Source organism: Spea bombifrons, chromosome 1 (genome assembly GCF_027358695.1).
Source record: "Spea bombifrons isolate aSpeBom1 chromosome 1, aSpeBom1.2.pri, whole genome shotgun sequence".
In the NCBI taxonomy this organism is placed as follows: domain Eukaryota; kingdom Metazoa; phylum Chordata; class Amphibia; order Anura; family Pelobatidae; genus Spea; species Spea bombifrons.
Genome location: NC_071087.1, coordinates 1,869,813 through 1,930,760, shown reverse-complemented (window position 1 = coordinate 1,930,760; position 60,948 = coordinate 1,869,813). Strand labels below are relative to the sequence as shown.

The 60,948-nt window shown below is 42.1% G+C and overlaps 2 protein-coding genes across 2 annotated transcripts; one reads left to right on the top strand and one right to left on the bottom strand.

Moving 5' to 3' along the window:
- Positions 1–15,034: 15,034 nt before the first annotated feature.
- On the bottom strand, positions 15,035–25,381 carry LOC128467707 (vomeronasal type-2 receptor 26-like). The gene is made up of 6 exons (XM_053449393.1): positions 25,362–25,381; positions 22,699–22,990; positions 22,283–22,557; positions 18,254–18,347; positions 17,020–17,143; positions 15,035–15,951 (listed from the first exon to the last, which is right to left on the bottom strand). The coding sequence occupies exons 1-6, from the start codon at positions 25,379–25,381 to the stop codon at positions 15,035–15,037; spliced, it is 1,722 nt and encodes a 573-aa protein (XP_053305368.1).
- A 27,966-nt stretch (positions 25,382–53,347) lies between these two features.
- Positions 53,348–57,519, top strand: LOC128467697 (vomeronasal type-2 receptor 26-like). The gene is made up of 3 exons (XM_053449382.1): positions 53,348–53,578; positions 55,350–55,473; positions 56,615–57,519. Exons 1-3 carry the CDS (start codon positions 53,348–53,350, stop codon positions 57,517–57,519), a joined length of 1,260 nt encoding a protein of 419 aa, XP_053305357.1.
- Positions 57,520–60,948: the final 3,429 nt, after the last annotated feature.

Below are 60,948 nucleotides of genomic sequence, written 5' to 3'. Positions count from 1 at the left end.
TGTATTTCTAGGACAAAAGTTGAGTTCACAAATAATGACGGAATATGTCGCTTTGGCTAGAAAATGTTTTTTCTAACCATAGCGACATGTTCATTTGTGTCTTGCGCACTCCAGGTTTGTACACATGCAGCCCCTCATTTGATGCGCCGAGGGGTGTAGTTTTTGAAAATATGTACTTTTTGTGCCATAATTTAACATAATTTTACGTGAGCAGTAATGCCACGTCAAGGCTACAACCCTAATTACTGACCATTCACACGCTTTTCGTATCTCCATTCACTCGCAGAAGCACACACCATACTTTCCATACATTCACTCGCAGAAGCACACACCATACTTTCCATACATTCACTCACAGAAGCACACACACCATTCTTTCCCCTTACAATCCCAAAGAAATGATCGTAAAGGGAGTAAAAAAATCACTTTTACAGCAAAAATAAGTTTTGCAGTAAAAATGCAAGGGGCTCCAGGGATGAGATGGTTACTCACGTACCGCACAGGCTAAATGGCTGATTTTAATAATATTTGCAGTTCATCAGGATTTCAATAATTGCCTTTCTCTACCATTGGCTAAATTTAACCTCATGATCAAAGGGATCACGGGGTTAAAATTTAGTATCGGCCATTTTTAAAAAGGGAATGTGACTTTTCATAGCTATATGATCGCTGTGGTAACATTGGCTACCACAGTGATCATTTAGCTAGAATACTTAAACTTTTTTTTTTTTTAAAGTTAAACCAGTTTATGTTTAGATAATTTAATTTGATTTAATTTAATCTAGGCAATTTTGATCTTTATTTATCTGCCTTTAGAGACCCCCAAATCATTTTTTTAACTTTTTTGTACATTTTTATTTTTTTTACTTAATATTTTTTATTCTTTTTTTACAAGCATTATACCGTTGGAAAGGTGAGGCGATTACCTTTCCAACGGTATATGTTGGGGGTCTGTAGCTGCTTAGCATCTAAGCAGCATGCCCCCATACCGCTTTAACTGACAATTGTCAGTTTTCAATAAAGTTGCGCGGTGACGTCATCGCGTCATTACGCGCGACGTCACCGGCCGGATCGGGTGGTCCCAGTGATGCCCTTCAATATGAGGGGCAGATCGCCGGGGTAGGTGGTGATGGGGGTCCACAGACCTCCATCAAGGTAGGGTAGTGCTAGTGACAGCATGGTGCCGTCGTTAGCACCTGACTGGGACTGCTAGTGATGGCACCATGCCGTCGTTAGCAGTCAAGGGGTTAAAAGTAACACACCACAATTGGATAAAAAAATCAACAATATGACTTGGCATGATAGGAGTGTGATTGCTAACACAAGTTTATATCCTTGGTGGGGATCATTCCACCTACGCCAGAAGGTGTGAGCAATCCATTTATTGCTCACCATATTGTGAGTATAAAGTGAACTGTTTTTATTTGTTTTATTCATTTTATATATACAGAAAGCACTATGCCTATTTCTATTTAACTTTTTATGTGCACCTTATCCTGAGAACCAAAAAAAAGAACTACACAGGACTGCTGCTAAAGATATCCCCAGGCGAGGATTGTATCGCCCATGCAAGTTTTGTGGGACTAATTGCTTAAGTCCCCAAAAAATGTGAGTACCCATTCCTTAACTCTTTACCACACGGTGCCAGCCACATATTATATTACTGTGACTTTCTTCTTCAGTATGCGCAACCACTATCTCCTGTGACCTCGAAGTTATAATTAGTTAGTATGCTAAGTTAAATGTCCGTACCAGCGACTTTGTTGGTTGTTTTTTTTTTTCTCTCCTGCATAGCAACTAGTGGTAAGGGGCCGTGCGAGTGATTTCTGCTCCCGTTATCCAACGCAGCATCGCAGAGGTTAACGGGAGTGGAAATCCGGAGTTAAAAAGGCCGTGCGAGTGAGCCTATTGGTTACCTGCAGGGTCTTCCTCTGGCATCGACCAATTGTACGCTAAATGGGGAAGGGACCGGGGAGATTAGTAGACGAAGACGATCACGAAGATTCTTCGTGTGTGTGTCTTCGCCTACGTTTTTTCGGAATGAACAAAAAGATGGACTCTTCGTGTTCATTTTCATGTTCGCCCGAAGACGAATGCATAAGTCTAGTACCTACTCAGGAGAGCAATCTCCTATTTTGCTCACTTGCACCAAAACAGTAAAAATCACTCTATTTGCATTTAAGACAAATCACATTCATCAAGACTATCCAGACTAGCAATGCATAGCAAACATCCTCTGTACAAACAATACAACAACCACAGATATCTATTTTAGTTTTTTGTTGGTCTTGCTAGTACAGTGTGGCTAACATCCCTCTCTGTTCCGTGAGCCAGGGACCCATATCTGGACATATCCTTAATAACTTAAGGTGACAAACACAACATGAGAGCTTTATCTCAGATCATGACCAGACAGCATTGAAATAACCTACCATGTAAGAAGGTTCCTACCCATGAGAAACATGACCATTTTTTATTTACTTGCAGCATTACACAGAACACTTCTCCATTAGCAAATCAGACCAGTTCAGCTCAGATCGCCGTTCTTTGCTCATTTGCACCATTACAGAGATGATGCTCCCATTAGCACATCAGACTGGACTATGCCATCAGGTCCCCTATGGACGTACCGGGAAGTCTAAAAAAACGCCTATTAAGGAACCCCTATGGACGTACCGGTACGTCCAGCCCTTCGTGCAGCATCAGGGACACATCCCTGCCGCTGCACGGGAGATCAGGCTGTCGTTTGACAGCCTGGACTCCCCACTGACAGGAGAAGTGGGCATCGCTGGCTTCTGCTGTCCGATCTCCTGTAACAGCTCCTGGCATGAAAGCCGGAAAGCTGTTACATTTCAAACTGCCTGATCGCGCGATCGTGCATTCCCTTCTGGGTTGCGTCACTGCTGACGTAACCCGGAAGTTCATCGGAGGACAGGATATCCCCTGCAGGAGAAATCCTGTCCTCTGATGAGGCACAGACGCTGCGATCTCTATGCACGTCTGTGAGGACCTGTATAGAGATCACAGTGTGATCAGTGCAGGGGGGTCGCAGGGAGGGGAGTGAGAAACCATGTCTCTCACCCCCCCTCCCGTCCTGAAACAGAGAAGGAGGAAAAAAAAAAGTTAATTCATTTAAAATATAATAATACAAAAATCATTAAAATAATAATATAAATAATAATAAAAAAAATAATAATGTGAGCTGTGATGTCATTGTGACATCACTGGCATGTTCAGGAGATCCCTAAGAGGACCTCTAACCATTTTTGTGTAAAAAAAAATTATATAAAAAATACAAAACAAAAAGAAAAAATCTATATAAATTGGAGATTAATCTAGCCTTGGTGCAGAATTAATCTGAATTTTATTAAAGACAGGAGGCTTCGTATTTTGCATTACTTCCTTTACTGAATAACCTCCAGCAGCAAAACAGTTAATGATAAAAGAACAAATAACCAATAAGAACAGAGCCCAAAGACCCTATAAATGATACAAAGTCCAGTCACTCCTCCTCTTTCTTTGCCAGGATAAGCCGAACAGGAAAAACCAGGAACAAACAGCCATATCCCAGCGGAAAAACCCAGCAGAAAACTGAACGAACAGGATCCACGAACACTCTAGACAGCGGAGGAGCGGGCTGAAAAGGAGAACAAATACGTGAGAGTACCAGGCAATTATAACAAGGAAAAAACCTGGTAATAAAGACACAAGAAACTGGTTATAATACCGAAAACACCATGAAATAAATACTGACAGTAAACACAATAAACAATCCCTGAAAAAAGGCAAACGCAACGAAAAAACCCAGGGAGGGAAAATCTAGAAGGGAGGAAAATACTCGCCTCCTGTCTTTAATAAAATTCAGATTAATTCTGCACCAAGGCTAGATTAATCTCCAATTTTACAGCAAGACAGGAGGCTTCGTATTTTGCAATTTTAACGCCCAGCCATAAAGCTAACAGAAGCATGAGACAGAGGGCGAAAGTAAAAAGTCCGGAACGTGGACTCCCGCGACCAGTCCGCCGCCGACATGATGTCGGCCATAGAACTGCCCGCAGCGAAAGCCGCCGAGGCAGCCGCACCCCTAACCGAGTGAGCCCCGAAAGAGTCCGGAACATCAGCCAACCAAGGGACCAAGGGAACCCACCTGGCTAAGGTGGGACTCGAAACCGGGCGGAAAGGTCGAACATAAGAGATGAACAGAGGACCCGAATCAGAGGAACGAAAAGGACTAGTCACGTGAATGTAAGCTAAAACACAACGCGCCACACACAACCGAGGTCTGTCCGGGAAATAAGGATAAGAAACCGAGGACGACAGACATTTAGTCCGGCGTGAAATGCGAACGGAAACCCCCGCAGGGGAAAAAGAAAAAGAAGAAACATCAAAGGCCAGAACATCGGAAACGCGACGGAAGGACACCAGACAAAGAAGCAAGGCAAGTTTGGCAGACAATTGACGCAGGGACAACCGGTCGTTGTCTGGCCAACTCTCCAGGAACTCAAGGACCTCGGAAACGTCCCAAAAAGAAGCATAGCGAGGCAAAGGGGGTCTGGAAGACCGAATGCCGCGCAGGAGCCGACAGACCGCGGGGTCTTTACCGACCCCAAGGCCCGCCACGGGAACGTGCGCAGCAGAAATGGCCGACCGAAACAGGTTGATGGTCCTGTACGATTTCTCCTGGGAAAAAAGATGAGCTAAAAAGTTGATGACAAACATTACAGGGGTCGTAAGGGGATCACAACGCTGTTCCAGACACCAGCGACTCCAGACCCTCCAAGCCTGGAGATAGGATTTCCTGGTGCCAGGAGCCCAGGATCCCCAGAGTAGATCTCGAGCCGTCGCCGATAAACCTGACATGTCGCTGGCGTCCCTCCAATGGCGCGAGAACCAGTCCGCCACCAAATTGTCTGACCCGGGTAGATACTCCGCCCGAATTGACAGATGATTGTCTAGACAATATTGATAGAGATCCTTGGTCAGTTCGGTCAGAAGCCGCGAGCGAGAGCCCCCCAGACGATTGATGTACCTCACCGCGGACACGTTGTCCATGCGCAGAACCAGGGAGCAGTGCGTAAGGTCCGTGGTGAAACTGCGAACCGCGAAGGAGCCGGCTATCAGCTCGAGACAATTTATGTGAAGGCCGCGCTCCTCGGCGGTCCACGGACCTCCCGTGGCCACCGGGCCACAGGCCGCTCCCCAGCCCAACAGACTGGCGTCGGAGTCCAGAACGAAGTCCGGAACCGAGCCGAAAATGGCACGACCGTTCCAAGCTTCCATGTGCCCCAGCCACCAGCGGAGTTCCAGACGAGCCTCGTCGGAAAGAGTGATAAGGTGATCGTAAGAACCCGACGCGCGAAGATGGAAAGTTTTTAAGCGCTGAAGAGCACGATAGTGGAGAAGGCCCGGGAAGATAGCCTGGATAGACGAGGACAGAAGACCAATAACCCTCGCGAGGTTCCGAAGGGAAACGCAGCGACGACTGAGTAGGCGACGAATCTCCTTTTTTATAGATTGGACCTTTGCGGGCGGTAACCTGAGTACCGCTACCACAGAATCCACTGTGAACCCCAGAAATTGGACAGTCTGAGTGGGGAAGAGAGATGACTTCTCCACATTGATAACGAACCCTAGATCCTGCAGGAGACGGACCGTGGTCGTGGTGTCGCGAAGGAGGGTCTGCACGTCGCCCGCCATAAGGAGGATGTCGTCCAGATAAATAATGGCGCGGATGCCCCTCGTACGAAGAAACTCCATAACTCGCTTTAGTAGCTTCGTGAAGCACCAGGGAGCCGAGCTGAGGCCGAATGGGAGAAAAGTGAACTGCCAAAGGCGGTTTCGCCAATGGAACTGCAGAAAACCCCTGTCGTCCGGGTGCATGGGAACGGTAAGGTAGGCGTCCTTTAAGTCGAGTCTCGTAAACCAGTCGTTGGTACGTAAGAGGTCGCGGAGGAGATGTATGCCCTCCATCTTGAAGTGACGGTAGACTATGAATGCATTGAGGGCCCGCAGATTTATGACGGGGCGAAAGTCTCCCGACTTCTTGCGCACTAGGAAGATGTTGCTTAAGAAACGAGGGGAACCTGACGCCCGTTCTATAGCCCCTTTGTCCCGAAGCGAGCAGAGTTCTGAATGGACGAGAGCGACTGCCGCGCGCGCAAATCGAGGTGGGCAAGGAGGAAACGCTTGGACCGGGGGCGAAAGGAACTCCAGACGAAACCCTAGGACCGTCTGAAGAACCCAGGGGTCCGAGGAAAGGGCCGACCACGCATGGAAAAAATGGGCGAGTCTGCCCGCAATAGGTAGAGAGGGAAAAACAGGAGAGATTTTTACCTGACGCAGTCTTCCCCCTGAAGGACGAAGATCCTCTACCGCGGTAGGCTCCACGCTGGAATGGTGTGCGGAAGCGGGACCGGAAGGTGTTGGACGACTCCTGATATCGGGGTCTTGAGCCGAAGGTGGCTGATCTGCTGGCGGCACGACCCCTCTGCCTGCCAGCCCTGGCGGAAAAACGGTCCCCGGATCTGAACACCTTCTTCAAAGATGTCTGCGCCTTCTCCAAGGAGGTGAAGACGGTAACGTGACGCGTAAGATCCTTGAGGAACTTCTCTCCAAAAAGCAGCCCGTTCGCTTCAGGACCAAGCTCCTTGGGAGCCAACTCCACCAATTTGGCATCGAGCTTGAAGAGAGCCGCTTTACGGCGCTCAGCTGACAGGGCACAATTAGCATTTCCCAGAAGGCATAGGGCTCTCTGGGTCCACTCGCGAACCAAATGCGGATCCAACGGAGATCCATCGAGAAGGGCCTCGTCCGCCATCTGAAAAATGTGAGTAAAAGGACCCGTGACATCCAAGAGCTTGTCTTGAGTGGAACGCAGACCAAGCTCGATCCCCTTCCTGGGATCCTTGCCATTCCGTGTGAGGAACGTAACGAATGATTGGTCAAACTCAGGTGTATTGGTGACCTTGGCGGGAACGGTTGGCCGGGGGCATTCTGACCGGAGCCGCTGGCGAACCTCTTTATCCAGTGGTCTGCGGACCCAAAACTTGATAAACTCCGCAATGTGATCCGATGGGGTCCATTCGGTGGAGCGTGGATGACGTATTGCCCTGGGGTCGAAAAGTGGGATGCCCATCTGATCGGTGACCTCAAAAGGTTGATCCTGCTTGGAACAGGAGAGTTTGGGGTCGTCGGGTGGCAAAACGGGAGCCAAAACAGAAGGAGAGCCGTGACCAGAGGAGCCCGCCTGATACTCATCTAAGGTTTCATATTCTGCCTCTAGGTCGGCTAATGGTGACTCGGGATCTGTAACAGGCCTGGACCGCTTCAGAGGACCCTTGCCCTTGTCCGAGAGGGATGGGGCAGCCGCCCAACCACGTTTGCGGGAGGCATCCCGGTCGGTGGGGGAGATGGAAACCCCATTGTCAGATTCCCCGGCCTCAGCCGGAATGATTGCGGGCAGAGAGGCCGCTAATGCAGTACGAAGCCATGCCTGAAAAGCTGCGGGGATAGGTGTGTCCGAATCATCCGCCATAATGCCCAATGTGTTATCTGAAACACATAAAAGGGAAATAGTAAGAGAGAGGCAAGGGCAAAACCGCTTGTATAATGAGGTAGCAGCTCCTAATAACAATACTGTAATATAGCGGTAGCAGAGAGGCGGGAAAAAGGGGGGGTCACCCCCACCAGACAGCAGAGGGGTTCACCCTCGCAAATAAAAGGGTACGTGACCCTGTAGTAAATGGTGGGTCCAAGACCCAAATAACCTGAGAGCCAGAGGCAGCAAATAGCCAAGGGGTTCACCCTCGTCAGCGTACAAGGAGGGGGTTCACCCCAACAGGCAGGTAACAAAACAAATGTGAGATGCAGGCAGGCTAAAAGTAAATATAACTTTTTTTATTTTTTATATATTATTATTTAGTTATTTTAATTCAGTTATTGGCAATAAAAATGAAAAAGAGTGGCCGGGAATCGAACCTAGGACCCTAGAACTAAAAGACCTGCACAGTACCACTGTGCTAAAGAAAAACAAAATGGCCACGCCACGTGGTCAGACTAAAGAAGCTGAGCCACGCGCGGGAAAAAATATATAAATAACGGCCGAATTGTGAACTAGTAGTTCACAATCCGAGCCGGCATAAACCAGGAAGGCTGGACGAACCCGCCGCGCGGTCTCAGATACAGGAGACCACGCGGTAGGGAAGAAAACCAGCCGGGGAGAGGAAACCCAGTACCGCGGCCGGATTGCAGACAGACAGTCTACAATCCGAGACCGCGGCGAAGGACGGGTTGAGTGATCCCGTCGCGCGGTCCCAACCAGGGACCACGTGGCCGGAAAGCTCAAACCCAAAAGAAAAAACCGTCGCGGGACGACACAGCCGCGCGGATAGAAACCCGCGAAGTTGCGTCACGCGGCAGAGATGCCGCGGCGCGACCGCGAGGCGCAGGCCCACGTGACCGACGTGCAGATAACGACGTAGACACGCGGGAGGTAAGTTAATAAAACGAAAAAAGGGAAAAACCAATGGAGGCCAAACAATAAAATAACGATAATAATAAAATAATACAGGAAGAATACAACAGAGAGACCAAAATAATAATAATAAAATAATGAAGGTAGGACAAAAAATGCAGTAGCTACCACAGAATGAAAAACCCAATAGCTAAATAACTATACCAGATAAGGAAATAAGTAAATAAGTAATAGGCCTAAATAACAATCTACCAGATAAAAAGATAAGTAATAGGCCTAATAATTAAGGCGAATAAAATGGAAGGTTCTCACCTGGAGGCTAAGCAGCAAAGAAAGAGGAGGAGTGACTGGACTTTGTATCATTTATAGGGTCTTTGGGCTCTGTTGTTATTGGTTATTTGTTCTTTTATCATTAACTGTTTTGCTGCTGGAGGTTATTCAGTAAAGGAAGTAATGCAAAATACGAAGCCTCCTGTCTTGCTGTAAAATTAGGTATTTCTGAAATCAGGACACCTGAATTGATAAATTTGGAGGGGATTTTCCATCACTTTACCTAATTTTGTGAGGATTCAGAGGGAAAATTTTTAAAAAAATTGTTTTTTTTTCTAATTTTCTCTAGTTTTTACTAAATTTCTCATTCACAATTTTCCGCTAATCATCCAACTATGGTATCAAAAGAAAGCTCTATCTCTCCTTGAAAAAAACAATATATAGTTAACATGATTACACTATTAACAGGAAAACAGAATAATCGCTGAGCCGACATAGCACAAAATTGGCAAAATTGCTCCGGGATTTGAGGTACCAAAAACCCCTGGGACTGAAGGGGTTAAGCATCATCTGCCCAAGTAATACAACAAGCACATACAAACAATAAAATTTCTCATATACATCCTCTGTATAAAAAGAGTTAGAATCCCTCTAGGTACAGTAAGCCAGGGACATATCTTTGGGCATACCCTTATAAGTTAAGGTGAGCAAAAACTGTTAGACAAAAGGATCATGGGAATATATTTTATTTGAATAAATGCAAATCAGCACACTGCCACATATGGCTAATATATGTTCGGACAGAATGCTGCCCTCGATTGGTTATACATTGAGTAGCATTGTTCCATATGCTTGAAATCCAAAGTTATTGTGCTACTTAATGTATCTAACCAACAGAGGGCAGCATTCTGTCCGAACATATATTGGGCATGTATGCTAGTGTGCTCGTTTTATTCAAATAAAATATATTCCTATGATCCTTTTGTCTAACATCCCTGATACCCCTCTCTGTTCAGTGAGCCAGGGACCCATATCTGGACATATCCTTAATAACTTAAGGCGACAAAAACAACAGAGCTTTATCTCAGATCATGACCAGACAGCATTGAAATAGCCTACCTTGTAAAAAGGTTCCTACCCATGAGAAACATGACCATTTTTGTTTACTTGCAGCATTACAGAGAACACTTCTTCATTAACAAATCAGACCAGCTCAGCTCTAAAATGCATAGCAAGCCTCTATTAGAGAAATAATGCAACAAACATAGACAGTCACTGGAGACTCTCTTAAACATCATCAATGAGTTAAAGGGGCTGTGAGCCTGGGACCTACATCTGCACATACCCTGAATAACCTACTGCGAGAAAAACTAAAGATGAGCCTCACTTCAGACTGAGGTATCTACTCAGGAGAGGCATGACAAGTTTTTGGCTCACAAGCACAAATACAGAGGAGACCTATCATTAGCATATCAGACTAGTGCCACCCATCAGGGCAGTCCACACGCTCAGAAATACAGTTAAAACAGTGTATGATTACAATTCCAGATATGACACATATGATTTAGCACAGTAGTGGAAACAACCTGGGGATATGGGGTAGTGCAGTGGCTGGCGTGGATGAGGGACGCTAGACCTCAGTCTGTCCATATGTGAGGAGTCGCTCAGTCGGCTGTGGATAAGCCTGTGCCAGTCTCGGACTGTGGCTTGTTCCTTCCTCAACACAAGGCGGTTCCTGGCAAAAAATGTGACACTAAGCATGTGTTTCTGCAAAAAAGTCTGTGAACTAGAAAGTAGTAGGACAGGTACTTTCTGTCAAAAGAGTCCCTGAGTTCCAAATCCAGGGTTCTGAACAAAGTTTGTGCAAACTGGTACTACCAGAACAAGCGAATGGTAGTTTTTGCCTCCATTTTGCACTGTGGGCAGTGTCTATATCTGCACAGCCCCTGGCATGCATAAATGCCCCATTGACAATATTCTCCTTTATAAGCTTTATTTGTTATTTGTTTATTTAGACATTTATTTATCTTTCATGCGAATATTAAACATGCCCTCAAAAATGTATCAGCTATTCAGTAAACTTCATTAATGTGTCCCCCTGAGCACCTTTACTCAGCAGCAGGTGAAGACAGCGTGATTGTTAGGTAATTACTGTATGGTTTCTTTTAACCTGTTTTTATTTTCTATAGCCAGGTAAAAAGAATTGTTGGAATGGGACATACGGTCAGGGGTGGGATATTATTCATTTTTTATACCATGATTCCTATGTTCTAGATCTGAGAACTCATAGAAATAGAAGTAACAGAGTTCTGAAAGAAATACAGAGTGAGCTTGGACTTTGACTTTTGGTTTTTCAAGTCTTTTCGACCACTCACTCAGATCCTCCACAATCTGTGCAAATAGGAGCTGTCCAAAAAGACAGTCCTGCAAAGGATGAGCGACTAGTAACTCTATTGTCGTACTTGTGTCGTCCTTAACGTTCCAGGTCCATCTCATTTAGTTATCGAGGAATCTGAGCTAAAGGCTATAGGCGACTGGCTGGACAATAACCTGCCTAAAATAAAATATGTATCAGTCCGTTCACTTGCAAGAGCTGGAATGTTCTTTGTACGGGCCTGCAGCTGCCTGTGACTTGCATATCCTCACCTGAAACTCACAAAATGCTCAACCCCCATCACCTGCAGCCATTACATGTAAAATGGGAAACCTACTATCCAGGGGGGTCACATCTCTTACCCCCACTCTGCATGCAGTGCTACAGGGGATAATTATATAAGCATGAAAGGTATAGTGCCTAATTATACCTACTCAACCTCATCTTGACTTTTGGGAGAATTCGTTTAACCCCGCCCCCTGGAAGATGATGGTTTAAAAACTCCTAAAAACCCTATGGAGGAGCATGAACCCATATCATGCCTCCCGCTCTCTCTCCTTGTCTGCCCTGTGGAACAGAGGGGCTAAAAAAGCAAAACAATTACAAAAAATTAAGGAAGGGAGCAGGCTTACGTCCATTCAAAATCACTGTTAACCCTCTTCAACCCGTGGCAAAGAAGAGTCATCACTAACTTTTCAGGGCCAATCCTGTAATGATTTGCAAGGCCATCGATCCTCATTTTTAGCCCAAGGAAAGATTCTGCACAGAAATTAAAACAAACGGGACAGAAAGAAATCCAGGATTTTGACAGTAGCCAAACAGAACATTTTTTAATAACTAGTTCAGGATAATTAAGAAATTATAACAATGAAAACATTTGCGTTGTATCAATATCCCCGAGAAGCTCTGTGTTCTCAATAACTGAAGTTGATGTGGGGTAAATAACCTAAAGTGTATGTGCTTTAGATTACACTGATCTTATCACTTATGTTAAGGATTAAAAAGCATTAACTTCTGTCACTTTTTTCTACCTCAGTTTTGCCAGTTTTTGTGAGATCTGAAAATATATTTTTGCCGACACTCCCATTAAATATAACTCAGCCATACTGCATGCTTCCTGTAGATGTGTATCTTTTGTTATTCCTTCCAGTCAGGTCTATTTTTTCCCTCTTTGCCACTTTACGCATATAGCCCCTCAAGGGATTTCAGTGATGGCTGCTGTGTCACAGACTCACCTACAGTTCTTATGGAGTGACCAGCAGATGCAAAGCACATGGATGAGGTGAAAAAGGGGCCATTGGAGTTTGGGGAGAGGGGTTCAGAGTTGGATGCCAGAGGTGAAGGACTTTTGCTAAGAGAGAAGGAGAGTGAGAGAGGCCTAGGAACAGAGGCCTGCTTGAAATCCACGGTCAGAGGAGAGCTGCAGCATCCTGGCAGAATCTTCCAGCAGACAGAGATACAGAGATACAGCAGAGTTGGCAGTGAAGAGGTTAAAAGCTGAACTGTCCTGATAGCAGACTGTGGGTGGTAAGCCTAAAACCTCTCCCCCTGTCCCCACAACAGGGCACTCTGAACTTAGTCACACAAATAAAAGATATACTGACATACTGAAAGTGTTCCATATAATCCAGCCCATACCGTGGAGTCAGATACTTATGGGCCCCAACCGTGTTATGTGCACCAAGTAAAGGTACCCAGTGGCCGCTAGGGCGAAGATTAGGGTGGGCCGCAGTGATTGTTGTGGGTGGGTGAACCTCATATTGCATATTATGTATATTTCATTCTATTATATTTCATGTGTTCTGTTATATTAATGCAGAGTCTTTTGCTGTGCAATACAAAGTTAAGTTAGCCTGTGTCAGTTTTATTAATCACTCGGCTGTTCCCATTGGGACCCCCATCCATACCCTGGATGCTCCGTTGGGTGGAGGCACTGCCACAGTTATGTACCCCAACTCCCAGGTAGCGGAGCCTCAGAATTGGCCTGCAGAGCGCAAAGAGGTAACTGGGGTAAAAACCTGTTACACGCACATAAAAGATCCAGTATATAATTATATATGGCTACTCGGGAGATGCCAACAAACATAAAATAATAACTTATTACGTCTATATCTTTTTGAAAACAGCTGTAAGAAATAATTTTTATACTTTTATTCTGTCACACACTTTAGGCTTGAATGCAACTTGAGTACTATGAACATATGCTTTTAAACACGTGATATAGCTGTAAGAGGGTTCTTCTGTGTAATGCAAGCGTATCCTATGACTGCTCCAATAAGATTTCTTAAATTCGTATATCGCCTAAATATAGTAAAGACTTTGTGCTCTAATTGTATGAAAAGGGTATAGGGCAAGCTCTAAGGGCAAGGTCTCTTTCTCTTTCACCTTCATCTCACCAAGAATACTGAAGAGAGTGAAACTACTAATGCCATGTCAAGCGAAGATCAATCGATCTATGTTAGTCCGTCAATTCCAGTCTTGTCATACCTCTTAAATTTATATATTGTATGAAGCGCTGCGCTAAATTGTTGGAGTTATTAAAATAAAAGATAATAATACTACTGCTTCTCCTCTTTGACCTTCCTTAACCCTCAGTCGTTTTTATTTCTATAGTGAAATTAGTGTCTAGAAGGTGCCAGGGACCCGCCAAATGTCATTTTGAGTTAAAAGAAAGACCTACACATTTTGTCCAAAACGAACAGCTGTCAGGTACAGTGAGGTACCAGTAGTGTGTAAGGAGGAGCCCAATACGCAGGGGTGACTAGAAAATCCGTGACGAATGGAAAGTCAGAGAGGCAAAGTCAGGTTACAGGCAGCAGTCCAAAAGCTAAGGTCAATAGTCAATCTGACGTCAGTTGGCAGTCCTGGCCGTCCCACAAGTTTTCAGGTATGGAAATTAGACACAGTGAGAAATAGTAGCCGAAGGCTGACCAATTCTCACACAGAAGAATCTCATTTCTCAGTTTTCTCTCTGTAAATGCTCCGACGCAGCTCAGCAGTGTCACATAAAGCAGTCACATTCGTGTGTTTTGACATCCAAAGCCAAAGAATGTAATTTGTTTATGATTCTCTTCTAGGGAACCCGATCCGAGAGGGTAATAGATAAATGCAATAACCTCCCATCAGTAATGGTAGGGGCTAATACAGTTAGCAAAGTTAAGCATCCATGCAAGAGGCATTGAGCTGTTCGGAATCTAAGACAAGGTCAAGGACTGATCAAGACCAAAGTCTTACATCAGGAAAAACAGGCCAAATAAATGAGCCAAATAATTCTTCTCTGCTGTGAAATTCCATGTTTCTATGAACAGAGTCAAGAGTGACAGAGTTAAGTCGTATAGTAAGTAATTGAGCCTATCCTAGTGCTTTATCAGTGAAGTTATCATATGAATCTGTTGGCTGACTCAGCAGTTAATGTTAATGGAGTTCAAGGTCATAAATGTGAGTAGGCAGCCAGGCCATCCCTAGTTAGATTGAGCTCTGGTTATACTGGCAAATAAGTTCACATTAGTAAAGATGAGTTTTACTTCCCAAATGAACACAAATAGTATAAACATGATCTGGAATATATTTTATTTTATTAGATATGAGTGTCCTTTAAAAGATTTTCAACTATCAGTATGCAAATGATCAAGTGCAGAAGGAAATACAAAATAATTTGTGTGCTGCTGAGTTAATCTGTTTTGCAAACACGTGGATTCCTCACCTTTGCTGTAACTAATAAAAGATAGAAGGGTTAACATAGTTGCTTTTTATAAGTAGGATCAGACTTAAAGATATGCTTCTTAAAAGTCCAGGACATTGGGGTATTGTGTGCAAAATGTCTTTTGATGTCTAGAAAAAAAAAATCAGATTTCTGAAATTGACCATTGACAGTTATAAGGTAATACAACTTACAATGCAGAATATGTTTCTTATAACTATTTGGTTAAACCTTTAATTCTATTTCCAAGTAAATATGTTTTTGTATTCAATTCCTGTCTAAAAAGAATTACGTAGCATTTTGGAATAAATATACATCCTACAAGTCCTGCACTTGAAGCCACTATGGCAAAAATCTCTACGGCCACCATGTTCTTCCCTTTGGTGCTCAGATAGGCCGGGATCATCGCAATCCAAACGTTGCAGAACACCAGCATGCTGAAGGTGATGTACTTGGCCTCATTAAAACTGTCCGGTAATGTCCTGGCTAAAAAAGCTATAATAAAACTAACAGCTGCCAGAAGCCCCATATAACCCAGGACACAGTAGAAGGCGATAACCGAACCCTCATTACACTGAACGATGATCTTTCCCTGATAAGAGTGCATGTCCAGCTCCTGGAATGGGGGGGAAATGGCCAACCAGGAAATATTAATGATAACTTGAATGGATGAGCAGAGCAGTACTATAGAATTGGAGACTTTCACACTGACCCAGTTTGCCCAGGAGCTGCCGGGTTTTGCGGCTCTGAAAACAATATAGATCATGATTGTTTTGCTTAAAATACAAGACACGGCTAATGAGAAGAGGACACCAAAAGCTGTTTGGCGCAGCATGCAGGTTACATCCTCAGGACGACCGAGGAACAGAAACACACAGAGAAAGCTCAGCATGATGGAGACCAAGAGGAGGAAGCTGAGGTTCTTGTTATTGGCTTTCACAATTGGGGTATCTCTGAAGACAATGAAGATCAGTAAAATTACAACAGTTACAAGACAAAACAGAATTGATACAAAGGATAAAACTGCAGCAACTGCATCCAAATATGATAGAAACTCCACCGATTTTGGAATACACCGATCCCTTTTCTCATTAGACCATTTATCACTTGGGCAAACAATGCAGTTCTCACTGTCTGAAAAATAACGCAAAGTAACATTATGTCTCAATATGTAAATTAAAAATAAAATATAATATAGTATATAGTTCCCTCCCACTAAGTGTATCCATATTAACTAATGTTAAATTACTTCTTTTTGTTTACATTTCTTAGATTTGAACTGAAAATAACAAAGAAAAATAGCCCCAAATCTAATCGCCCCAATTTTCCTTCGCCTTGTTTTAGTTTCAGGAATCATATGCCTATCCCATGCGTGTTTCAAGTCACTTGCTGCACTAACCTCTACCACTTTTGCCAAGAATCTGGTCCACTCATCTCACATGGAAGTAAATATAACGGAGGAGCTCAAAGACCAAACAAGGAACAAAAACAAAACCTCACTATAAGTAGATTTCTTGAGTAAATGTACAGTTCCTAAACCCATTGAAAACAATGCATTTTGAGCCCGTACATGTACGGGCTTTGTCATTAAGGGGTTAAACCTTTACTACTTTTTATGTTTTTAATGGGGGTTATTTAGTGCACTGAGGCGCATTTGTGAAAGTGAACCAGCTGTGTGCTGAAGCATGGAGGTTGGAGCTTGTGTAAAAAGGTCTTTCACATAATATCTTTAAGGTGCTTGGTATCACAGCTGGTTGTCGGCTGCCAGGTAGTTTTTCGGCTCCCCCCGGGTGGGGGAGGTTATGCCCAGCTCTAGTCAACCCATGCCTGTCTTGTTTGTCTATTATTGTGATCGCTTATAGCTACACCTGCCCCTCCGTGTGGCTCTCAATACCCCCCAACTCCACCCATGGGCTTAGGAACCCCCAGTAACTCATGCAGGGGGGGACCGATAATGAAGAAATCCCCCCCAGGGGGGTAGTTAGTGTGAGAGGGCTTAGATAGTGTGAGAAGGGGGAGATGGGGTAGATAGTGTGAGAGATGGGGAGAAAGTGGGGATCTGATGGGGGAAAATGCTGTCCCCCCAGATTTTAGGGGCTCCTACGCCCATGACTCCACCCTCTACCTTACCAGGAGCAGGCTTTCATTCCTACACACTATTATGAGTAAATTATGTGTATGATTCTATATAATCTATTATACCAGATCTGTTGGATATCTCTCCCTCTGAGCACCGGACACAGTCGTAGCAGCAGATTTGTGTTCCAGGTCTCAGGACTTTTCGATATCCAGGCAAACAGTTCTCTGAACACTGAGACCTTGGAATCTACAAACAGAAAGAAAATAGTTCCTGTTTGAGCCACTCTTATAAATTAGTAAAGAATAAAGAAGCACAATCACAGAATAATAGATATATCTGCAACAATATTCTAAATAAAGATGTAATTCCTTTGTTTTGAAAAATACATTAGGAGTAGAACATGATTGGATGATTCTATAATTAGAAAATCATTCAACAAGATCAAAATAATTCATTGCCTTAGAATCTAGAAAAAGTAATATCCTAAAAGCGCCTAGTATTCCCTATTCTAATACATTTATGCAATAACCGTGCAAACAGCAGCATATGAAAGTGTTCTCCACGGAGAGTATAATAAGTGCACATGCAGTGGACATTGTCCATGTGGTGGCTCCACATAAAGTGCAATCATAAACCTGAAGGTGCCGCGAAGATGTGGACGAAGAAGAAAATGCATGAGTGTGAGAGTGAGTGAATGTTGTCCCAGAAATGTTGCATTTTGCATTGTTTTGGGGGAGGGTCTGGCCTCATTTTCTCATTAAAGCCTCATTAAAGCTCGCTGCTGTGTTTTCTTTAGGACTTAGGACTGTATATACTGACAGCTTGGATCCATGCAGGCTTTTCCAAGAGACTAGAGCTTTGCAGGATCCAGTCTATGATTCCTATGTGGTCTGCATCAGGCATAGGTGCTGGGCATTAAAACCTGGAGCCTGGCGATCAGAGACTGTTGTGGAAAGAAGAATTTCCTCTATGTTCCCAGGGCAAGCAGATCCCCTAAAAAAGACCTGAGGTATCCCTGAGGTAAGGGAGGAAATACTTGCCTGGACATTTGTGTGTTGTCTGGGGGAGGTTTTCCAGAGCCTGGCTGGGAGGTCTGGCTGGGAGGTCTGGTTAGTGGGTGTTTAGGATGCTCAGTCTTAAGTGTGACGTTTTTGGCTCTCATGCTACGGGGTTTTTCACAAGTTAGAACCATTACACCGTCAAAGTGGGTTTGTTTTACCATCTTTAGGATGTATGGTGCTGGTGAGTTTATATTATTTCTGTTAAATTATTTTTCATATACTCTATGCCTGTAAAGTTTATAGAAATGTAGCTTAATTTTAATGTAGGAAAACAAAACCAATAATCCCCCCTTACCTGGTTGTCTTTGTTCCTCCATATTGCTAAATGCGAGTCAATGATTAGCTGCTGACCATCTGGAGCCCACTCAGTGAAGTTACCCACAATGTTTCTAAATGCAGACTTATTTGATAAAAACACCCAATTTGTAATTATGTAATGATATGCAAATTCTCCATGTTCATCGTATAATGTACGGTCCAACTGCGATGCAATTTTTATCCTTTTTATATAGCGATGCAACTGTGAAAAATCATTTAGAACAAAACAAGAGGACATTCACAGTCACAATGTAGGAGAGTTTTCTTCTGTCTTTAGTCAAGAAAATAAAAATACCACCCATTTTACAGCAGAACCCACCCAAACACTCAATTAAAATAGACCTACAGCTGACCTCTGTTATTCATCTACTAGAACTTCATATCATTAACTAGAATCAACCTTTCATAAAATCTACGACAGAACCGTCCATCACTGGGGCCACTGGAGAGGTCTGACTGCCAGCCCCCTCTCTATTGACTAAGGGCCCTGACTTTGTAAAGACGACTGTGTCCACCCCAGCAGTATATCATCTCATCACTTGCTGAGGGGATTATCTCTGGCAGACAGCCAGGATCTGCAACCAGGGAGTGACCACCATTGTTTTACTTTGATATCAAACCCCCCCACACCCCATGGAGCACTACTATGTTGTCCCCCCCTTCCCCCCATTTCCACCACTACAGACATTTACCCGGGCCATCCCTGGAAGTGATTTTGGCCAGTGATAGTGGAGTTGGGACCCCTATTTGTATTGTTAATTCCTTTACTGCCCCTGTTGTCTCTGGAAGGCAGATTAAGGGGGTGGTTTGTTTCTCAATATCTTGTTTTATGTTAATGTGTTTTTTGCTGGATATATCCAGCTCTGTGTGTCTAAAATAAATCAGTCTTCGTTTGGTTTTACCCTACACTGAGTCTCGGCTAGGGACTGGGGAACCGGGGAAAGTGTGTTGTCCCAAGCTAAGGGAGCACAAGTCAGCGGAGGTAGTCGGTCGGACTAGCCAGATCTGTGACAGCATCAAACTACAGCACATCATTAGAACCAAAACAACCGGGGTCATCGAGGCACAATTTAGGAGAAAGTATTGTAACAACTTTGTATTTTGCGTGTGAGCTACAATTAGTGTTAGAATGGTAATATAACTTAAGAAGTAACAATTAGAAAACAAATTTATAAAATATACGATATACAACATAAAGGCTTGTAATAAGTTGCAGTCATTTGCAAGAAACTCAAACATTAAATGCTGTTTCACTTCTCCTCAGTGCTGCATTCGCTGCATTTGTCGGCCCACATCCATGATGCAAATCTACTGTTCCACCACATCCCAAAGGTACTCTATTAGATTGAGATCTGGAGACTGTGGGGGCCATTGGAGTTCAGTGAAACCAGTATGAGAGGATTATTATTGTCTTTTATTTCCAACAATTTATGCAGCCCTAAATGCAATACCTATATTTAAGGGGTATGAGAAGACAATCATTGACAGACAAACTGATACATTAGGTGGAGAGGGCTCTGCTCGCAAGCTTGCAATCTTGAGGGAATGAAGTGAGAACAAACATAAGGCACAGAGAAAGGGTGAGAGGTAGTGTGGGGTTGTATCAGTCACATGGAAGTCCTAGCAGCTAAAAGGTTATGCTTCTCTGAAGAACTGGGTTATGAGATGTTTCTTGAATGTTGGGAGGGTGAATGCTGAAGGTTCGGTGAAAGTAGATTCCAGAGATATGGGGCAGCCCTATTTTTTGATGATGGGTTTCTGACTTAAAGGGATAGACATGGTCAATATTTAAATGATGCTCAATTAGTACTAAGGGGCCCGAAGCCTGCCAAGAAAATGTCCCCCACACCATTACACCACCACCAGCCTGAATCGTTGATACAAGACAGGATTGATCCATGCTATCGTGTTGTTTACACCAAAGTCTGACCCTGCCACCTGAATGTCGCACCTGGTGTCGAGACTCATCAGACCAGGCAATGTTCTTCCAGTCTTCCATTGTCCAATTTTGCTGATGTTACACCTACCGTGTCCTGCGTCGTTCTGCCAATTGTGGGTGGCGCCCGTGGGATGATGAGAGGACGTGCACGGTGTTAGTACAATACTGTACTGCACATGCCCGGCGCTCGCACACGGATGTATGTGTTCCATTACTGCAGTGCCCGTTCAAAGAGTATTACTGTTGCTCCGGGTTATTGTGTTTTTAGTACTTGTGCTATATATGTGTCTATTGTGTACCCAACCTTTGCTTGTCTTCTGACCTTGATCCTGTGCGGCCTGCCCCAACCTCGGATATCCTCAACTTTGTTTCTGTGCCTGTTCCCTGTTTTTGGCTTTGTCTTCGCTTCCTTGTGAGTCCACTATACCATCTCGGCAACATGGGTTCAGCTACCTGTGCTACCCCAGGGCCTTGCGTAACAGCTGAGCCTGTGTGAATTGTAGCCTCAGTTTCCTGTTCTTAGCTGACAGGAGCGGCACCCTTTGGGGTTTTCTGCTGCTGTTGCCTGTCTACTTCAAGGTTCGCCATGTTGTGGGATTCTGCATACCTTGGTTGTAACGAGTGGTTATTTGAGTTACTGTTGCCTTTCTGTCATGTTAAACCAGTCTGCCCATTCTCCTCTGACCTCTGACACCAACGAGGCATTTTCGTCACACAACTGCCGCTCACTGGATATTTTCTCTTTTTCGGACCGTTCTCTGTAATCCCTAGAGATGGTTGTGTGTGAAAATCCCAGTAGATCAGCAGTTTCTGAAATACTCAGACCAACCTGTTTGGTACCAACAATCATGCCATGTTCAAAGTCACTTAAATCCCCTTTCTTCCCCATTCTAATGCTCGGTTTGAACTTCAGCAAGTTGGGTGTACCTAATAAAGGGTATATGTATATCTATATCAAATCATTATTTACTTACACTAAACACAAAAAGGTGAATTGTGAGTGAAAATATAGTAACCATGGCAATATAAGCCTTAGATACTATGATGGGAAAACCCTCAGTCTTGAAGTGGTTAAGGCGGATGCTTTATGGATTTCATTCCAGCAGAATTGTGTAAATAATCATTTAACATATACTTTAACATGCATTCATTCTCTATACTTAAGCTATTTGGTGGTAGACAGGTCATTGAATCAAACCCATCTTCTAGGAAACCAGACTAAAAGGTATCAGTTTAACGTTTACTAAGATGCTGCACATTTACATTTGCCTCCTATTAATCTTTCTCAAGGCCATGGTCTAGATATTATTGCTGCAACTTGATTTCAGATCATTGAATCATAAACCATCCTGTTTCCATCTTGGTTTTCACCATTGGATGATTTCATGGATCACTGAACCCGTCTCTATGTGTCATATATTTATTAGTAGCTATAAAGGCTGACAAGAATTCATATTCTTAAATAAAGCCTTAGAAATTCTTCCTGTATGTCCGTCAGCGTCTGACACGTGAAGCAGTCTGTATTTCATACATACCTGGTGTTTATAGATGTTTTGGATTGTATTTCCTTTTGAGTTCTCGTTATAAAATAAGTGCATGTCATGTAAAGCTTTAACTAAAGCACTCGCTGAAATAAACACCCGAGGAGAAACACCAGCCATCAAATGATTTTTAACAAATAATTTACGTTTCCCACTGCAGTTACACAGAGATATTTTATAGATCTCTTCATAAAGCCTATTCTTTTCAGAATTTTCTGATATACATTTATAATGCAATATCCATATATCTTCGAGAAGCTTGTCTGCTGGACGGTTTGAAGGATGGATATTATCAAAGAAACTTCCGGTATCCGGTAGCGCTACAGGATGCGGTTCTATGGCCAGACTGCCATTCAGGGGTTCTACAAAGTAATCTGTGAGATGTTCATTGGAAGCCCAGGCAGGAGGAAGGATTAATGTTATATCTTTATGTTTGAGACACGGAGTGAAAATGTGAATAATTCTGGTGCTGAAAGAGCCGCAGAGTATAATAATTCGAGCCGATGACATTAAAACAGTTTCTGACATCATTTTCATATTTTCAGAGAGTTCTTGTGATAAACTAATTTTTATAGTGAAGGAAATACAAATTCCATAACTGGTCAGATACGCTCTCAGAGCCTGACTCTCTGTCTCTCCGGTGTCATCATCAACCGCGAGTATTCCCACCCAGGTCCATCCGAAATGTTTTAGAATCTTCAATATAATTTTATAATAGACAAGATAATTTTGAACAGAGCGGAAGAAATGCGGATAAACACGTCTATCACTCAGCGCATAGTCTGTCGCTCCATAACTGATCTACAAAATGGAAGAGAAAAGTGTAAACATTCTGCTGTAAAGGTTTCTAATAACAGCTTGGAGTCAGACATGGTTGTGATCTCACCATGAAACTGAATGCTAATGTCAGACAATACATGGAAGACCATTCAGGTTACTCACCTGTGCGTATCCATACACCCCTAGTAACTGTGCTATGGGAATGGTAGTAGTAGAATGGTGATCGCCAATAAATCCAGCCACGTTGTTAGAATTCGCACAAGAGTAATTAGGGACGGTCATGCCGCGGCCAGACAAAATCTGAAGAATGCTTTTCACAGCTTTTCTTTTATCTAAACAGGAGTCATATATATGATAACCCAGGGTAATATTTGGTAAAATGTTTGGGTCGTTGTTCAATGTTCCAATAGTGAAAAGAAAGACCAGTAAATTGATGTAATCCATGAGGCTTGGCCTGTAAAGGTAGAAGAATGAGATTAAAGCAGAAGAACATAGTCAGAGGTCTGCCAGATAAAAACACTTATTAAGACTTTGTAGGAATACCATGTTACCATCAACTGGCAAAGGTTCTAGATTTAAACGAATGGCAAAACAGGCCATAGGTCAGTAGAGAGTACTAGCGTGAGTGCCGTAATTACCCTCACATATTTATTTAATGTAGGGTATGTCATGCCCTGCACCTTTGTGAGAAAGATTTCTGTCTCAAGCCCTGCCTGAGATGGTTGCAAATGTCTGAATACAGTGGACAGTGGTGGTCATGGCTGAGTCTGGTCCCACCCAGTACAACATGTGGCCCCTCTTTGCAGATTGAAAATGTCTATTTATTTGTTTTTAAAAAAGATACATCTACAAGATATAGAAAATTCACCTTATACACTTCTTTTGAAGAGAAAAATCGTATGAAATATAGGAATCCTTGGGAGGTACATAGTATAGTCCCTCTATTTCTGTCTGTTCCCTCCTCAAACTCTCAATCTCTTTTTTTTTGCGCATCCTAATGTATTTTAATTTTCTTGCTAATTCTACATAGTGTCAGTCCTAATGTTTCATGAAATGGAATAAATGCAAATCCTTTGTGAAAGTAAAAAGTAAGAGTTGGTTTAATAAAATAAAAAAGCCAATATTTTGGTTAACCCTTGTCATGCATTTATCATGTTCTCAAAAGGGGATGTCAGCTCCTTAGTGTAAAACACAATGACCTCTGTTTTACAGATACGTATTTTCTCCAATATCCTCATAATATTTTTTTAAATCTATATGGGTAGATTTACAAAAAGATATTAACTCTCCCAATCAAGTCAATAGCATAAAATTCATAATATTGCAAGAAAAAATAACACATCTTACATTGTGTAACGTTAATTTCACAAAACAGCCTAATAAAAAGTAATAATAAAAAGTAATAAATATGTATATATTGACCTCAAAATAGCACTAGAGCATGTGTGCAAGTTATACCACGCAGGGGGAAATAAAAAATGTAATGTATGGAAACAGCTGGACAGCAACTGGATTTACTGCTTAACATAGTCACTGGGTTAGTTGCTTTAGGCTCTCTATAACATCAGATATTTCTTCATTTGTTCTGCAGATATTATTTTTATAGTTAGTTGTGGGAACTTACATGATACAGACGATTTTGGGTAAAAAATGATCCTGTCCAAAAAAAAAATAATTCCTCATTTGATTATTCACCGTGAGAACTCCTCCAATTATAAGGTCCCCATCTTTAAAATACTCAAAGTCTTCAAATGGTTTGATGACTTGCAGATGACAGGCCGGTGCTGGGCTCTGGATCTCAGATCTGCAGGCCGTCATACACAGGAGCAACAAACAAATGAGACGTTTCAATGGAAGAGACCCAGCGATCAGCATCATGCAGCCCAGTAACCTGCCGAGTGCCAGAGAGTGTCTGCCGGGTTCGGTGGAATCGAGCACCGTGTGGGTCAGTGGCATCTGCTGCATCTGATATCATTGTAATGAACCTGAACATCTCGGCTCTTTTTATACAGTGCGGTCTCATTCATTGCAATGGAGTCTCAATATAGATGCAGGACTTTGTGTTTTGGGATCGCAATTCTATGTTGGTTTTAAATTATAAGAAAACCGCAGAGCGCCGGTAATTATCTGCATGGACAGAAATATACAAACGCAGACTTTAATCGCATGTCTTTAGAGTATTAGTTAGTTTTAGAAGGAAGTTTCATTCATCTGTAGTTTTATGCCCTTTAATAATATTTATCGTTTTCTCAGATGTAAATGTTATTCAGCACTTTTAATTTATCATTGATTTTTCTGCATATGTCATGGTTTTTTTAAAATTTAATTCACGGAGGTTTTCTGATTGGATCTGGTTTTATTCTATTTGAATTTTAAATAATATGATTTAATACAGAAATGCACAATTTGTGTTAATGTACCTTTTGTATTCTAGTTATATTCATATTATCCAGCTCTGATATCCACCATTAGCATAGTGGGGACATTTTTTTTATAAAATGTCCGTCACTTCCTTTAATCCCCAGGAAGTAATAACCCACTTCCTGGACTCTCCCTGCATTATATCAGAAGACTGAGCACAAGCCTCTAGCTCTAGAGGTTGTTTACTTTGTGAAGCTGTTTCCAGAAATATCTTTGGGCAAAACATCAAACAGCCATCACATACAGCACTTCAGACGTCGTTCAATTAAGACTCAAGTTTGCAATGTAAGCAAATTGATAACTTGAGTTGCTATAAGAATTTAGCAGTTAGGATCGTGTTCTGGGTCTTCTCCAGATGAGTGAAGCTGGAGCCTTTGTACAACTTCTCTGGAAAAAAGACTCACTTGAGATGGCAGTGAATCATAACTGTGCTATGGGAATGGTAGCACCTGATTAGTGATCACTAATAAATCCATCCACCTTATTATCATTCACACAAGAGTAATTAGGGACGTTGCGGAGAGACAAAATTTGGAAACAGTTTTTGGAAACACCTCATATTTTCATTTATTTTGGCACTTACAGGGTTAAATATGAATGACTCGCATTGCTGTTTCTGGGGAGTTGCGCCCCAATAGGGTCCAGAAAAAGAGAAACTGCTCAAAAAAAGTATATATTTTTTGAAATATGACATCCCAACGTATTTTAATTTTAACACTTTTTATTTAACCATTTTAGTGCCAGTCCGTCCTAAACATTGCAGTAACATTTATTTTTTTCATTTTTAACACAGTATTTCAGTATGCTTTACCCTGGTTACATAAAATTACTGAAACAACTCGTGATTTGTCTTCAGAAACACCCCTCGAGTACAGGAATACCCCATATACATTATTATTATTATTATACTTAATTTATAAAGCGCCAACAGATTCTGCAGCGCTGTACAAGGAAAAAATTGTACAGATAATGACAAATACAAAATGACAAGCAATTGACATACACATACAAGAGGAATGGAGGGGCCTGTTCCTGTAGGAATTTACGTTCTAGATGGATACGAGGTGAGAAACAGGAGGTGAGGACTGCGTGGTAGTGAATGATGTTATTGTGGGGCGAGATAAGGGTTGTAAGTGGGTGAGAAGTTTTGATGTTCATGTCAGTGGTAGGCTTCCCTGAAGAGAAACGTTTTTAGGGAGCGTTTGAAGGAGGGTAGAGTTGGTGAGAGTCGGATAGCATGGGGAAGAGAGTTCCAGAGGGTTGGTGCTGCGCAAGAGAAGTCCTGTAGGTAGGCATGGGAGGAGGTGATAAGTGAAGATGCAAGGAGCAGGTCATTGTTGTATCTTATTTGAAAGAGAGGGAGGCCGGTAAGTAGGTTGCTGCAACAGTCTAGACGGGAGATTACGAGGGAGTGGATTAGTTGTTTGAGGGGAATAGAGGGAGGGATTAGAAGGATCTCAGTCTTAGACATATTTATTTTGAGGTGGTGAGAGGCCATCCAGGAAGAGATACAGCTGCTAATCTGAGAGAGGACAAATGCAGATAGATTGGGTTGGAGAGACAGATTTGTGTGTCATCAGCATAGAGGTGGTATTTGAATCCATAGCTGCCGATTAGTTTTCCAAGTGAGAAAGTATAGATGGAGAATAGTAGAGGACCCAGGACACAGCCCTGAGGTACTCCAACAGACAGAGGCATAGAGGAGGAGGAGTCACCAGCAAAAGACACAGAGGAGGACCTGTTGGAAAGATATGAGTTAATCCAGGAGAGAGCAGTGTCACGGACACCAAGAGAGCTGAGAGTCTGTAGGAGGAGGGGGTGGTCGACTGTGTCAAAAGCAGCAGAGAGGTCAAGTAAGCTTGAGATAGAGTAGTGTTTCTAGCAAATAGAAGGTCATTTGTGACTTTGGTGAGAGCAGTTTCGATCGAGTGCTGTGGGCGGAAACCGGATTGCAGGGGGTCGAGCAGACAGTTTGAGGACAGAAAGTGGGTTAGACGGTCGTAGATTAGTTTTTCTAAGAGTTTGGATGGTATTGGAAGTAGTGATATGGGGCGGTAGTTAGCAGGGGAGTTTGGATCAAAGCAGGGTTTCTTGAGGTTGGGAGTGACCTGTGCATGTTTGAATGGGGATGGGAATATACATGTGTAGGGCATGTCTTTTTGGCACTGCGGGTTCAAAATCGGAACATGCGAATTATAGTTTTTAAACATAGAATTTTGACAGATCAGTTTGCATAGGCACAGACTGACCAAAATGGGGGGGGGAGTGCACTTCCCAAATGTGGCCTTTTCACTCCCAAACACCAGGCAAACCCATGCATGGGTGGTATCACTGTTCTCTGGAAATGTTGCTGAACACATATTGAGGTGTTGTTTGATAATAAGGTATACCTGGAGCTATAAATTTATACCTATAGTGTAACTTGTGTAAAAAAAATACAAAAAAAAGTAATACCACAAACTTTGACAAAGGCTGGTGGTAGAATCTCATGCATGGAAGGTGTTACAGTACTGGCATTTGAAATACCTTGAGGTGTCTAGTTTTCAAAAATATATGGTTTGATTGGGTAAATTGCATTGGCCGGCTTCAAAGATACCCAAAATAGAATATGAGGGAAGAATTACCAGATTTGGAAACAAATTGGTTTTGAAATAGCAAAATCCTACTTGTACTTATTGCCCAATAACTTGTAGAAAAAAGCAAAAAAAACCCCATGAAAACATTAGGTATTTCTAAACTAAGGACAAATAGTATAATCTAGGTCTGTCACTTTAAATCATCCCTGTAACTATGGAAACCAAACATAAACCCTTTTGTACTAATTTGATATATATCTATATATATCTGTATAAATATATACATGGTCAGGAGTATAACTACAACCCTGCATACAAATACAGGAAACACTGTTACCCAGCTACACATGTCTCCACATCAGCAGCAAACTGGTTAAATATTACCCTAACCACAGGGGAGCATATAGCGAGCTAAGAGAATCTGCCCGTCAGATACAATCTGCCCTGTGCAGGAGCATACTCTTCCTAACTGACTGGAAAGTGGTGAATCTCTTCCTTTCATAACCTTATTTCCTGCTCACAAACTCCTTCCCTGTCACTAGTTTCCTGTTCATACCCACTGACCAGAACCCCTTGCTCTGCATATGTCAATGATATTCCATGTACAGTCCTAAGTGTTCTTAAGGACCAGAGCTGATACACACGATCTCCAACCGTTATTTCCCTTTTTCTTATTATTACTTATATAAGTTTAATAAAATTTAAAAACATTGGTACATAAATTCCATATGCAGATAGTATAAATGGGAAATGGGAACGTAAACCCTAAAATATAGTTGTTAATTTGCCCTGAGGGTCCTTAGGGTCACAGAGAGGTTAATAAAAGGGTTGTACCTGTGATTAGCCAGAAGAGGGCAGTCATTAGAAATCCCAGCATAGTCTACATAGACCATCTGGGGTTGCTACACATGATCGGTCAACATGAAATCAGTAATGCAGACTTCAGTCTGTCACTGAAAATGTCTCGCTGGTGCAAATATTGATATAAGCTATTTAGGGCTGAAACAACTAATCGATAAAATCGATAATCGATAATGAAAATCGTTGTCAACGAATTTCATCATTGACTAATCGGATCGATTTTTATCGATTATAAAAAGAGGTTTTTTTCAGAGCAAATGCTCTGAAAAACTCCTCTCCTTATATAATCCGACCTCAAACAGAGATCGGATTATAACACCGTAATCCAGATCCCCCGCTACGCTGCAGGAGACCTGGATTCCCCTCACTGTCGGCCGGTCTCTCACTTCCGTCTCTCTCCCCCTCCCATCTGCCTCCTCCCCCCTCCCATACATCACTCTGCCTCTCTACCCGGCACCGTTACTGACAGGCACTTTCCCTGCAGCTTCAGTGTAAGTGAAGGTGAGTAACGGAGTCTGTCTGTGCGATGCAGACCCCCACCGGCTGACAGAGAATCATCCTCTCTGACTCGCACAGACAGACTCCGTTACTGCCCTTCACTTACACTGTGGCTTCTATGAAGCTGCAGTGAAAGTGCCTTCAGTAACGGAGCCGGGTAGAGAGGCAGAGCGGTGTATGGGAGGGGGGAGGAGTAAGAGGGGTGTATGGGAGCCACCCTCCAATACACCACACTGGCTCCTCCCTCTCTCATAAGCCACTCTGCCTCTCTACCCGGCTCCCTGGTGTCTTGTCAGAAACGGAGGTTCACAGGAGGCAGAGTGGAGTATGGGAGGGGGAGGAGGCAAAGTGATGTATGGGAGGGGGAGGAGCCAACGTGATGTATGGGAGGAGGCAGAGTGGTGTATGGGAGGAGGCAGAGTGGAGTATGGGAGGGGAAGGAGCCAAAGTGATGTATGGGAGGGGAGGAGGCAGAGTGGTATATGGGAGGGGGAGGAGGCAAAGTGATGTATGGGCGGGGGAGGAGGCAGAGTGGTGGATGGGAGGGGGGAGGAGGCAGAGTGGAGTATGAGAGGGGGAGGAGCCAGAGTGGTGTTTGGGAGGGGGAGGAGCCAGAGTGGTGTATGGGAGGGGGAGGAGCCAGAGTGGTGTATGGGTGAGTTATAGTGGTGTATGGGGGGTATTATGAATTTTTAGGGCATATAGGGGGTATAAGGCATATGGATATTAGGCATATCAGGGGGGCATAAACATATCTGGGGGTAAAAGGTATATCAAGGGGCTCAGTGGCATAAAGGGGGTATAAGACATCGATATTAGGCATATCAGGGGGGCATAAAACAAATCTGGGGGTAAAAGGTATATCAGGGGGCTCAGTTGCATATCACTGGCATATAAGGAGTATAAGGCATATCAGGGGCACAGTGACGTATCAGGGGGGACAGTGGAATCTGGCATATAAGAGGTATAAGGCATATATGGGGGCAGAGTGGCAAGCTGGGGGTCAGATGTGCATAACTGGGGGCAGTTTGGTAAATAAAAAAATTTAAAAAGGCTTTTTTTCTCAGTTTTTATTAAATATGAAAAATAGTTAACATATGAATTAATATTTACTAATAACTTTGTATTAAAACCTAGTTTGAGAAGCACCGTGTTTGAGTTCTTGTAGCTTTTATTATTATGTTAGTAAAATAAGGTGAATAGAGAGAGCAATAAAGAGATGAAAGTGTAAATTGTATGTTTTTTATTGCAATTTTTCTTCAATTTAAAATAATGTATTTTTGTATACGATTAATCGATTAATCGACAAAATAATCGGCCAACTAATCGATTATTAAAATAATCGTTAGTTGCAGCCCTAAAGCTATTTCACTTAAGATGTCATAGCAAACCCTTAGGGTATTAAGACATTAAATTCCGCGACTGTATTAACCTTTTTTATATCTACAGATTGTTATTTCTGCTACAAAACAATCGTGTGTTTGAGTTAATTTCTGGTCTAAATATAATTATATAACATTTTGGAATAAATATACATCCTAAAAGTCCAGCACTTGAAGCCAGTATGGCCACCATGTTCTTCCCTTTGGTGCTCAGATAGGCCGGGATCATTGCAATCCAAACGCTGCAGAACACCAGCATGCTGAAGGTGATGTACTTGGCCTCATTAAAACTGTCTGGTAATGTCCTTGCTAAAAAAGCTATAATAAAACAGCTGCCAGAAGCCCCAAATAACCCAGGACACAGTAGAAGGCGATAATCAAGCCCTCATTACACTGAACGATGATCTTTCCCTGATAAGAGTGCATGTCCAGCTCCTGAAATGGGGGGGGGGGAATGGACAACTAAAAAATAATAATTATAAATTGGACAGATGAGCCAAACAAGACAACAGAAGCAGACAGTTTGATTCCAAGACATTTTCTCCAGACACTGCCAGGTTTAGTGGCTTTAAAAGCAACACAAATCATGATAGTCTTGGCCAGCACAGAAGACACGGCTAATGAGAAGGCAACTTTGGCGCAGTATGCAGGTTATATCCAAAGGATGACCAAGGAGCAGAAAGACACAAAGGAAGCTCATCATGATGGAGACCAGGAGGATCAGGCTGAGGCTCCAGTTATTGGCTTTTACAATTGGGGTATTTTTATATGAAACAAAAATCCCTGATACTGTAACAGTTAGAAGACAAAATAAAATTGAGATTGATGGAAATGTTATAGCAACAGCATCATCATAGGACAAAAACTCTTCCAATTTGGGAAGACACAGATCCTTCTTCTCATTGGGCCACTCATTATGTGCCCATTTTATGCAGTTTTCACTGTAAAAAATAAAAATACACAATCTTGAATTTCATGAAACAGATGTAATTAATAAAAAGATGTAAATCATCAAAAAAAATAAAAAGATGTCTGGATCCAGAAATAACCTGAGGCAGATTATTGACATTTATTCTGCAGTAAGGTTAAGGCTAGGTTTCCACTTGTTTTTCTGTTTGGCGTTTTTTCAGTCCTCTTTGGCGTTTTTCTGCTTTTTTGGGCTCTCTGGCAGTTTTTCAAAATCGCAGCATGTTGACACTCTGGCGTTTTTTGCAAGGAAATCTTGGCGTTTTTCTCCAATAGAAGTCTATGGGAGAGAAAAAACGCCATGAAAAAGCCTTGTGGGTTTTGCCTTGGCGTTTTTTATGGCGTTTTTTTCCACAGTTACAATGCAGAGGATGGACCCAGTATCTGTGTGTCCTACGAGAAACAGGTTGGTAACAAACAGTTTCACACAAAACAAAGTTCATATTGACTTTTACACCATTGGGAACAAACATGCCTTTACAAACAAACATACCCAACTGCATCCTGCGCGCCAAAAGCAACAACAAACAATTTGCACCATCATTTGGGGCCAATCTTCCTAGAGGAGCAGACATTCAGAATAAAGCATGCCTTACAAACCACAGAAAAGAGACAAAAGGGTCCGCCGGGGCGTTTAAGTAGAACTCTACCAAGGAAATGACATCAGGAGGGGGCAGATACTTGCCATTTATCCTAATCCCTTTTAGCTGGGTGACAATTCTAACGTGTAAAGGCTGGAAAAACTGCCTAAGGTCAAAAAAGCAATTTCCACAGAAAGGCTAAAACGCCAGAAAAAAACTCCAGAAAAAATGCCAAAACGCAGGAAAATGCAGTGGCAGTTTTCTTGGCGTTTTTCCTGGCGTTTTTCATCAAGAAAATAACGCAGGACAAAAACCCAAGTGGAAACCTAGCCTAATGGGAATAAAATAACCACCCATAGTCAGGATTATACTGCAGGTAGTTGTCTTTCTAATGGTTGTCCGCCTGCTCTTATAATATCTCCGTGCTCTTGTGTCTGGGTGTCAGTGTACGGCCTGTGGTTTCAATCTGTGATGGGAACGGGAGTAATATAGAGTCTGATTTGTTCAGAACATGCAGTGGATTTCGGGGCTTTCTCTCTATTAATCAGTCAGAGGTAAACATTATTTTTTTGGTAAGAGTATCAGAGTATCAGGTAGGATATACCGGTCATATTGGAGATTTCTCCCTCTGAGCACAGGACGCAGTCATAGCAGCAGGAATGGATCTCAGATCCCGGGGCTTTCCTGTAACCCGGCAAACAATTTTCTGTGCACCGAGATTTTGGAATCTAAACAAGAAACATATATATTTTTTAAATGCTGATTATTTTGTAAAGCTCCTAGATCTCAATCTTGACTTTAAATGGCATTCTACCAAGTTACACTATGCGTAATATCTGTAATCTCATTTTGGTTGTAAGGTAGCTCTGTAAAAATAACAACGTTTTTACTCAGGCTTAAATACACTTGTATAGGTTTACGTTTTTTATACAGTTATTACGAACAGAATTTTTATATTTTTGGCTCTGTTTGCCACTGTATTGGATTTGTAATGAAACAATCGTGATCTAATTGAAGTGCAGACTTTCAGATTTAATTCAAGGGGTTTAACAAAAATATAGTATGAATTACAACCATTTTCACACACAGTCCCCTTATTTCAGCCTCTTACTGCAGGGGCTCAAATGTAATTGGACAAATCAACATAATCATTAATAAAATGTTTTTGTTTTTTTTTTAGGATTTAATATTTCCTCCTTTGACAGGCCTTTATCGCAACTGTCTTCAGCTGCTTGTTTCTGGGTTTTTCTCCCTTAAGTTTTGTCTTCAGCAAGTGAAATGCATGATCGATCGGGTTGAGATCAGGTGATTGACTCGACCATTAACCCCTGGCACTTCACCCGAAAACGAAGGGTTAACGACAGTTGACGTGCCATGACCGTCATGACTTTAAACGAGTGCAGAAAGGGATCTACTTTCGCTTTCTGCACTCAAACGGTGTTGCTGTAATGCCTCAACGTCGAGGCATTCAGCAACACCACGATCGGCATCAGGGGCCGTGTCTGGCCCCTCCCCGGAGCGTCAACATCCGCCATACACTGTGGTGGACGCCCATTTAAAAGTGTTTAAAACTACCCCAGGACGCGCCGTGATCGTTCTGGAGAGCTGTCACAACCGCCACTGCGAGTAATTTTGCCACTTGCAAGATGGCGGCGCCGTTTAAAAAAAAAACAATCGAAAAAACTGTTGAAAAGGGTTCTCAGGAGTGTCTCTCCAGACCCTCCTGAGAATCAGGCTCCACTTGCAGGTCGAATACAGGTACTGCATTCAACCATGCAAGTCAACGGAGCCCAGCTTTCAAATCACAGCGTGATTACTAAAATAAATTAAAAAATAAAATTAAAATAATAATAAGAAAAAAAAAAAGCTAAAAAACAGTAACATGTAAAAATAATTTCCCATGGATGTCACCATCAGGGGAACCTTCAACTTACAAAAAATGTAAAAAAAATATTAAAAATGCAAAAATAAAATATATATATATATATATATATATATATATATATATATATATATAAAATATTTTTGTGAGCAAGTCCTAAAATTAGCACATTAGCTTAAAACAATTCTCGCATGGAAAGAGCCCATGGGGTGTCTACTTTTAAAAAATGTATGATTTGATGGGGTAAATTGAATGGGCCAGGTTCAACAACGTCCCAATTAACACGGGGGGAAGGATGGCCACACGTCTAATTTCCAATTAGAAAAATGCACACGTCCCAAATGTGGCCTTTTAGTTCCAAAAAAAACGACAAACCCATGCATGTGGGGTATCACTGTACTCAGGAGATGTTGCTGAACACATTATGGGGTGTCGTGTGACAGCGACATATACCAGGAGCTGTAAATTCATACCTAAATTAGGTGTGTGGGTAAAAATACATACAAAAAATACTACTGCAAACTTTAAAAAAATGCTGGTGGTAAAATGTGTGCATGCAAAGAGTTAAAAACCAGCATTTGAAATACCCTGGGGTGTCTGGTTTTCAAAAATATAGGAGATGTTGCTGAACACGTTGGGGTGTTTTATGACAATGACATATACCAGGACCTGTTCATTTATACCTGAAGTAAAATGTGTGTGAAAACAAAATGCAAAAAAATTACTACCACAAAGTCTGACAAAGACTGGCGGTCAAATTAGTGCAGGGAAAGAGTTAAAGGTAAATTGCATTGGCCGGCTTCAAACATACCCGAAATGGCGCATGGGCGGAAGAATTACCAGATTTGGAAAAAATGGTTTTGAAATAGCAAAACGCTACCTGTACTTATTGCTCCATAATTTGCAGAGAAAAGCAAAAAAAAAAAACATAAAAACATTGGGTATTTCTAAACTCAGGACGAATAGTAGAATCTATTTAGCAGGTTTTTTCATTCCCTTTTATAGATGAGTAAAAGATTTTTCAACTAAAAGTAAGAAAAAGTCCTTTCTTTCTAAATTTTTCACCATATTTTATACTTTTTTAATAGTAAATAATATGATACAATATGTGTGTTCAGTAAACGGGAAAAAAGAAAATTACAGCTAAACACGAGCAGAGCAGAAATGTTAAAATAGTCATTGTCACGAAGGGTACAGAAAATAAAATCAGCCTTTGTCACGAAGAGGTTAAAAAATAATCCACTTCTTTGCCTTAAAAAAACTCTTGGGTTGCTTTCGCATTGTGTTCGGAGTCATTGTCCATCTGTAAAGAAAAGCGTCGTCCAATCAACGTCACTGAATTACGCTGAATCTGGGCAGGCAATATATCATTATACACTTCAGGATTATTCCTGCTGCTTCTGTCACATCATCAATAAACACCAGTGACCCCGTGCCATTGGAAGCCATGCATGCCCATGCCACCACACTGCCTCCACCATGTTTTACAGATAATGTGATCTGCTTCGGATCATGAGCCGTTCCAAGCCTCCTACATAGTTTTTTCTTCCCATCCTTCTTGTCGAGGTTGATCTTCATTTTATCTGCCCAAACAATGCTGTTCCAGAACTGGGCTGGCTTTTTTTTTTAGATGTTTTTCACCAACTCTTCCTTTAGTAAATAAACCCAATTGAGCTTTTTATTGTAGTTTTTTTGCATGACCCCTTGGGTCGAAAATGTCACCTTCCCCTCCTCTTTCTCTCTCACCATGTCCTTCTCTCTTATCCCCTCCTTCTCTTCCCCTATTTCCATCCATAGTGGAGTTCGCTTGTTCATGTCCCTCTTGCGTCCCTTCTTCAGCCTTCACTCCACTTGCACTCCTACTATCGCAGGGTCTTGTCAACAGCCCTTGACCATCTCTGGTCTCTTGAAGCAGTGGGTAACTGTCTACTTGTAAGTCAAGGTAACTAACATCAAAGATATTAAACAATTGTACTAACGGTGCATATTCTGCTCACCTGTGCGTACCCATACATGCTTAGGATTTGTGCCATGGGTATGGTGGTGTCTGAAAGTTCATCCCCAATAAAACCAGCCAGGGTTCCTCGTTTAGTACAGGAGTAATTAGGGACGGTCTTTCCTGGTCCGGATAAAATCTAAAGGACACTTTTTACTGTCTTTTTTTCATTAGAACATGAATCAAATAAATGATATCCTAGAGTGATATTTGGTAAGATTCCCGGATCACTGTTGACCTCCTCAATGGCAAACATAAAGGTCAAAAGATTTGTATAGAAATGTGGAATAGGACTGTGGAAATAGTACAATACTGTAGGTGAGTTCTGTCCAGAGATCTGTGGCAGAAGCTCCTTCCCTCTTCCTGCTACCAACGCCTCTGGCTTTACAACCCAGCACCCTTCTTGCATTTTCTGATGCTTTATTGCATTGTCTGCTCTCTTGTGGTGTTTCTGACAGAACAGTGTGCATAATGCTATAATCTACTATATGCTGCTTCCAGATATTTAATAATCCTCTCCTTTAGCACGGTTTCCCTTAACTTGGCATCTACCGATTTAAGACTTACTGGCCTGTAGTTAGCTGAATCTTCGCTGCTATGGTTTTTGTGAAGTGGTATTGCAGTTAGTAACTTCCAGTCTTCTGGAACTACTCATGCCACTAGTGACTAGTTAAACATGACTGCCAGCATCATGTTAGGCCATCGAGCCATATGGATTTGTCTGTTTTTATACCTTTCTTGGTAAAAATTGAACACAACATAACATGATGTCATTCATTTTAAGCGCGGATAATAACTATATGGAGCAGGTTTATTTTTGAAGAGAGTTGAAAATCTGTAAGCTTCATGCAAGTTGACAAAAATGTTTATCTCATGGTTACCAAGTTACCCCAATAAACCCCAATAAGCAATATTATTAAATACATTTTAATACATGGTAGGGATGCTAAGGACGCTGTTAACTAGTGAAGAGTCAGCAAGTGTCTGTTCTTCTTCCCCACACGTAATGGTGAAATGTAAAATAAGTAAGTGTAGGGTCTTCTCCAGCTTCGTTATACGATGTCCTTGAATCCTCATTTTCAACCCATGGACAGGGTAAATCCCCAACAGTTACATTAAAACAAAAGAAAAACGAGCCATTAATAGAAAAAAAATTAAGGGCTAAACCTATACAAATTTAAATGAATTTCTTACATTTTCTTTGCCATAGAATTCTATTTGTTAACATATTTTATTATAATAATAAATAATAATAATAATAATAATGTTGCACCCATTACAATATGATATAGGAGATCCTCTAATAATAATAAAATAAAAAACATACATTTTAGAAATGTGGATTATTATTATTATTATTATTATTATTTTTATCTATATCCCCATATTAAAGATTCTTCTATAATGGGTTTATACATCCTTTAAAACTGGTAATATTTTATATATTCAAATCTATGTTTATCAATAATATTATAAAGTGATTTGATTTTATTATAATATTAAATTCATTAAACTTGGCCATTTCTTTTGCACAGTAGAAACGACATCGCAGTCACACACTTGTTCCCAGCGGGAGATGATGTCAGTTCTGTAAATGTGTTCTCCGTGGATTTGCTTAGAAATCAGATTGTTTGTCATTGAAAAGTTTCTCGGACTTTTTTTTGGCTTCACACACAGATCTCTGAATAAACGCGTCTCGGCCAGATATGTAATTACAGGGGCGACCCGGGAATTACAGTCAGAGGAAATCAGATGATGAAATAACCAGGAACTTTCTTACAGCAGAGAAAAGAACAAAGTCTCAGCCGTTCCCTCTGGAAATTGACGCTGAGCTTTGCTGTTAACCATCTGCTCGTCACAAACAAAGTGCAGCTCTTTACATGTAATGAATAAAGTTCCTATTACACTATGATACAGGATACCTCTAAATTAATAATAATGATAATAGTAATAATTGTAGTTATAATAATAATATACTATCATTACAAAATATTATTAATTAGATTAGTTGGGTTATGTCATTAAGCTGAACCTCCATAAATCATGACTTTTATTAAATATATCACAGATAATGAAACATTAAACCATCTTTTACTAGGGACTATCAGATATTTGACCTATACAGTGAGCCGCAGGTTTCAATAACCTGACCCCGCATAGTGTCCGTTTGGGAAATTTCTGGCTGCATATATGGCTGCGGCCCGATAAGACTATTATACGGAGGAGATATCGTGATATGTAAACAGAATTTTGCTGGCGTATATATTGCTGCATATGGTGTTCGCATAACATCCAATCCATAATGTTTAATCATCATCCTGTGTATAAAGGATCCAGTTTGTCTCTTATAAAGGATTGTGCGTCCCTGTAAAGCCGCCTGCCCTGTTTTTCTACGTTGATTCACTGCAGGATCTGAGTTGGACCAGAGCAGCAATTCCCCCTGTAGCCGTCTAACAGAAGGGGAAAGGTGGCAGCGATGGCCGGTATTAATCGGGCCGCCTGGTTCAACTCAGCAATCCTGCAGTGAATCAACGTAGAAAAACAGGGCAGGCGGCTTTACAGGGACGCACAATCCTGGTTCCCGTTACATAAATGTGTCCTTGTGTCTGTAATTTTTAGAAGTTTTTTTATTAAGTTGAAGTGGAATTTAGAGTCTGGTGGGGAGACACCTGTGACATCACAATCCCTGATCCCTGTAACATCACAATCCCTGTGACTACTTTAGGGCACCAATGACATAGTAAGAGGAAGATGGAATGTTCTAAAAGATAATTTTAAGGATTTAGGAAGTAAGATTAAAAAAAGGAAAAGGACCCCCAAAGTAGTATTCTCAGAGATACTACCTGTGCCATCTTCTACACAAGAAAGGCAGCGGGAGATTAGGCAGCTAAATGCATGGCTGAAGTCTTGTTGTAAGAAGGAGGGCTTTGGGTTCTTAGAGCACTGGGTTGATTTTGCTTTGGGGTACAATCTCTATAGTCGTGATGGATTGCGCCTGAATGCAAGAGGGTCCAATGTGCTTGGGGAGAGAATGGTTAGACGGTTGGAGGACATTTTAAACTAGGAATGGAGGGGATAAATACCGGGCTAGACAGTATAGAAAAGGAAGGCGATTTATGTAGTAACCAGGTTGGTGGATCTGGGGGCTTGGTCTGTACAGATACTAGGGAGAAGCATATATTTTGCCCCCCAAAAACAAGGACAGAAAGCGATTGCAGCTTTAGTGTTAAATCACAAGCTAAAGGTCATGTCTGCAAACAGGACCTGCCTTAGGGGTATGCGACCTGTGCGGCCCCCGATGTTTTAATTTAAGTCCCGGGCAGGAAGTTTTCAGCAACCGCTCGCCGCCCCTCACTCTCCATGACTTAATATTCCGGCGCTGAGCTGTGAAGCACGCACCACGGTAGAGTGGGAAGACGGACGCCTCCCGCTCCCACAGCAGGACTCCAGCAACAAGGTAAGTAAGAATAATGAGAAGTAGGGAGAGGGGGTAGATAGTGAGAAGGGCAGTGAGAAGGGGCGGAAGGGATAGATAGTGAGAAGTGGGGAAGAAGGTACATAGTGAGAAAGGGGGAAGGCAGTGAGAAGGGGGAGAGGGGGTACATAGTGATAAAGGGGTACATAGTGAGAAGGGGCAGATAATAAGAGGGGGAGAGGGGGTACATAGTGAGAAGGGGGTACATAGTGAGAAAGGGCAGATAAGAAGGGGGTAGGTGGGGAGAGGGGGTAGTGAATGAATTAATGTGTGGATGAATTGTGGGAATGCGTACGAGTGTGAATGAATTAATGTGTGGATGAATTGTGTGAATGCGTACGAGAATAAATGAATTGATGTGTGGATGAATTACTTGAATGATTTGTGAGACTGCATTAATGAATATTTGTAAATGATTTGTGTGACTGAGTGAGTAACTGTGCAAGTGTTTGTATCTATCATGAATGTTTAAGTGATTTGGGAAAATGCAAAGATGGCACATGAATGGTGGGCTGTTTGCCGACAAAGATGTCTTACACTGGGCTGTTAAGGGACAAAGTTGGCTCGGGCTGTAATGTGTGTGTAATCTAGGTGCTGACCAGGTTCTATGTGGGCAATATGGACATCAGGGCTGACTTTGGGGTGTGCAACCTGTGATCAATGCCTGTAATTTAGGGGGTTATCTATACCTCTAATGCTGAGTTTATATGTCAATTCCAATTGATTTATACCTGCAAAGTGGACTCCCAAGTCGAGTGCCCTGCAAGTGGGCAACCTGCCGTGTGCCCTGCAAGTGGGCATCCTGCCGTGTTCCTGAGTTGCGGCCAGCGCCCCACTAAGTGGACTCCCAAGTCGAGTGCCCTGCAAGTGAGCAACCTGCCGTGTGCCCTGCAAGTGTGCAACCTGCCGTGTTCCTGAGTTGCGGCCAGTGCCCCACTAAGTGGACTCCCAAGTCGAGTGCCCTGCAAGTGGGCAACCTGCCGTGTGCCCTGCAAGTGGGCAACCTGCCATGTTCCTGAGTTGCGGCCAGCGCCTCACTATGTGGACTCCCAAGTCGAGTGCCCTGCAAGTGAGCAACCTGCCGTGTGCCCTGCAAGTGTGCAACCTGCCGTGTTCCTGAGTTGCGGCCAGTGCCCCACTAAGTGGACTCCCAAGTCGAGTGCCCTGCAAGTGGACAACCTGCCGTGTGCCCTGCAAGTGGGCAACCTGCCGTGTTCCTGAGTTGCGGCCAGCGGCCCACTAAGTGGACTCCCAAGTCAAGTGCCCTGCAAGTGGGCAACTTGCCGTGTGCCCTGTAAGAGGGCTTCTAGCCGTGCCGTGTGCCCTGCAAGAGGGCTTCTAGCCGTGCCTTGTGCCCTGGAAGAGGGCTTCTAGTCGTGTGCCCTGCAAGAGGGCTTCTAGCCGTGCCGTGTGCCCTGGAAGAGGGCTTCTAGTCGTGTGCCCTGCAAGAGGGCTTCTAGCCGTGCCGTGTGGCCTGCAAGAGGGCTTCTAGCCGTGTGCCCCAACCCGAGGGCTTCCTGCCGTGTGTGCCCCATCCCGAGGGCTTCCTGCCGTGTGTGCCCCATCCCGAGGGCTTCCTGCCATGTGTGCCCCATCCCGAGGGCTTCCTGCTGTGTGTGCCCCATCCCGAGGGCTTCCTGCCGTGTGTGCCCCATCCCGAGGGCTTCCTGCCGTGTGTGCCCCATACAGAGGGCTTTCAGCCAAGAGACTTTCCTTGTTTGTATGTTGTACCATCATCTACAATACAACTCTTAATCCGCATCTTCTGTCTGTGGTTTATTTCCGGCGCCTGTCTGTACCAACCCCAAGCCATCATGCATCGTGGGGTACAGACAGAGCCCCTCGTATCCCCTGCACCTGGGCTCCTATCAGACCTGCTCCCCCGGTTCGTGACAGATCTATACCCTCAACGCTGAGTTAACATGTGATTTTCAATTGATCTATACCTGCAAAGTTTGTTTTTTTGTGTTGATTCTGTTGATCTATACCTGCTATGTTATGTTCCCATACATCATTTATGCATACCTGCAAATAAAGGGTTTGTATGTGATCTATACATGCAAGTGCTGTTTATATGTGTTTGATCTATAGTTCACAGGGAGGAAGGAAAGGAGAGGTATGGATTAGTGAATGAGGGACAAAGGGATTGGGAATGATCAGGGTGAGAAGGGGGGAAGACTGCACTGACTCTCACAGCCTTCCTCTACTCTTTATATAGAAAAGACAGAAAGGGGGAGGGGTGGCCCTATATGTGAAAAATAACATAAAATCTTAACACAAGTTGGTGAGGAGAACATAGAGTCGGTTTGGGTTACAGTACAATTTGGCAAAAGTAAAGTAATCACGTAGGTGGGATTTATAGACCCCCAGGACAAGTAAAAGAACTAGATAATCTACTAGTGGAGGAAATAGCTGAATGACAGTGAAGGGGGATGTTATAATCATGGGTGACTTTAATCTCCCTGATGTGAACTGGAAAACGAAAATAGCTGGTTGTGCCTGGATTGAGGATATTCTAAACTCCCTACTGGGATTATCTTTAAAACAAGTAGTTGGGGCGACTCATAAGGAGGCCATATTGGATTTAGTGTCAGAAATGTTGATTTTAGCAGATATTTCTGTAGGGGAAAGTTTGAGATCTAGTGATCAATACAAACAGTGAGTCGCACCACACAAAAACAAAAGTTTTAGATTTTTTTCTAAAATGAGAATATGTGTAGAGGAGCATTTATCAGACCGGGACAATTTAACTGGAATCCGGGAGAAATAGGATTATTTAAAAGCTGTATTATTGAAGACAACATAAAATTGTATTCGGCTGATCAGTAAGAGTAAAAAAGAAACCGCTGGGGTATTCCACAGACGTGTCCAAAAGCATAAAAGACAAGAAGTTATCCTTTAGTAGATAAAGTTAGGAAACTTTATCTAACAGCAATCACAGTCCCATCATGCCTAGCTTACAGCATTTACTGGTTGCCTGGGTATGATAGGAGTGTGATTGCTGTTAGCACATCTGTTCCTGAGATGCAGGCAATGGAGGCATACATGGAGGAGAATCATAGGAGAGAGTTCATCCGGTGCTCCACATCACCAACAGGTTCTTCTTCCCTGTATCAGGGGCTCAATAAGATTACTTTCTGAAATATGTATCCCATCCCCTTGATCACAGAACTGTTTGAAAGGTTGCGGGGGGGGTGCTAAGGGCTTCAATAAACTCTCTGTGGAGCTTACAACCTAGTCAGGTTACGGTGAGTGGAAAACTTCCTTTAACACCTGGGCGGACCATTATGAATACATGGTCATGACTTTCGGTCTCTGGAATGCCCCTGCAGTGTTTTGGTTGTTCATAAACTATAGTCTTCAGTACTACCTCCAGCAGCCCGTTGGGGTGTATCTGGATGACATTCTTATCTACTCTATCGATTTACTGACCCACCAAAAGGATGTCTGCAATGTATTTGTTTACTTACCCACAACCTCTACACAAAGCTGAAAAAATGCATACCTGAGGTAACCAAGATGGCATTTCTGGGGTACATTACAACACTTGAAGGGTTTGGGATGGATCCAGCCAAACTCCAGGCCATCCAAGATTGACTGAAACCAAGTGGACTCAAGCCTTTACAGCAGTTCCTTGGCTTTGTGAACTATTACAGGAAGTTTGTTTGCAACTACTCAAAAATTGGCACTCCCTTAACCACCCTAACCAGAAAGGGGAGTAATGACAAATCATGACCACCAGAGGCTGTCATGGCCTTCCAACGTTTGAAGAACAAGTTCACCAGTATTGCGAAAGTAGGGTTGCAGTGGACCTCTACATGCATCTTGCAGTGGACCTCTACATGCTTGTGATTTGCTTCAGGCCAAAAGCACTAGCCATAACCCTTGCTCTTGAGCAGTGGAGACACCTCCTAAAAAGTTTAATCAACCAATGAAGGAGCTCCCTGTCGGTGACCAATAGAATTGCTCATATGGCCAGCTCCAGGATTAAAAAGGTCCATAGGTTGCCTGCAGGTGCCCTTCATTGGTTGATGCCAGAGGAGCATCCTGCCAGGGCAAAGTGTCGGCGTCAGGGAAGGGAACAGGAGTTAAAAAGTCCATAAGAGCGACTCTATTGGTCGCCGGCAGGGGCCTCCACTAGCATGAACCAATTGGTTGATGCCAGAGGAGGCCCCTACCGGCGACCAATAGAGCTGCTCTCAAGGACCTTTAACTCAAACAATCCATGTACAAGCTTTTTAAGTACTTACAAATGTATTGGTAAGATTGGGGGAGGGACGGTGCTTAACTTAAGGAAAAACTCTACACCCAATCTGTGTCCAGACATTCCAGACTACTGGTCAGGTTTTTTTTAGGTTTAAAATGAGATTAAGAGCAATAGTTATATTTTCATTGAAACCATTATTATTTTACTTGTCATTATGAACTCCTGCTCTCGGGGACCAGAATCTAAACAAAGGCAAAAGCCATTTAATTTTTATTTCATACCAAACAATTCCACAGCGTATGGTTTATATTTGCTGTGAACTCATATCTCCAGGGCCTCTCTAACTCCTTGCAGAAAATATAAAATGTGTAACTCGTTCAGCCATCAGAAACACTTGGTAAATACAAGACGTCTGAATCCATGACCTCACACGGCCAGCTGCAGAACTCCGAGCTTGTTAGAGGTTCATTTAATGGGGCAAATGAAAGGCTTTCTGTTAGTTACCAGGTCTGCCCTATTTGCAGTGATCTCCTGCCTGTCTATCCCGGTGGCACCAAATTCTCAAGGAGCTGGATGTCATCTTACTCACAGAAGAACTTTATTTCAACCCAAATATGTCCAGGACGGACAGTTCATCATCGGTGGCATTTTAACAGTGAGATACGAGATGATGGAGATATATCACAGAATTATACCAGGATCAATGTACTTTTGCTTTTTGTAAGTCATTTTCCTGTTTATATCAGATATTATTAAGTTCTCTTATAAAGTTTATCTACAAAGATCAGCTACTTCCTTTAAACATACAGTGCCCTCCACCAATATTAGCACCCTTGGTAAACATGAGCAAATAATGCTGTGAAAATTGTCTTTAGTGTTTTACCCTTTAAGTTTTCTTCAAAAAAATACACAAAAATACTGTGCACAATTATTGGCACCCGTTTAGTCAATATTAATTTTGTGCTACCTCCCTTGACCAATATAACAGCTCTGACTCGTCTCCTATAATGCCTGATGAGATTGGAGAATACATGGCAAGTGACCTGAGACCATTTCTTCATACAGAATCTCTCAACGTTGGTGGATTCTCTTCTTTATTTCAACCCACAGGTTTTCCATGGGGTTCAAGTCAGGGGACTGGGATAGCCATGGTAGGAACTTGATTTTGTGGTCAGTAAACTATGTTTATGTTGATTTTAATGTATATTTTGGATCATTGACCTGCTGGACGATCCAACCACAGCCCATTTTAAGCTTTCTGGCAGTCAGGTGTTCATTTAATATCGATTGAGGTTGGGGGGGTTTTGGATGAGAGTCAAGGTTTTTTTTCCTGAAACCCTTCCAAACAACTTGTGGTGATGTAGGTCAGATTGCAGTTTTGGAGACTTTCTGACGCCAAGACGTAACTAACTTTCACCAGCGTTGATCCTTGGAGATTTTTTGGCCACTCTAACCATCTTCTTCACAGTCCATTGAGCCGATATAGACATATCCTCCAATGTTACCTAATATTTATACCCCTATCAAACAGGAAGTCATGGTTAAACAATTTCCTCTTCCTAGTTACCCAGGTGTACTAAAAACGACAGAATATCAATGGGAATATACTTCAAATATATTTTACTCATATGAATGCATAGGGGTGCTAATAATTGTCCCACACATAAATTTAATTTTTTTTTTGGATAAACCTGTGTTTTGTTTGCAATTGTTTGAAACCCACGAGAGAAGAGTATTTTGTGTATTTTTTAAACAGACTAAAAAACCCAAAGAAGTCTATACAGATCTATGCAGTATGTTTGTATGAATACATTTATATGTGTATGTATGCCTTTATGTGTGTATGTTTGCAGTTATGTGTGTATGTATGCATGTATGTGTATATGTATGCATGTATATATGCCTTATTTGTGTGTATAATTTTATTAGGTAGTAACATGTGTACTCAGTATAATAAAAGGAAAGGTAAAATAATGTAATACAGGAGGGAAAGGAGGTCCCCGTCTTGTAGAGCTTACAAACTAAGGAGTAGTAGGGAGTAGATGGACTTAAAGGTGTAACCAGGGGAGCAGAAATATGTCTGCTATGGATGGGGTGTAGAGGGAATGTAGGTATATGTCAGGTTATCAGAGATGAAGTATAGGATGAGGATGAACCCTCAAAGTAAGGAGGAGTGTAGAGGTGGACCTGTTTTGTTGGAAGCCAAGGTATCTGTTCTAGTAAGGAGGTGATGGGTAATAAAATAGAGAGAATTCTGTTGGCTGAATTGAGGACATATTGTCAAGAAAAGAGGTTCAGTTGTACAGAATGCCACCCATGCATTTGCCAAATAAACTATTTTCGATGATATTATTATTATTATTATTATTATACAGCACTGTGGAATATGATGGTGCTATTTAAATCAATAAATAATAAGCCGGGTAGGAAGTTCCAGAGGATGGAGGCAACCCTTGAGAAATGCTGTAAGTGTACATAAGAAGTGGAAATCAGAGCAGTGGGGGAGAAAAGGTAGATCTGAGTGTCACCGCATACATAAAATTACCATGCAAGGGTGTGTAAAGTAAGAACAGAAGGGAGTCCCAGAACTGAGCCATGGGGTAGGGGAGAGGAAGAGTTACTGGAAACTATGATGCTGAAGGAGAAACTTTGAAAGGTACGATAGTGAGCATGGTGCCAGGAGAATGATGATGAGGGGACTGAGAGATTAAACGGAGCAGGGGCTCTTAAATAATTAGGCGTAACTTGAAGGGCAGCAGTTGGTAAAGGATGGTGGAGTATAGATTGAAGCCGTCCATCCAAGTTTCTCTTTCTCCTTCCTTGTAGCCTCCTTGCTGAACTGACTTGTTAACCTCTTTATTAGTGGCACTTAGATGGAAAGCGGAGCACAGAGAAAGTGATCTCCTGACATCGTAAATATAATTTAACTTTCTGACTTTTCACAGACCTAATCCTCAGTTCTACAGACATCTCTTGGCTTTCGTTTTCGCCGTTGATGAGATAAACAGTAATTCATATATTTTGCCCAATGTGAGTCTGGGATACCATGTCCTTGATTCCTGTGGACATGTGAACAAGGCTGTAGAGAATGTGTTGCACATACTATCTGGACCCATTAAAACCATCCCTAATTACTCGTGTAGGAAACATAGCAATCTGATTGGAGTTATTGGCGACCTGTCTTCACAAACATCCTTACACATTGCGAACATAATGAATTTATACGGATTCCCTCAGGTAGGAGATATTTCTACAGAATATGATCATCTGCTCGTTTTAGGATTGTGCGTTCATACAAAATATGTCACAGCTTTTCCCTGTGAAACGGGGGTAGTTCCTGTATTTGTCAATGTGTTTCGTCACCAAGTAACACAGAGAGCCCCAGAGGTGCATGTTTCATGTAAAGAAATCAAGACACAGTAAGCTGTTGGTTTGAGGAATCATGTTGAACTGTGTAACTTCATCCAGGTCAGAGGTTGGAACAGGAAAAAAGGAAGTACAAAGCAATGCAATATTACCATAAACAAGCATAATAACTCCATAACATCTCCCATTTGTTACATTCAATCCAGAATTTGCAAGCAATTAACCGAAAACAGATCCTGAACAGTCTAAAACATAACATACTGTGTTACTGGTAGATACGCTACAGATTGAGTCTGTCTGGTGGTCTTGAAACTCGACCGCTACGCAGGGTCACAGGGATTTTTCCTGGGGGAAGCTGTTCAGCTCCAAAAGATGTTGATAAGGGGCTGCCATTGCTCCTGGCTGGTGTGTTTGGCACAGAAAAAAATACTGGTACATGCGGCTGCATTATGTCATCCTCATTGTATCCTTCTGATATCTCTGCCTTGCTTACGTGGTCCAGTAGGACTAGTGGCATTGAGCGCCTTGGTAGGGTCCCGTGCAGGATGTTCATAGGTTTGTTCGGTGAGTTGTTCAGCCACTCGCAGGTCAATTCGAGTGCGGTGGTAGAGACTGCCTTCCACATCCACAAGATATGAGCGAGGAGCAACCCTCTGAACACAGGTACCCAGTCTCCAGCGACCAGTCCTGTCACCAAGGAGTGGCTTCATACGGATTGGATCTCCAACGCTTAATTCAGGTAAGTCTTTGGCAGAGACATCGTATGTCAGCTTGGAGATCTGTTTCCTCCGTCGCAGTTTCTCCAGTACACCTGTTACCACACAAGGTTCAAGTAATTTGTTAGCAACTGGCAATGAAGTCTTCAGTCTCCTTGACATCAAGCGCTGTGCAGGACTACTGTCCATGCCTTCGGTTGGGGTGTTCCTCCAACGTACAATGGCTTTCCATGGGTCATTTGCATCATACTTGGCCTTCTTGCAAAGATTCTTTACTTTCTTTACAGCTGATTCCGCTTTGCCGTTAGCTTGCGGGTGCCGTGGGGAAGAGGTAAGATGCTCAAACATCCTCGAGAGTTGGCATGATGTAGTGGGATCGCCTCAGTGCCAGATTCAAGAATTTGGGATCTACACATATTCTTAGCTTATCAGGCTTCATTACAATCACCATGTTACTTATCCAATCAGTTGGTTCAGTCACTGGTGCAATATGTCCATCAGCCTCATACCGGTCGAGTTGTGCCTTAACTGCCTGCTTAATGGCTATTGGCACATTGCGTGGTGCACATTGGACTGGAGGGACACTCACGTCAAGGTCAAAATGAACTTCCCCTGGTACAGATTCTACAGGTCCAGTAAAAACATCACTAAATTCCTGTAATAGCAGTTGTTTTGTTAAGGGCCCTTTGAATTGATTGTCCATCACATTGAGCTCTGCAGGGAAGGAGAAATGTATCAGCCCTAGACGCTCACAGGTTGAGCCAGATAACAGTGGCTTTTGGCAGGCTTCCACAATTTCAAACTCTAGCTTGTGCCTCAGTCCACGTATGACACAATCAGTCTTAGAGTCCTAGAGATTTTATAAGGTCACCTGAGTATAACTTTAGTCTGGTGTCACTTGGCAGTAGACTTGGTGCTAACTTTTTTTGTCTCTCAAGCACATCACATCACATGTTGCTCCTGAATCAAGCTGGCAGGATTGGGGCTTATTATTTAAATTTAAAGTGACAAACCATTTCTTTCCTCTGGTTTGCACAGCGCCGATCAATTCACTGCTGTATATCATTTCAGCGGCGTGTGGGCCATCCTCATATGCAGATGAATTCTCCATGGTGTGTAACTTTCCTATTGATGGCTGTCTTTTACTTGCCAAACTTTAGCAAAATGATTTCACTGATTTCTTCCACAAGACCTACAAGACTTCCCATAAGCTGGACACTGCTCTTCAATTCTTTGATGCAGAGTCCCACAATATTTGCACGCTGTAGGGTCGGCAGCATTTGTGCTAAACAGGCGGCGTTGTTGCTGTGGTTTGCTTATGTGGTGTCGCTGCATTGCAATATTTATGCTTGCGGTCTGCTGTCTGTCCTGGTCCATAACTTTCATACGCCTGTCAGTGAGCTCCGCTGTACGGCACGTTTCAATGGCTGTGTTTAAAGTTAAGTCACGTTCTCTTAGGAGACGCCTGCGCGTGCTCTCACTAGCTATACCGAGAACAATTCTGTCCCTTATTAATTCATCCCTTAGTGTACCATATTCCCAAATTGCTGCCCTTTCTCTCAAGCGTGTAACAAAGTTATCAAGAGATTCTCCCTCTTCTTGTTTGCAGCATCCAAACACATACCTTTCATATATGACATTTTTAGCAGGTTTGAAATAAACTTCCAGTGCATCTAAAATTGCTGTAACATTCTCTTGCTGCCCTACTGTGAGGTTCAGATTGTGCTTATACACAGGCCTACATTCACTGCCCATGATTCTCCTCAGAGTTGCTGCTTGCACTGCTGCAGATTTCTCATTCAACCCTGTAGCCAGGGAATAAATTCAGCTCTGAAAGTATCCCAATCAGTGCTCCAATCCCCACTGATTCTCATGCCCTCGGGTATGCAATTCATGGCTGCCCTGTTTAAGCCTCTGAGCTCTCAAATGTCAGAAAATCCACAAAGCACAGTCTTAGGTTGTAATTCACAAACCTGTGCGGTATCTCAAAGCTGCTGTGCTCCAAACAAGAGGCTGAGTTCTGAATCTAGCCACTTCTGACACCATGTTTCATGTAAAGAAATCAAGACACTGTAAGCTGTTGGTTTGAGGAATCATGTTGAACTGTATGAAAACATCCAGGTCAGAGGTTGGAACCGGAAAACAGGAAGTACAAGGCAATGCAATATTACCATAAACAAACAGTCACAGTATTTGTATAATAACGCCATAACAGTGCAGGCAGAGTATATGAGAGGCTAAATGCACAATGGGAACCCAGGCCCAGGGAAAGTGAATTCTTTAACCGTTACATTTTAGGTTTGAGCAGATGAAAATTTTTAGATAATGTTGAATGCTTCCATTTCTTTGGATTCTTCTGTGAAACTCCTTTGCAAATTTAAGTCCAGTTGAATTCAAAGTCAAATGCACAAAAGCTTTAAGTCCTTCAGGATGGAGGAAATAATACCTTCTTTCAGAAAGTCCCTTAAAGGGAAAGTTTAATATCCCTGATATACCATCAAATAAGAATACATTTTAAACAATCTGTTAGTACTTTAACATGCATTATTCACAAAAAAACAAACTTACCTGACCTAATAGTTGTGGCCCTGTTGCTGCAGCTGCCGTCCTCTTCTGTGGTCAAACATTTCTCTTCATTGCTTGGCTGTGAATCGATACTTTGGGTGCACTTATCGTTAGTTAGTTGTTCTTGTGTTAGAATTGTTCTGCCTGCCCTGACCTTTTGCCCTTGGGTACTGCGTCTTAGTTTTCAAAGCCCACGCGGTCACTCCATATAAAATGTTAAAAATCGGTGGAAAAGGGGTTTTTGCAATTGTCTGCATTTCCAGACTGGCCCCTTTATTATAGATTGTTAAAGATTGCTATGCAATTTTTATGACATGGTCATGCCCATTACACCCCTCACCAAGAAAGTTAGAAACCTGTAGGAATGGCCTGAAGAAAAATAAAGAAACAGTAAAGTCTTATTTCTGCATCAGTTCTGAGAAATCCCGATCCATTGAGACTATTCGTTCTTGAGGTTGATGCTTCTGATACATTTTGTCAGAGAGATCCCAACTCCATTCGTGTCCGTCCCTGTTCTTATTTTCTACTGAGAAGAATTAGGAACGTATTGGCAGTGAACATTTTGGTATAATTTTTTAATAGGGTCTGGAACATCAATAAAACTCCTCATCTGTACTTTACCTCCGATAAAACATCCAGTCCAGTTTTCCTAAATGTTAAGACTGATACTCTTTCCAGACCCTCAGTGGCATCTCCAGCTTTCATATTTAGGGAGGGCAATTATAAAACGCTACATATACACTAATATATACCCCCCTCTCTCCCCTTTCTCACTTTCTACCCCTCTCTCTCTGTTTCTCACCATCTACCTACCTCTCTCTCCCTCTCTCCCCCTTTCTCACTATCTACCCCCTCTCCCCCCCTTTCTCACTATCTACCCCCTCTCTCCCCCTTTCTCACTATCTACCCCCTCTCCCCCTTACTTACACAATAAAACACAATATAAAATATTACCGGGTCACGGTATCATGAACTGGACACATTCTACCACCATAGGTGGTTTTCCTTTTATCATTTTATAATATTACAGTGAGATGTCTTTTTTCCTTTTCATCTTGTTTCATTTTGCCTGTTTATCTATATTTTTAGATCAGCTACGGAGCAACAGATCCGGTTCTATCCAATAAAAGTTTGTATCCAAATTTCTATCGGACCCTTCAGAATGACCAGGCCCAGTTTGATGCCATTGTAAAGTTACTTAAATATTTTGGTTGGAACTGGGTGGGTATCATTGCCTCGGATGATGACAGCGGAGAAACGCAGCGTCGGGAGCTGGAGAAAATGGCTGCCATCCATGGAATATGTATCGAGTTCTCCCTACAGTTACCTCCCAATAAATACTATAAACATATAGAGGTCATAAATAGAAACAGACGTATTATTAACAGAGCAACCTCGCAGATTGTGATACTCTGCGGGACAGCATCCTATCGCTCCATGTATTTGTTCACGGATGAAAGTGGAGACATTCGCCAAAAGACTTTTATAATCCCTGCCAGCTGGAATGTTATCATTTACAATAGCAGTGTGTCTTCCAGTCCATTTAATGGTAGTCTGGTATTTACACGTCCTGATAAAGTGATTCCTAGTCTTCAGAATTTTCTAGAAAACGTCAGTCCATCAAATCGACCCAATGACATTCTACTTGAAGATATACGGGCATATTACTTTAACTGCTTAACATCAAATCCAGTCTGGAATGGAGTAATACAAAACTACTTCAAAACCGGTTACAGAAATTGTAGCACGACGGAGGGAATCATTAAACTTGGCCGAAAGAACTATGACACTGTTAGATTTGGAACCACGTATCACGTATACAAGGCAGTTTACGCCATGGCTTCTTCTTTGCACAAAATGCAATTGTACATTATCAGGAATCCAGTGAACCCAATACCTGTGCATGAGGTAGTAACCAGATAATAAAAACAGTTTTCTTTTAGACATGGCTTTTTTAACACTTTTGCTGTGCTCGTGTATAGCTGTAATTTAGTGAACCCACACAAGTTATATATTGGTTTTTTTTCGGGAGAAGAAGGGCTTTCTTCAGATACCATTGGTCATATCATCTAACTTCCTATAAAAAAAATGATGAAAAATTGAAAAAAAAGTTTTACCTTTTTTTCACACATATTGTACTTTAGGTATGGATTTACAGCTCCTGGTATAACTCACTGTCAAACAACCCAATGTGTGTTCAGCAACATCCCCTGAGTACAGTGATACCCCACATGCTTGGGTTTGTCGGGTTGTTTGGGAGGTAAAACGCCACCTTTGGGAAGAGCACATTCTACCACCATGTCCTCATCAGGACATCTTTGAAGCTGGTCAGCTCAATTTACTCCATCAAGTCATATGTGTTTGAAAACTAGACACCCCCGGGTATTTCAAATGATGGTATTTTAACCCTTTCCATGCACTTATTCTGCTACCAGCCTTTGTCAAAATTTGTGGTGGTATTTTTTGTGTGTTTTTCCCCACACACACATTGTACTTCAGATGTGAATTTACAGCTCCTGGTATATATCACTTTCACCCCAATATGTGTTCAGCAACATCTTTTGAGTACAGTGATACCCATGTATGGGTTTGTCTGGTTCTTTGGGGCTAAAAGGCCACATTTGGGAAGTGCGCTTTTTTCATCTTGGTCAGTCTGTGCCTATTTTTGGACTTTTCTTTATATTTTGCTGGAACTGGATGGTTCCCCTGATGGTGACATGACTGTATAATTTTTAAATGTTACCACATTTTTTTAAATATTTTTTAGCTATTTAAATGTTTTAAATGTTTTTAATTATTTTGTAAAAATATTTTACTAATCACATTCTGATTATAAAGCTGGGCTCCTTTGACTTGTATTCAACCTGCAGTTTCTGGAGAGAAACTTTTGGAAACTTAAAAAAAAATCTTTCCCAGTGGCGCTTGTGACTGCTCTCCATTAAACCCCCTAAACTCTTTTAAAACTATATAACATGAAGATCTTCATGAAAGACTTCTATATCAACTTAAATAAAGTTTCAAAAAATTGCAAGTTCTCTCACCTGAAGACAATTCAAATACTGAGAGTGCAATTCTCAACTAAGAGCAATCTGCATTTCTGTCTCTAGGGGCGCTGCAGGGAAAAAGGTTTCCGTTTGTGGCTGGACTCTGTTAGCGGTTACATTTATCTGAAAATTTAGGTTATCTTAATAACCTTTATCTAAATGATTCATATTAATGATCTCCCCCCAACACAGTGTAAAGAGATTTTGCTTAAAATATGGCAATGGCATGAAAACGTACAAAGTATACAAAATATATAATATTCCGAAAACATTAAATGTTACAGCAGTTTTTAAGAAGAGTTCACTTCAGAGATCCCACCGGAGAAGAGGTCTACTTTAAAGAAAATGGAGAGATGTCCTCAGTGTATCACGTAAAGAATCAGATTTTTTTATCAAATGGAACCAACATAGAAAAACATGTTGCAATCATTGATCTATCAGCTCCGGAAGGGAAACAGCTCAACATTCGCCAGAGGCTAATAACTTGGAAATACAACACCAAGGAGGTCAGTAGCATTGAGGATGTCGGAATGCTGTCCTTAGACAATGATCCTTTAACTGCTATGTTCACATAAACTGCATTTATTTCACAACAACATGTATCGTTTTCAAAGCTGGCAGGCCTGCCCTATGACCAGTCTGGAAGTCCCATCCATACAGCGGGCTGCCACAGTTTAGGGCTGACCCTGGGGTTACATGATGTAATGTGACCCAGTGTGGTGCTACGACATCAGCAATGAGAAGGAGTGTGCATATATGTGCAAAACGTCAATCACTAATAGCCATCACGGAGCCAACACGCATTAACGCTCACAAAAAGTCCTCTGAAGGATAGTTGAGTGTATGAGAACCCATAAAAGCACAAACTCATTAGCCTACAAGTTGCTAGTATGAGTTGGAACTTGCAAAATTCACCTCATGAACCCAGTAGGTTGCAAGGTGACCTTCCATAAAATTAAAAACCATAAGGGGTTGATAATAGCCTCTTCTCCCACCCCATTCGCAGTAGGGTAGTAATAAAATAAACCTGGGGGTGTATTGCCATATATACCCCCCTTCACATCCATCCCCTGTTAAAGATCACGATTGGTTAGATATTCATTATTATTATAACAAAAAACACTATGGGAGGCCTGGACCCCAAACCACACCTCCGTTCTGGTGGGTGAGGGGCCACACAGTCCACATCGTTAACACTCAAAGCATTTGGAAGGAAAAATAATTTCACTTCCCTTTTCAATGTAGGTCCAGCGGAGATCACCAAAGCCATCAGTCCTCAATTTCAGCCCAAACGAAGGGGCCAAACAAAATATTTTTTTAAAGGCCTGGTGAAAAAGTTCAAAAAAATGCAAAAAAAAGTAATCTATCAACAGATAGAAAAAAGGCCCCTAGTTGCACAGTATTACACGAGCATCAGTATTCACTCCTGGGCACCCCCAGTGTTTGGAAGCTGTATTGAATCGTTTGTTGACTTAAATGGGCCCCATAGACTTCAATGGTGTCCACAGACTTGAATGGGGAGTGTACAATGCTGCCATATTATGTATTAACCATGATATACTTTATAATGTGTAGCCACTGGTGTCTCCCGCCAGCGGGTTGAGATTTATTTGGGAATTTATACAAACTATAAATATTGAATATTAGCATATTAGATATATTTTCACCTTTAGATTACAGTCCAGACAAGGAAACTGAAAAAAACAAAAAAAAGTTACACATAAATAGCACACAATGAGCGTACTATAAAATGAAATATAAATGCCCCAAAAAAGACAAGAATTTTCAGTTCTCTGTGATCCTCCTTATAATAGATTACACCAATATGTGATGTAATAGATTAACATTACTTGCCCAATATTCCACTGAACCATATGTGATACATTCTAGATACATTTTCTCATTTTTTTAAGGATTCCTTATGCCACCATCCACAACATACACCAGCTAAGAGGCAAATCTTGATGATATAGCACCAGTCACAACATACACAGAGTAGTAGAACGAGTGCCTATGGAGCACAGCACCAGTTACACCCACAACAGCTACCAACATCGTACAATTATTGTAAGACACCCCACCATTTTCCAGCTTCTGTCACAAAAACAAACACAATGGCACACGGGTGATATAAGTATAGCCTGATGGCCTGGCTACAAGTTGTTCGGATCCATACGCAGGGTGCCTTGCGCTACAGGATTGCGACAGAATGAAAACAGGTTGAAATGGGCCTTATTCCTGGCATTGTTTCTGCCCATGTAATTTTTGGCTTTTCAGGTTCCTTATTCTCGTTGTTCCAAAGACTGTCTTTCTGGATATAGAAGGGTTTTACAAAGGGGAAAGCATACCTGCTGCTTCGACTGCGTCCCGTGCTCAGAGGGAGAGATCTCCAATAAAATAGGTAAAAATACCAAAGATATAATTATTAGTATACAGATTTTCTAGGAAGAGAAACGTATTACAAGGAATAGAGACCAATAATGTAAATAGTATTTTTTGCTCATGAGTAAGACCACAGTATTACCTCCTTTATTGCATCCTCCAACATCTTGGGGCCACTATTGCATAGGAGTATATATTAGACTTGCGCATTCAGATTTATGCAAATGTTACTTTTTAAACAAACAAAAACTAAGCAGAAAGCTCTGAATTTTCATTTGCATTTAGTTTTTTTTGTTTTTTTCAAACACTCTCTCACATTCTCATTCACAATCTCTCACGTTCTCATTCACACTCTCTCGCTCTCTCTCAATGTCTCCTTACCGTCTCCGCCAGGTATCCCTGTCTCCTTTCCCACAGCTCTGCTTCTTGTCTTGTCTCTTCTTGTGCTTTTGTCTATGCCCGCTTCTCCATGAAACGCTTCTCGTTCATTATTCTGCCCTCTCAGAGTACTTCTGCAAAAGAGCAGAGCCACAGGGAGCGCTTATCCCCTATTCCTCCAGTGGTTCACAGAGAAGCGGACGAAGAAAGAAGAAGCGGTAAGGGAAGAAAATGGGACTGGGACACAAAATGGACAGTGGAGAAAGTAGGGAGACATAGGGAGTGTGAGAAAGAATAAGTGCGTGAAAGAGCAAATGAGGGTGAGTGACAACTATTTTTTTTCCAAATGTAACAAGCCCTCCGAATTTCAAGTGAACCAAAAGGGCAGGAAACAACATTTGTTGTTTGCCCGAAAGCAAATGGACCAAAAACGAAACAAAAAATCGATGTGCACAAGTGTAGTATATATATTCTCCCATGCAATTATTTCAGAATCTACTGACAGTGGGCACAGATTGGATTATTTTTTGTGTGTGTGTGTTTATTTATTTATTTATTTCCTTTTTCTTGGCTGAAAATGCAGAAGATGTATCTAATATAATGCTTAGAGCCCTGGGTTGAAAATAGATTGAAGGAAAGTGATGTTAGGAATAAGGAAACATAGAAACAAGAGGGGCAAAGAGAAGGGAGACTATTCTGAAATGGAATCTTTGAGAATGTGGTATGTTCATGTTACCATAAATTATGTGGTTTTTTTTAAAATATTTTACTATATTTGCTAGACAAGGACTCTTGTCAAAAATGTCCAGATGACCAGTGGCCAAATGAGAAGAAGGACAAATGCGTTAAGAAGCCCACTGAGTTTTTATCATATGATCGGGATCCAGTTGCACTGGTTCTTTGTATAATCTCTGTTACCTTATCTGTCATAACCTTGGTTATCTTGGTTATATTTATTTTGTACCGAGACACCCCCATTGTCAGAGCTAATAATAGGAATCTCAGTTTCGTCCTCCTGGTCTCCATCATCCTGAGCTTCCTCTGTGTGTTTCTGTTCCTCGGTCGTCCTGTGGATATAACCTGCATGCTGCGCCAAACTGCTTTTGGGGTCATCTTCTCAGTAGCTGTGTCTTCTCTGTTGGCCAAGACCATCATGGTTTGCATCGCTTTCAAAGCCACCAAACCCGGCAGCAAATGGAGAAAATATATTGGAGTCAAAATACCCAATTATGTTGTGTTTATCTGTTCATTTATTCAGGTAGTCATTTGCATCTGCTGGTTGTCTATTTCCCCTCCGTACCAGGAAATGAACACTCACTCCTACCCTGGAAAGATCATTATTCAGTGTAATGAGGGGTCAGTGGTTGCCTTTTACGCTGTTCTGGGGTACATGGGCTTCCTGGCCGCTGTGAGTTTCGTTGTCGCTTTCCTGGCCAGAAAATTACCGGACAGTTTTAATGAAGCCAAGTTCATCACCTTCAGCATGCTGATCTTCTGTAACGTCTGGATCTCTTTTATCCCGGCTTATATGAGCGTTTCAGGGAAAAACACAGCGATTGTTGAGATTTTTGCAATATTAGCTTCTAGCTTTGGGATTCTTGGTTGTTTATTTTTTCCTAAATGCTACATTATTCTTCTAAGACCAGATATGAATTCAAAGAAACACCTGCTAAGATTGGAATGTTAAAAAAAACTGTATTACAGTAGAAGATACGTTTTTAAATAGAATCATTTATTGTGCTATGTTTATAGTGAAATACATAAAATTATAAATACTAAAGGAAGGGTAGGCAATATTCATCCAAGAGAACATCTCCAGAACATTATTGGCTAAAGCTCCACCCTTTTGCAAAAGTGTACCGAGAAGCCAGGTGCACAGAGAAGTGGGAGAAGGCAGAAGAAAGAAGACACAGGAGAAGCTGTCAAAAAAAGGAGACAGAAGAACAAGAAAAGGCAAGAGAAGAAGCAGCGCTGTGGGAAAGGAAACAAGGACACGGGAGAAGTGGGTGGAGAAGGTAGATAGATGTTGAGAGTGTGAAAGTGTGGTGTGTGAATGAGAGTTTGAGAGTGTGAGAGGCATGCTTTTTGTTGCAGATTAGGCAAAGGCATGCATTTTAGGTCTGGACTGCACTGATAGTTGGGACCAGTCTGATATCCTAATGGATGTTTTTTTATGTAAAGAAGCAAGTGAACAAAGAAGGTACCTTCCTATAGGGCAGACTATTTCAACACTCTCTGTTATTTTTGAGTTGAGGCTCACACTACGCACACATTTGACCTTGGCCTGATTCTGGACTACTACAGCTTTCTCCTGTCCCATGTTCTGTCTGGCCACAGCGAGCGGGCCCTCCCGGCCACAGTGCCCTGTCCATGGGTTATCCAGCCACAGCACCTTGTCCGTGGTCCATCCAGCCACAGCGCCATGTCTACACTTTGTATCCAGCCTGTGCCATGCTCCCTATCTACACTTTGTATCCGGCCTGTGCCACACTCCCTATCTACAGTTTGTATCCAGCCTGTGCCACGCTCCCTATCTACACTTTGTATCCGGCCTGCGTTACACTCCCTATCTACAGTTTGTATCCGGCCTGCGTTACACTCCCTATCTACAGTTTGTATCCAGCCTGTTATGCATCATGGGGTACAAACAGAGACCATCATATCCCCTGCAACTAGACTCCTCCCTGACTCCCATGCCCAGCTCCTGACAAAAGTATTTCTACTTCACCACAGGACAAGGAGGACCCTAAAAAGACAATCCGTGACTAGTGTTGCTTTACCTGTCTGGGCCCGTTTGTGCTGTCTGGGGAGGGTTTCCAGAGCCTGACTTAGCAGGATCTGGCTGGGAGCGGTAAGGCTAGGAAAGTATAACTAGAGTAGGCTCCAGTGGTAGCTATGCTTCATTTTCATGATTCTGTTTTGGGGATAATAAAAATCCATAATTTGCTAAAATACAGTGTTCCTGAGCCTTCTTGCCAGAGAGGATAGTGCTTAATGCCCTGAAAAGTGACATTTATGAATCTTAGCTATAAAAAGGGGGTCATACATAACAAAACCCTGTTAGCAGAAATCAGGATTAGTTATACTGGGCAGAGAGTATATAATATTATAATATTAGGAATATGCAGGACAGGATTAGTTATACGGGCCGGATGGTATATAACATATAATATGAGGAATATACAGAGATATAACAGGTTATAAGCATAGCTAGGAACTTCTGGTCTCCGGTTACCCAGAGACTTCCCTTCGGGTCGTGGCCAGGACTGCCCATTCAGGTCACCGGGCTGTCCCGTGACGTTGGTGGGAGTTCCCGCTGATGCCGGGGGCGTTCCTGGTGACATCAGTGGGAGTTCCCGCTGACATCAGTAGGAGTTCCCACTGGCGTCAGTAGGCGTTCCGGCTGATGTCGGGGGCAGTCCCACTGAGGGCAGCAGGAAACACCCGCTTTTAAAGGGAAAATGGGTGGCGATCGGGGTATGTCAAGACCCCGCTCCCACGACCCAGAGGATTCAGGTCTTGACCCGGAGAAGCAGTGCTCCATCCAGCAATCCCAGGTATGGTTATAAGGACAGAATTAGTTATACGGCCGGAGAGTATATAATATATAATATGAGGAATATACAGGATATAACGGGTTATAAGGGCGGGATTAGTTATACGGCCAGAGAGTATATAATATATAATATGAGGAATATACAGGGATATAACGGGTTATAAGAGCGGGATAAATTATACGGCCGGAGAGTATATAATATATAATATGAGGAATATACAGGATATAACGGGTTATAAGGACGGGATTAGTTATACGGCCGGAGAGTATATAATATATAATATGAGGAATATACAGGATATAACGGGTTATAAGGGCGGGATTAGTTATACGGCCGGAGAGTATATAATATATAATATGAGGAATATACAGGGATATAACGGGTTATAAGAGCGGGATAAATTATACGGCCGGAGAGTATATAATATATAATATGAGGAATATACAGGATATAACGGGTTATAAGGACGGGATTAGTTATACGGCCGGAGAGTATATAATCTATAATATGAGGAATATACAGGATATAACGGGTTATAAGGACGGGATTAGTTATACGGGGGGAGAGTATATAATATATAATATGAGGAATATACAGGGATATAACGGGTTATAAGGACGGGATTAGTTATACGGGGAGGAGAGTATATAATATATAATATGAGGAATATACAGGGATATAACGGGTTATAAGGACGGGATTAGTTATACGGGATGGAGAGTATATAATATATAATATGAGGAATATACAGGATATAATGGGTTATAAGGACGGGATTAGTTATACAGCGGGAAAGTATATAATATATAATATGAGGAATATACAGGATATAACGGGTTATAAGGACAGGATTAGTTATACGGGGGGAGAGTATATAATATATAATATGAGGAATAAACAGGATATACCGGATTATAAGGACGGGATTAGTTATACGGCCGGAGAGTATATAATATATAATTTGAGGAATATACAGGGATATAACGGGTTATAAGGGCGGGATTAGTTATACGGCCAGAGAGTATATAATATATAATATGAGGAATATACAGGGATATAACAGGTTATAAGAGCGGGATAAATTATACGGCCGGAGAGTATATAATATATAATATGAGGAATATACAGGATATAACGGGTTATAAGGACGGGATTAGTTATACGGCCGGAGAGTATATAATTTATAATATGAGGAATATACAGGATATAACGGGTTATAAGGACAGGATTAGTTATACGGGGGGAGAGTATATAATATATAATATGAGGAATATACAGGATATACCCGGTTATAAGGACGGGATTAGTTATACGGCCGGAGAGTATATAATATATAATATGAGGAATATACAGGGATATAACGGGTTATAAGAGCGGGATAAATTATATGGCCGGAGAGTATATAATATATAATATGAGGAATATACAGGATATAACGGGTTATAAGGACGGGATTAGTTATACGGGGGGAGAGTATATAATATATAATATGAGGAATATACAGGATATACCGGGTTATAAGGACGGGATTAGTTATACGGCCGGAAAGTATATAATAT

Bases quoted from the DNA above. Each gene is read 5' to 3' on its own strand.
- LOC128467707 (XM_053449393.1), bottom strand. From the start codon at position 25,381: ATGATTCACTGCCATCTCAA. The intron at 18,348-22,282 runs GTCAGAAACTGT...GTCTGCATTTAG, and splicing joins TCTGAAAATATGAAAATGAT to AAACATTGTGGGTAACTTCA. The intron at 15,952-17,019 runs GTATAATAGATT...GTTATTTTTCAG, and splicing joins AGAGATATCCAACAGATCTG to ACAGTGAGAACTGCATTGTT.
- LOC128467697 (XM_053449382.1), top strand. From the start codon at position 53,348: ATGTTACAGCAGTTTTTAAGAAGAGTTCACTTCAGAGATCCCACCGGA. The intron at 53,579-55,349 runs GTCAGTAGCATT...TTGGCTTTTCAG, and splicing joins GGAAATACAACACCAAGGAG to GTTCCTTATTCTCGTTGTTC. The intron at 55,474-56,614 runs GTAAAAATACCA...TATATTTGCTAG, and splicing joins AGAGATCTCCAATAAAATAG to ACAAGGACTCTTGTCAAAAA.